Below are 72,089 nucleotides of genomic sequence, written 5' to 3' on the forward strand. Positions count from 1 at the left end.
TATGACTGGCTCTTACACTAGAATATGAAGCTCATGTTAGAGAAGAAAAAAGGGAATTCTGCTCAAACCATGTAGATTCTCCAATAGTCATGACTTTCATCTCTGGGTGGCACATATTTTTCTCTGGGAAGTCAGGCTTATTTTTAGACAAACACTGGGGAAACAGTAACTTTTGAACCTTTATTATTTAGGTGAGATGTATGTAATTCTAGCTTTAATATCATTTCAATCTTTTCTAGAAGAATTTCTTTGTTTGAAATGATCATGCCCATTATCAACATAATTTATATGCATATATGAAAGTAAAATAATGAAACTCATTAAAATGTGCCTAAAAGGAGGGTATAAGAAAGAGTAATGGAGCAGGTAAATTTGATCAAAGAACATCATATGCATGCATGGAATTATCAAAATGAAACCCCTTTTTAAAAAGATAAAATTATAAGTCAGGTGCCTGTGGCTCACACCTGTAATCCTAGCTATGTGGGAGGCAGAGATCGGGACGATTATTGTGGAAGCCAGCCATAGCAAATGGTTCACAAGACTTGATCTTGAAAATACCCAACACAAAACAGGGCTGGCAGAGTGACTCTAGTGGTGCAGTGTCTGAGTAACAAGCATGAAATGTTGAGTTCAAAGCCCAATACAGCCAAAAATAAAACAAAATTATAGTCCTCCAGATATTTCCAGATCTCATGGAGTGTCTTCAAGTTTCCCTTGAAGTGATGAAAATTCACTAAGTATGTTCAGAAATATTCCTATGGTTAAAATATTGAGAAATCTTCATGTCTTCAGGAAGTGATGAGGGTGTGCTGGTCTGATCTTTTCATAGAATATTGTCTAAATTTTTTTTAATCAAAGTCCTATTGAGTAGAGAAACCAGAATTTGCAGTTTATTATTTGTGAAGACTTTGCCATTGGGGATTATTATATGCTTCACCTGAAGGCTTTCAAACAAAAATTAAACAGTACATATGTCAAAGAAAACTAGACTTTAATTAAATTTGAATTCATAAGCTCCCAGTTATCCATTTCCGATTAGTTTGTCTTTCAAATCACACTTCAAGGTCATCCATTTTATACAGTCACATGTCATTAAAAAAGTAAACAAAGAACAATAGTAACAGTATTCTAATCCTCATTTTCCTTGGAATAATAAACCCTTTTATCATCCCATTATCCCAGGGAGTAAAACAGGATAAGTGTCTAAAACTTTCTACATTCTAAATCATGTATCATATAGTACATGTTCAATAAATAAATACCTTAAACAATATTGAAATTATCTTATCACTAGTATGACAAACTATTAAGCAAAAGGTTTTGTCACTGTCCCCAAAAAGAAAAAGAATATAAAATATATTAATCACAGCATATCTTAAAACCATGTTGTAGATCACCCACTTATTAGCCACTTATTAGCCTATTACCCATACAATTGTCATTGATGCATAAAAATGAAGAGTTAGGAGAATGGTTGGAATGCTATTTTTTCTTCCTATTCCCCTCTTCAAATAAAGCAAGTCAAAAGACTCCAAGAGGACCATTGGCAAGCCAGCTCCTTGGTTTTGAGGGAGTAAAATTGCTTTAACATGTGGAAAAGTAAGAGAGACTGACTGGAGCTGGAGCTGTCCATGCAGCAGAGAGGTGATTGCAATAAAAGGGAGCAACATTTCCACCAAGGGTTGTGTAGTGTGTGTTGTGTGTGTGTGTATGTGTGTGTGTATTTGGAAAAGTATACAAATAGACAATGTTCAGGAGAGGCAAAAGGATTTGAACATGTATGTATACTACAGATGTTTATTGACTGAAGATGGAGTCAAAATCAGGCACAATGTCTAGTAAAGGAAAAGGACCTGGGGATTCTTTAATTCTAAGGACAATTTCTGAAAATAAATTATATATATATATATAAAAGTAAGAAGCATTGGCAATGTCACGTTCACATTTAGAAAATATCAATATCAGATTTCGACATTATGGCCAGGTGAGACCATGTTCTTTATACCAAATTTCTCCCTAATCCAACCTAATGGTTGAAAATATTTATTAGAAAGATGGGCTGTAAGAAATGGAGCAAGACATAATCACTGGATATGCCCAAAATTTTATTTGCATGCAGAGAAAAGCAAGTCTATAGAGTAAGTTAAGTGGCAAGAGAAAGAAATAAAGCAAACCCGTCGTATACAACCCACTCAATAAGCATATTACACACAGAATAATACTTGATTATAACCTTGAATGATGAGCTAATTTTTGAAAACCATATCTGAGTTAGAATAACCATTAGGCAAGCCAATGCAGCATTCAGAACTGCTAGAATTAAAACTGGATCCCACTATGCCTCTCTTTCTCCCCCCTCTCCTTTTGATTTCTCCTTGGGTAGTGATTTTATTCACTTAGAGACCATATTCTTATGATTCCATCTACAGGAAAGAAAAAGAACTTAGAAAAAATTCCCCAAAGCAGACTCCATTGCTTGGTGTTTTTCATGTGCCTTTAGTTTACAAAAATCTCTATGGTGAGCAGGAACTATCAATTGCTAACATGCTCCATTCATTGGTGTGAAGTATGACAAATAAACTTATGAGCCTTGAAAGCTGATGGATTTTTGTCAGTGATATGGTGACTTATTGACAACCAGAGTTAACAAAGATCTTGGGGAGAAATTAGACTAATAAATGCTCATAGACCATCAGGGGAGTAACATTTTGTAACAATATTTCAAGTAAGGAAATATTGCACATTTACCAGAAACTCTACCTACAAATAGAAGGTCAAGTTCTTGGGGAGAGGTTTTTTGTTTTTTGTCTTTTTCTTTTTTGGTGCTGGGATCAAACCCAGGGCCTCACGCATGCTAGGCAAGCGCTGTACCACCGAGCTACATCCCAGCCCAAGGTCAAGTTCTTTAGTCAATCCAAGAAGATATATAAATTATCTGTACTATACTAAATTTCTCATAACTGTTTATGTTGTACATAGAACATGAAAAATGTATTAAGTACATTTCAGAACAGGGGATTTAGCAAATATCTTATGTAATATTTGTTTTCACTTGGTTCATTTAGGTTTGGTGGACTAAATGTTTCATAGACTGTTTCCACAGGAAAGTAAATACCCACCATGTGAAGACTGACATCTTAAGTAGGTCTTTGTGATTCAAAATCTTATAAACAGTTTGACTAAAATTATTTTCCATTTTTACATTTGTAAAATTAGTTTATTTTTGTTAAGGGTTGACAAAACTCATTTTAAAACATATTAAAAAATCCAAAATGCTATGATGAAAGTCAACCTTAATTTTAATTTTTTTCTTAAATATTTGTTTCTAAATATTTGAGTATATGACTATTTTGCAGTTTTATTAATTTTCAAATCATTTTTAATTAATGATTGCCTTAATAAAGTATTTCATTAGATTTTTAAAATAACTTTTCATGAACTTCTCCTTCTCCTTCTTCTTCTTTTCTTCTTCTATAAAACCAGTTGTAGCTACTAGCTACTAGTTTACTGTGAACCAATTTCTGATTGATTTGAAATTCTACCAGGGAAGATAAAAGAAGGGGAAAGAGAGAATATTAAGGTTATTTAGTAGATTGATGAAGAATCAATCATCTGTACCTTCTCTATGCACTAAGGAGAGGTTCTGCGGCTTGTCATCTGAGAAAATACAATCCTGAGACACTTTTTAGGACACTGTATGATAAATTCTGGATTAAGCCATATGACCAGGCTAACAATACATCACTTATCAACTCAGAGATCTCAAATCTGAGAATTCATGGATAATCTCTCGTCCCAAAATATAAATGCTATTTGTTTCAACTTTATCCTAATTTAATTTCCTCCAATGTGCTACAGTAAATTTTTTATCATTAAAATTAAATTTTTGGCCATACTGGGTTTGAACGCTGGGCCTTGTGTTTGCTAGGCAGGCACCACACCATTTGAGCATCCCCTTAGTGAATACGTTTCCAAAAAAATGCTGCTCCATTAATATTCCATTATTCACACTGGTGACTTTCATTCAGTACTGAGAACATTGCAATTTTTTGTTCTTCAAATCTTCAGTTATGAAGGTTCCTCTGGAAAGATGCATAGAGTAGGTACCGATGAATTGATTCTTCACCAATCAACAAAATCATTTTGACATGTTTCTTTTCCCTTTCTTTCACCTTCCTTGGTGGAATTTAAAATCAATCAGAGATTGCTTCACTGTAAATTCATGACTGAAACTAGTTTTATAGCCCAAATTCTCCAACAGTACAAGCGGAACAGAATACAGACTTGAGATGATGTGATTAGAGTTGCCATTAGAGTATAATAGAATAATTACTGAATTGGAAATTATAAAACCGAAATTGCAGTTTTATTATTAACCATATGTATAATAAGAACTGTTTAGCTTATCCTGTTGAGTGATTGAGTGATTTTTTTTCCCTTATCTATCAAGAGTGGTTGAAAAAGATGGTCTCTTATGTTACTTCTGCTAATTAGCTTTGTGTTTCCAATTACGTCTGTCCTGGCAACAATAGGAACTGCTCAAATTTTCTTTAATTTATGTTTCAAATACACATTTTTCTTTCTCACACACCCCCCCAATTGTTGTTTTCTCCATGAAATATACAGCTACTGCACAAGCCATTTGAAATTTCTATAAAGTCTGGTGATAAGTATCCCAAGAACAAGGGCTGCTTGAGGAGTAAGAGGAGTCAGTGATGGAGACTAACACATCAAAGCTATCCAAGTGTAAAACATCCAAACTAACCAGAGACCAATTGTAAATTTAACATCTTAGTTATCTGTTCAAGAAGGGTGAGAAATAATCTCTAGGGCTACTTATTTATAAGCAATGTTTTTTAAATTATAAAAATTGATTATAATTTTATAAAGTACAAAATTCTTTAAATTATAAAGTTTATACATATCAATTAATGTTTATAGTGTATTTTAAAAAATCTAATAAAGCACAAGGGTTTAAACGTCTTCATTGTTTATTTAGAGAAGATAAATAAAAGGAAAATACCCATTAGCAAAACCAGTCTAAAATAGAAGTGAAGAGTAGAAGAGGAAAATCAGTAAGCTGTGATGTGAGTGCACATAAGGGGAACATATTTTCAAATATTAAAATACTAGTTCAGTGAGATAGTAAGTTTTGAAGCATAACTGAGTATCATCGACCTTTGAAATGTCAATTTACCAACATCCACATTTCATCAGATTAATTAATCCTTCACTTTTGGAGGACTTCTCTTTGGAAGGCAGTGCAACAACAACAAAAATAAATCTCTTCTTGAAATATGGGAGCCACAAAGTTTTGAACAAAAGTGTTCATGAAAATAGGAATTTCATTTTTATATGCATATTATACTTATACATGCAAACATATCACACATATAGTAGAATGATTAATTCAGACATCTATGTAAATTATCCTTTGATAGGAAACTATGGGTAACTTTCATAAGATTATTATTTTTGTTTTTTCCCAAAATGAAATGAATTAGTTTTGAAAAATAACAATTCATTTGCCAATTAACTACATATACATATAATATGTGTAGCCTACTTCATGATAAAGTATATACCATCTAGAAAAAGACAATAAATTTTGATACATTCTTGGAGTTTTAAAAATCATTCCATTTCCTGGACTGTACTTTGTACCAATTATTAGAAGCTTTGTAAATGAGACCTTGATGTTAGTATTTATAACAGCCCTGTAAATCCAGGTGATTCTAATATTAAGCCAAAATTGAGAACCAGTGTTGTAGAATACAGATATGTGACCTGGTTTTCTCCTCCTAGGTTTTCCCTTGAGGACTTTGAACTATGAAAAAATACCATGAAAATGCAATTCCATAGCAATGAGTGTCTAGTTGTTGAAGTTCTTGAACTATGGCTTCCTGTGAACTTGTCTTAACAGGCCTTCCTTGATCCCAACTTGTTTCCTAACCGGGTCCAACAATGTATCTGTCAATTCTGTGAACTATTTTGATATAAAAATAATTTCTAACACAAAAATATAAACCTTTCTAACACAACAAAGACATAAAAAGGAATTAAGAAAGAAGAAGACAGTAGTAACCAGATCACATTGACAAATATGAAGTAAGTATAACACAATACATAGTGAGTATATTACATGTATATGTAATATTTAAATGATACATATACTAACATATATGTTAGTAAATTAATTTCTGATTGGTTCATAAAACAAAGCTTTAGCTGTATACTGGCAGAAGCCACTATGGGAAGGTGCCTGGGAAGTAGTAAAGAGGTCTGGTAGAGATGACCTGTGCATGGAAGCAATGCTAGGAATCTTTCTGTACAGCTATCTTTATTTCAGAGTAGCAAAAAAATGCTATGTCTTTCTTATGATTGCTTATGTCTTCTCTTCAACAAAATTGGAGAAGAAGAGAAAGGAACAGGTTCTGTCTGGAAGCAAGAGGGGTAAAGGGAGGGGGAGGGGTGGGGGACAGAAGGGGAGAGATGGCTCAAACAATGTATGCACATATGCATAACTGTATAAACAAACAAATAAATAAAAATTTCAAGAAAAATAAAGTGATTCAAAAGATATAAGACAAAAATATGCTATATAAATAAGTGTAAAATGGAGGAATTACTATCTTAATATTTAACAGGGTAGATTTAAAACCAGAAAGCATTAAACAAGATGAAACATGCACTTTCTAATACTTATAGGTACAATTCACAATGAAGGTATACATAAAACAGTTATGAATATTTATGCACTAAATAAAAGTACAGTAACCTCAAAAAGAATGATTACAGAATATGAAAGGAACAAGAGAAATTCACTAACAAAATTTTAACCTATCTTTATCAGTCAAGTCTGTCAAATAAATAAATGAATGAGGATAAAGAGTACTTAACATAACCAATAAGGAAGATTTCAGGTAGTTATTTATCAAAAAGTTCACCTAAAGGCATGGACAGACAACACATATTCTGTCTCATATGTGTAATCTAAAAAAAAAAAAATCACTGTTGATGTGCTAGAGCCTAGAGAGGGGAAGGGGCTGGAGGAAAACAGGAGTTTGGATAAAGGATAGTAAGACAGACAGAACAAGTAAATTCTTGTATTCCATAGCGCAATAAGCCAAGTGCAGTTAACCATACTGTATTATGTATTTTATGAATATCTAGGAGACAAAACTTGAAGGATCTAAATGTTAAATAATGATAAGGAGAAAGAAACATAAATTAACCTGATTTAAAAAGTGTCCATTTCATGCCTGTCAAAATATCTAATGCTGAATTGCATTCATGTATACAATTATTACATTTTTTCTTTCTAATCTAGGCTCACTTTTTTTTATTGTTTTATTATTTATATGTGCATACAAGGGCTTGGGTCATTTCTCCCCTCTGCCCCCACCCCCTCCCTTACCACCCACTCCACCCCCTCCCTCTTCCCCCCACCCCCTCAATACCCAGCATAAACTATTTTGCCCTTATCTTTAATTTTGTTGAGGAAAGAATATAGGCAATAATAGGAAAGAACAAGAGTTTTTGCTGGTTGAGATAAGGATAGCCAAACAGGGAGTTGACTCACATTAATTTCTTGTGCATGTGTGTTACCTTCTAGGTTAATTCTTTTGGATCTAATCTTTTCTGTAGTTCCTGGTCCCCTTCTCCTATTGGCCTCAGTTGCTTTTAAGGTATCTGCTTTAGTTTCTCTGCATTAAGAGCAACAAATGCTAGCTAATTTTGTAGGTGTCTTACCTATCTTCACCCCTCCCTTGTGTGCTCTCGCTTTTATCATGTGCTCAAAGTCCAGCCCCATTGTTGTGTTTGCTCTTGATCTAATGTCCACATATGAGGAAGAACATATGATTTTTGGTCTTTTGGGCCAGGCTAACCTCACTCAGAATGATGTTCTCCAATTCCATCCATTTACCGGTGAATGATAACATTTCATTCTTCTTCATGGCTGCATAGAATTCCATTGTGTATAGATACCACATTTTCTTAATCCATTCATCAGTGGTGGGGCATCTTGGCTGTTTCCATAACTTAGCTATTGTGAATAGTGCCACAATAAACATGGGTGTGCAGGTGCCTCTGGAGTAACCTGTGTTACAGTCTTTTGGGTATATCCCCAAGAGTGGTATTGCTGGATCAATGGTAGATCAATGTCTAGCTTTTTAAGCAGCCTCCAAATTTTTTTCCACAGTGGTTGTACTCGTTTACATTCCCACCAGCAGTGTAAGAGGGTTCCTTTTTCCATGCATCCTCACCAGCACCTGTTGTTCATGGTGTTGCTAATGATGGCTATTCTAACAGGGGTGAGGTGGAATCTTAGCATGGTTTTAATTTGCATTTCCTTTATTGCTAGAGATGGTGAGCATTTTTTCATGTGTTTTTTGCCATTTGAATTTCTTCTTTTGAGAAAGTTCTGTTTAGTTCACTTGCCCATTTCTTTATTGGTTCATTAGTTTTGGGAGAATTTAGTTTTTTAAGTTCCCTGTATATTCTGGTTATCAGTCCTTTGTCTGATGTGCAGCTGGCAAATATTTTCTCCCACTCTGTGGGTGTTCTCTTCAGTTTAGAGACCATTTCTTTTGATGAACAGAAGCTTGTTAGTTTTATGAAGTCCCATTTATCTATGCTATCTCTTAGTTGCTGTGCTGCTGGGGTTTCATTGAGAAAGTTCTTACCTATACCTACTAACTCCAGAGTAGTTCCCACTCTTTCCTATATCAACTTCAGAGTTGGTGGTCTGATATTAAGATACTTGATCCATTTTGAGTTAATATTGGTATAGGGTGATATACATGATCTAGTTTCAGTTATTTGCAGACTGCTAATCAGTTTTCCCAGCAGTTTTTGTTGAAGAGGCTGCTATTTCTCCATCGCATATTTTTAGCTCCTTTGTCAAAGACAAGTTGGTTATAGTTGTGTGGCTTCATATCTGGGTCCTCTATTCTGTTCCACTGGTCTTCATGTCTGTTTTTGTGCCAGTACCATGCTGTTTTTATCGTTATGGCTTTGTAATATAGTTTGAAGTCAGGTATTGTGATACCTCCAGCATTGTTCTTTTGACTGAGTATTGCCTTGGCTATTTGTGGCCTCTTGTGTTTCCACATAAATTTCACAGTAGATTTTTCAATCTCTTTACTGAATGTCATAGGAATTTTGATGGGAGTTGCATTAAACATGTAGATTACTTTTGGGAGTATCGACATTTTTACTATGTTGATTCTACCAATCCATGAGCATGGGAGATCTCTCCACTTTCTATAGTCTTCCTCAATCTCTTTCTTCAGAAGTGTATAGTTTTCCTTGTAGAGGTCTTTCACATCTTTTGTTAGGTTTACACCTAGGTATTTGATTTTTTTAAGGGTATTGTAAATGGAATTGTTTTCATACATTCTTTTTCAGTTTGTTCATTGTTAGTGTATAGAAATGCTAATGATTTTTCTATGCTGATTTTATATCCTGCTACCTTGCTATAGCTATTGATGATGTCTAGAAGCTTCTGAGTACAGTTTTTTGGGTCTTTAAGGTATAAGATCATGTCATCTGCAAATAGGGATATTTTGACAGTTTCTTTTCCTATTTATATTCCTTTTATTCCTTCTTCTTGCCTAATTGCTCTGGCTAGGAATTCCAGTACTATGTTGAAAAGGAGTGGAGATAGTGGGCATCCTCGTCTGGTTCCTGATTTTAGAGGGAATGGTTTCAGTTTTTCTCCGTTAAGTATAATGCTGGCTGTAGGTTTGTCATACATAGCTTTTATAATGTTGAGGTACTTTCCTTCTATTCCTAGGTTTCTTAGAACTTTTATCATGAAATGATGTTGGATCTTATCAAAGGCTTTTTCTGCATCTATTGAGATGATCAAGTGGTTTTTGTCTTTGCTTCTGTTAATGTGATTTATTACATTTATTGATTTTTGTATGTTGAACCACCCCTGCATCCCTGGGATGAAGCCTACTTGGTTGTGGTGAATAATCTTTTTGATGTGTTGTTGAATTTGGTTTGCCATTATTTTGTTGAGGAAAATAATCTATTCATTGTTTTCTTTCTAGACTATACAGGATATAACCAAAGAACTGCCTGGATGAAAGTACACAAACTTACATCATTTCACCTTCGAAAACAAGTATGTGAAAATAAATAAATATTAAACAAAACCAAAGTGAACTAAAAGCAGGCATTATAAAGACATATTCAGAACAAGATAGAAATTCATGGGATAAAGAATAGAATAACAATGAAACAAATGAGTAAATGAAAGTTCGGTTCACTGGGAAAATCAATCAAAAAAGAAAAAGAAACAGGAAACTCAAAATATTATCCATCATTAAAGACCATTGTTACACCAACTTCTTTCAATAAAAGAAAAGAAAGTAAAGAATTAGTTATTTATTCAGTTTTATGAGGAAAAGTAGTTCATTAACAGTTAAAAAGGAAACTGTGTTTTTGAAGAAGTTTGATAACACTTCTGGGGTAAGATTCTTAGAAGTACCCTCTAAGCAACTCTATGAGTGAGAACAGTCAGGATAACAAAGGAGAGAACATATTCTAGGAAAAGAAAGGAAGGACAAGCAGAGGGTATCAAGAAAGAGGTGGCAAACAGCTAAAAAGCACAGGAAAATGGAAAGGTAACACAGAGTAGGGAACAGTCTACAGTCTAATCCCAGGTCCCTAAGGGATGGGGGAATCTTAAGCTTCAACCACAAAGTACGATAGGCAGCCCTGGTGAAACAGACTAACAGTCCTAGCTGCAGAATAAACACATAGTTCTATAGGCCTTACACCTAGTGCAAGGATTTGTTGGGACAGTGACTTCTGTGTGGTAGGGCCATCACTTGGAGGATAAATTTGTTGTTTCCCTTTCACTTCCATCTCCATATCTCAGAGTGTTTTAACTAGGTTCCATACTGAGAAATGTCTATTGCTTGAGACTGAGCCACACTGGGGACCTGAAAACAAGAAACTATTGCAAATCAGGGACCCTGGGGAAACCCTGCCACAGTGTCTGGGTTGAAATGGCCATGAGAGGTGGTTTTAGGGCAGGGGAGGAGGAGACAAATACTCTGAGAAGTTTAAGCAGCTAGGAACTCAGGCTGTGAATGGGATGTTGGTGGCTATACCAGTGTGGCAATGAGGACTGCCATTGTCTGTGGATTGCTACAGAAACTAAGAACTCTTGAGTCTGAGACAGTCAGACTGCTTGGCCTCCAGAGCTTCTTCATGACCACCTGTCATTTGCTGCCAAGCAGGACTGAATCTTCTGAGACCAGGTTTAGCAGATCACTTGATTTCCACAGCCTCGTCCTTTCTACAGTGTGGTTTATTGCTGGACAGGGCCTAAAAGCACTGAAACTAGTAGGCAGAGTTCCTGAATCTCTTGGTTTCTCCATCCAGTGCAGAAGTCAGTCCTCTGATTCCTTCATTCTGGCATGCTTGGTGTGTGTCCCTTGGCTTGGATATTTTTTGCCTCTGAGTCCACAAACTGGGTGATCTCTGTAACAGGTGAGAATATATCCAGCAGATGGGCCACAGAGCTCACCGGGGCCAGCAGGTGACACCTGGTACACAAAGAAGAGATTCATATAATATAAATATAGGCCCTGAGGCTGACAACATACCCTTGACTTGTCCAGCATTCACACTGCTTATAGCACCAAATCTGAATGGTAAGTAAAAGGGGGAACTATAAACAGACTCCACTTGTTATTCCCTAAACACATTCCCCACAAAAAGTCTGGCAAATTCCAACATAAGAGGATCTTGAAAAAAGTCTCTTCAATTTTTCTCTTTTCTATACTTTATTTCTTTTTTGATGTGCTTTTTAGTGTTGCTTTAACTTTATTTTACTTTAAAAATCTTTTGTTTTCCTTTTAATTCACCTTACTTTATGCTTTTTTCTTTTATTTTTTAACTTTGCTTCTTTCTTTTTTCACTTTCCTTGCCTCCTCACTCATTTCATTCTTTATTATTATTATCTTTTTCTTTATTTTTTAAACTCATATTGTATTTTACATTATTTTAGCCACTTTCTTTTTATTATTATTGGTGTCACAGAAGTTGGCTTTAGATAATTTTTACTCTATTTCTGTGTTTGGTTTGAATTGGTGGTGTAGCTATTAGGGCAGTTTTTTTTTTTTTCCTGAGTTACCACTGGGCTTTGTTAACCCTCAGGAGCGAACTGGAATACAGATATATAAAACTGGAAGTTACTCACCCCAACAAATGTACAAGTTACAACACAGAAACCCAAGAAGAATGGAAAACAATTATGAAAAAGCAAGACAATGTGACTCCTCCAAACATTCAAAAATCCCCGTAACTTAATTCACAGATCTTGAAATGGTTGAAATGCCAGAATAATAATTCAAAAGTCTGGTTTTATAAATTATTAATCATTCAAAGAGGATTCAGATAAATTTATGAATAAAGTAAAGAAGTTGATTCAAGATTTGGGCAAGAAATTCAACAGCTTGAGTAAAAAATTCAACAATTTGAATGAGGTATTCAGCAAGGAGATAAGAGAGTTGGAAAGAAAACAAATAGTATCTTCAAAATAAAAATACTCAGAGGAAAGCATTACCAGTACAGTAGACTATGTCTACTGTGGAAAATAAATCAGGGATTGATGACAAAGTTTATGAATCATTACATTCAGAGAGCAATAAAGAATAAAGATAAGCAATCAAGTCCACAACATATAAGTCTTCTGTGACATGAGTAAGGAACCAACCCTATGAATCTGTAGTGTTAGACAGAGAAGAATGTTATAGACATAGCCATAGAAAAATTTGGAATACAATTACTCCAGAAAATGTCCCAAATTTGAAAAAGAAATGGTCATCCAATTTTAGAAGGCATTTTGAATTCTAAATAGACAATGACCAGAAAAGAACCTCTGTACGTGATTTTGTAGTTAAAGTGTCAAGAGTGCAGAATAAAGACAGAATACTAGAAACTGCAAGAGAAAACTGTGAATATACTTATAAAGTGAAAACCTTTAAGAATAACAGGAGACATCTCAGAAAAAAGCTTAAAGGTTAGAAGAGAATGACTGATATATTTCATGCCCTGAGACAAAATAACTGCCATCCTAAATTACTATATCCAGAAAAATTATCTATTAAAATTGAAGGAAAAATAAAGACCATCCATGATCAAACTAAAAGGCATTTCATGACCACTAAGCCAGTTTTGCAGAAGATACTTAAAGGAATATATGACACACAGAAGAGGAAAAGTATATACAGAAACACAAGCTTAGGAAAGAATACATCTCACTAGAAGAAGAATTAATGAGTGATAATTATTAATAATGATAATAATTAATAGTATCATTAAATCAGTAAGCCAACAAAACTCTAAGATGAAGGAGGGAGAAATTAGTACATACGTTTCAATAATAACCTAACTATTCTTTTTTTTTTCCTTTTTCTTTTATTATTCATATGTGCATACAAGGCTTGGTTCATTTCTCCCCCCTGCCCCCACCCCCTCCCTTACCACCCACTCCACCCCCTCCCTCTCCCCCCCTCAATACCCAGCAGAAACTATTTTGCCCTTATTTCTAATTTTGTTGTAGAGAGAGTATAAGCAATAATAGGAAGGAACAAGGGTTTTTGCTGGTTGAGATAAGGATAGCTATACAGGGCATTGACTCACATTGATTTCCTGTGCATGGGTGTTACCTTCTAGGTTAATTCTTCTTCTAAGAATTAACTCTAAGATGAAGGAGGGAGAAATTAGTACATACGTTTCAATAATAACCTAACTATTCTTAATTCTATAATTTAAAGAGGCATAGCAATGAAACGGATCAAAAAAAAAAACACCAAGATTCATATGTTTATTATCTACAAGAAATTCACTCCACTGACAAAGACACACAGAGATGGAAAATGAAAGAATGGAAAATGAAATCCCAAGTAAATGGTAGCCAAAAGCAAGCAAAGCAGTCATCTTTATTAGAATTAGTCAGAAGGAATTTAAAAAGGTCATTACCTATTAATAAAGGCAACAATTCTTCCAGAAGTTATAATCATTCCAAAATATCTATGCACCAAACATTGGTGCACCCAATTTCACAAAACAAATACTATCAGAAACAAATGGATAAGTCCAGACAAAATAAAAGTGATGGGAATCACTTACAGCAGCTTCAGAGTTACACTGAAACATAGGTCAAATGGATTTAACAGGCACCTTCAGAATATTCTGTCCAACAGCTATAGAGTGCACATTCTTCTCAGCAGCCTATAGAATTTTCTCCAAAGTGGATGACATTTTAGGTCAAAATGAAACATTAAAAAGTACAAAAAATTTAAATAATTTATTGCATCTTAACATATCATAAAGGATTAAAATTAAAAATCAATAGAAAGAGAAATGACAGAAATTAAAACACATAGAGATTGAAAAATACAAATGTCAATGATCAGTGGATCATTATAAAAATGAGGGGGAAAATTCCTTGTATTAAATGAAAATACAACTTACCAGAATCTTTGAGATACAAAACCAACATACAACAATTAGAAGATTTTCTGTATACCAATAAGGAACATGCTGATAAAGAAATCGATTCCATTCACACAAAGCTCAAAAATAGAATTCTAGGAATAAACCCAACCAAGGAGTTTAAAGGCCTCCACAATGAAAAGATATAAAACAATGAAGGTAGAAATTATGGAAGACACTGAAAGTTGTAAAGATCTCCCATGTTCATAGATTGACACGAATAATACTGTGAAAATGGCCATATTACAAAAACCAACCTACAGATTCAATCCAATCTCCTCATTGAAATTCCAATAATGTTCTTCACAGAGCTAAAATAAAGCAATCCTAAAATTTATTTGGAAGCACAAAAGATCATGAATAGCCAAAGCAATCCTGAGCAAAAACAGCAATGTTGGAGGTATCACAATACCTGATATCTAATTTAACAAAGCCATAGTAACAAAGACAGCACAGTACTGGCATGTAGATATGTAGACCAATGGAAAAGATCAGAAGACCCAGGAATAAATCCTCACAGCTACAGCCATATGATTCCTACAAAGGTGACAAAAACGAATGTTAGAGAAGACAGTATCTTTAACAAATGGTGTTGAAAAAGTAGATGTCCACATATAGAAGACTGAAAGTAAATCTCACTCAGTCTGTGTAAAAATTAAGTCAAAATGAATCAAAGAATTAATGTAAGACCTGAAACATTGAAATTACTCTAGAGAAAATGCTGAAGAAATAACCATAGGCCACAACTTTCTGAGTTGGACACTAATAGCCAAGGAAAGAATAGCAAAATTGACAAATGGGATAACATCAAATAAAAAACTTCTTCACAGCAAAAGAAACAAAACTAGAGTAAAGATAGAGTCTGCAGAATGGGAGCATATCTTTGCCACCTATTCACCTAATTAATCTAAGTGATTAACATCCAGATTATATAAAGAACTCAAAAAAACATAAACACCAGAGGAACAGACAAACCAGTCAATAAAGGGGCAAGTGAATACATCAAAAGAAGATGTACAACTGGCCATTAAATACATGGAAAGAAAAGAAGTTCAACATCTTTAGCCATCAAGGAAATGGAAATCAAACTACATTGATATCCCATCTCACCCAGTCAGAATCAAGAGAACTAAAATCAACAAATGCTGATAAGGATACATGGTACAAGGCACCCTTATACACTGTTGGTAGGAATGTAAATTAGTGTAGTCACTATGGAAATCAATGTAGGAGTTCCTCAAAAATCTGAAAATAGAAATACTATATGATCCAGCTATATTAGTTATATATCCAACAGAATGAGAACCAGAATATAATAGAGATACCTGCACATCCTTATTTATAGTGATACTCTTCACAATAGTCTTAGTGACTATCAAAGGATGAATGAGTAACAAATATATACATACATATGTATGTATATATATATATATATATATATATGACTATTGTTCAGCCACATAGGACAATTAAATTGTGGTATTTGCAGGAAAATTAGAGATCATATTAAGAAAAATAAGCAAGATTCACATAGACATATATCACATCTTTTTTCTACTATGTGGAATCTAGATTTTTTTAAGACATGAAAATAGAATGGATACTATTAGGAAAGAGGAAGGGAACAGTTGTAGGTGAAGAAGAACAAGAGATGGTAATGGGTTGGATATGATTAAAGTACATTATACACATGTATAAAAATGTGATGAAATCCATTACTTTGTATAATTAACATATGCTATTAAAATTAAAGAAGTATGATAGCTAATGAATTATGTATGATAGATTTTTAAATCATTTTTGAAATCAAATAAAATGTGTCGATAAAAGTCATCAGTAAATGCTAACAGAATATAAAACAGTATGTAGATTGCATCTGGATTGTACAGTAACAAAATATCCCACATAGACTTATTTAAAAATTCATAGGGAAATTTTTATTTTTGTAATGGAAAAGTTTGTCTGTAACCATCTTAAATAAGTGAGCAAATTAAGCAGCACGAATTATAAAATTACTCAACAATATATTCCACCTGATATGACATAATAAGAAGTAAACACCCCTTTTGAAGTATTATTGACAAAAGAAATATCTCCTCTTAAATATTAAAATTTCATAGGTTGGATATTTTAGCAAGAAGTGAAAGTATCTTGCTGTGTTGTTTTCCTTCACTGTTGTGCTGGGTGGGGGTACACTGTGGCACATACAAAGGTTCTTACAATCTATCAAATATATCATAGTTGAATTCACCCTCTCCCCCTCTCTCCTTTATCCCTCTCTGCATACTGATGTTTTTTAAACTTAACTCCAAATATATAACATTCTGTATAATAATTACTTATTTTGTTCAATCTTAGCCAAAAGTTTCCTTCGCCTAGATCGACTCAGCTCCATATCAATGAGCACTACTTGAAAATTTATGGCTATTTTAGCAAGTCCAAACTGAATTAGTACAAATTGAAATCTTTAATGGTCTCATTTGTTAAAGAATCCAGTGTTCATTGACTAATCTTACCAGTAGCCCCATAGCAATAAAAGATTTTAAGTGAACCAATTTCCAGTCTCAGACAAAATTAAATTTTTGAAGATATTGAGTGTGTGATGTTCTAAATGTTACTAGTGTGAAACAAAATTTTTTCTCCTTCCTAGGCACAGGAATAATGGCAGCTTCTAGTTGCCTGTGGTTAAAGGGAGTTATACGACTAGATCTGGCCAGTGAGCAATGAAAAGGGATGTGAGTCATTCCCAGCCTCAGGCAATGAAAAATCACTAAGAAAAACTCCAGCAACTCTCTCACCTGTTCCTGTGAGTAAGTACAGACAGTATCCCTCGATGTCTCTGTGGAACACTGGCTTCCCTGTTTTCCACTGTGTATCAGTACAAAATAAGCCTTCCTGGCTGAGGTGCTGAGATGCAAGGGTAATTATTATAGCATGATATAGCACATCATGACTAATGCAGAGCTTTCTTCTTTCCCTTAGAGCAAGATTCTTTTTCTTTTTTTTTTTTTTTATTTTTGTGGAACTGGACCTTGAACTCGGGACCTTCACCTTGAGTCACTCCACCAGCCCTATTTTTTGTGAAGAGTTTTTGAGATAGGGTTTGGCGAACTATTTGCTGGGGCTAGCTTGGAACTGCAATCCTCTTGATCTCTGCCTCCTGCGTAGCTTTAATTACAAGCATCAGCCACTTGGGCGCCTGGCTAGAGGAAGATTTTTGCTTGGTTCCAACCATGCCTACTGATGCTGCCATTTAATTTGAAATTGTTAGGACTGTGAAACCAACTCTTTAGGGAACCTTACCATCATCCTTCCTGTGCTTCAGTTGGGGAATCACCCTTCATAGATTTTTGGATCAAAGCTGTACTTGCTCTGGAAATGCGTATGTTAAGCACCTACTGAGGAATCATATATCTGAGATGTACCCCTAAAGACACTTCAGTTGCTCACCGCAGCTGTTAATGTTCTGTTCCTTCAGCAGCACTGGATTCGTATATCACCTTTGGCAGCAGTGGTATTCCTTATTCCTCTCAGAGAAACCTGACTTCAGTTTTAGTGTTTTTATCTGCTGGTTCCATTGATTTTGTTCCTCTCCAAATATAACTAGAAGTCACACTAGTTCTCAGTGTGAGTCGCTCAGTGCCTTTTTAAATTTTAATTTCCTTTGGTTTTTTTGGAACAGATGATTTCCAAATATACACCTCTAGATTTTGAACTATGCAGTCTCCCACATTAAGATACATGAAATTAATGAAACAAATGATGTCTTTCTTCACCTTTCTGGTTTGTATAATCCAATTCTAGAGAGAACCAGATCCACCCTACAAAAATAAACTGCTTGACTTTCGTTTAATAAAAAATTTCATATTTGCTGTGTTTTTCCTTAGACTCTTAATTACACTGGAGGGTAGAAACGACTGTTAAAACTCTACTTATAATAACCAGTTCATAGAATCCCACCAAATGTTGCTTTTGATAGCTCCTGCTTATCTTTTGGAACTCCTTTTCAAGTTTGACCACATTTCCTTCTTCTTCTACCTTCTTCCTTTCTAACTTTCCTTTCAGATAACATTAGCATGACTTTCAGTATCAGTTTATAAGGAAATATCTTCGCCACCTTAATCAATTGGTCATTTCATTCCCAAAATCCAATGCTTCTACTCCAGAAAAAAAAATCCAGACATACTTTTCAAAATACCAAGTCCTACATTATGTCCTAAGACTATGTGCTTTGAGCATTTCATAATTTCACTGAGTTATTTAGTTATTTTTTTTCTTAAGCTCTAGGTATTAATTTTATAGTAGTGTTCTTCATTTCCTTTTGAAGTATTAGTTAAATCATTTTTTTCCTAAATCAGTGTTCTGGTCATATTTATGAAAGTATAAATCTTTGTGTGTGTACAAACAAGCCATATGAATTCATCAAGGATATGCCCTTCCTCTTAGCCCATGTAGTCCTGAGGACAATTGAAAACACCAAATAGTAAGAAAAGATAATAACTTGGATCTACTGATCTAGAAAGCCCTACTTATGGCTGGCATCAACTATTTTAAGCTAGAGACACATATTAATTCTATATTAAGCAAGAATATAACTGTGTCTTCAACATAAATTCTTAGCTTACAGTTCCGTGTGATAAACAGTGTAAACACAGTAATGCAATAGACTGTTCTTGGGGATACAGTAAAGGGTTTGCCAACATTCACTGAATTAAATTAAAAACATTTTTTTGAGACAAAAATCTCACTAGGTAGCCCAGGTTGGCCTTGCATTTAACATTCTCCTGCCTCAGCCTCCCAAGTACTGAGATGCAGGCACATCCACTATGCCAAGCTTGGTTGAATTAAATTTATCCTCACTGCATCTTCAAGTTCAAATCCTATAAACTCAGTAGCTGGGTGAAAGAAGATGAGTAGGCTACCCAAGTAAGATACAGAAGGGGTGGAGCATCTGACCTTTTTCTATTTCATTACTTTAAGATTTTATTTTTAATAATTAATTATTCTTACTTAACTTTGCTTTATTACAATGTGATTTTCTTGAGAAGGCTGAAGTCATTCTTTTATTTGCAGTACTGGGGTTTGCACTCAGGTCTCATGTTTGCAAGGCTGGTAGTCTACCACAGTAGTCAATCTCCTAGCCCTTTATGCTTTAATTTATTTTCTAATAGAATCTCACACTTTTGCTGAAGGCCAGTTTTAGACCACAATCTTCCTACCCACAGCCTCCTGTGTAGCTGGAATTACACACTTATGCTACTATGTCTGGCTTGTTGGTTGAGATAGGTTTCACTAACTTTCTGTCCAGGCTGGTCTCAAACCCCAATCTTCTAGATTTCCATTTCCTGGGTGAATTGAATTACAGGTATGCACAATCCATGACTTTTAAGTCTTTTCTATTTAATCATGTAAGCATTTAAAGCTATAAATTTTTATAGCTTGACAAATTTCACCATTTCCTTAGATTTAAAAAAAAGCAAACCTTTTTTTACTTTTATGATAGTTTATAGTTTATTTTGATTTTATCTTTGATTCAAAGATATGTTAGAGTATGTTACCCATATCTTGAACAGTCACTGTTTTGTCATTATTTTGTAACTTATTTTCCATTTCATTTAATCCAGAAACTATAAAGTCTATACTTTTTAACAATTTTTGCTAATAATTTTACAAAAATTTCACACTATAGCCACTTAACAAAATACATAAACTTTATATATTTACAAATTATGTTCAACTTTTCTGATTGGTTTTGTTTTTAACTGACATAATATTTGGAGTGTAGTGTGATGTTTTTATATATGCATATACTGTGGAATAATCAAATCAGGTGTCCTGGGGAGGATATTATGCAGAAGTGTATGGAGTATTTGAGTATTTAGCCTGTGTTAGGCCATGGATTCAATCTCCAGCACTCTTAATCTCTCTCTCTCTTTCTCCTCTCTCTCTCTCTCTCTCTCTCTCACACACACACAATCAAATGAAGTTATTTATTTGTATCTATCACCTCATAAATTTATCATTTTTGTGGTGAGAATTCAAAATTCTCTCTTCTGGCTATTTTGAAATATGGGATATAACATTAACTATAGTCACCCTACTGTGCAATAGAACACCAAAATTTATCCTTTCTTTAAAACTGTAACTTGTAGTCATTGACCAATTTTTTTTCTCTATTTTCTTTATACTCTCCAGTCTCTGATATTCAGTCTTCTACTCTCTACCTCTATGAGGTCACTTTATTTAGATTCTGCATCTCATTGAGCTCATGTGCTATTTGTCTTTCTGTGCCTGGCTGATTTCACTTAATATGTAGTTCTTTGGCAGTCATTCATGTTGCTGTGAATGACAGGATACCATTTTACAGCTGAATAGTATTACATTTTATATGTGTACCACTTTTTTATTTTTCCATTCATCTGTTAATGAACACTCTGGGTGCTTCCATCTCTTGACTATTGTGAACAGTGCTGCAATAAATAAGGAAATGCAAATGTGTCTTTGACATACTGATTTTTTACATTTGGATATGTACCCAGTAATGAGATTGCTGCATCCTATAGAGTTTCTATTTTGTTTGTTTGTTTTCTTTTTTGGAGGAATGTCCATGCTGTTTCCCATATTGAAATTGCTAATTTTCATTCCCACAAAGAGAGAATAATCGTTCCACTTTCTCCACATCCGCACCTCTGATACTTTTGTACATTTATCTGGTAGATTGTTTGGTGCATATAGAAATATAGCTATAGTATCTTCTTAGAAAGTTGTGCATTATTACATGTCTCTTCTGTCCAGCCATGCTCTTCACAAAGCTAAATTTCTTCTTGAACAAACCTCATACTGCCTTTCTTGACTATGTATTTGTTTAGAGATTTAAGCCTCTTTTAGCACATTACTATGTGATCAAATGTTAGTTGTTTTAAAAATATTTTAAAGTTTTTAAAGGCAGTTTAAGCAAGCTTTTGAGAGGGAACATATGACAAGGCTTTGTTGATCTATGTGCTTTGCTTGCTATGTTTGTTTCTAAATCATCTAACAGTCTGCTATAATTAGGAGATTTTTCTCCAGTCATATTTAGCATAAAACATTTCAGGTTCATTCCTTAATGTTAAATTATATATTTTTAGTTGTGCAAGGTGATTCACACTTGTAATTCTAGCTAATTGGAAGGCTGAGCAGAGAAGATCATGAATTCAAGGCCAGCCTTGGGCAACACAGCAAGACCCTGTGTTGAAAGAAAAGAAAAGAAAGAGAGAGAGAGAAAAGAAGGAAAAGAAGGAAGGAAGTAAAAAGGAAGGAAGGAAGGAAGGAAACACAAATAAATGATGCACTTTAATTTATAGTTTTGGATTTTCCTGGCAACAACAAATTACTATTTATCTTTTCCTTGCCCTCATCAACTGGAGATTTGATTACACTTTTTCTTTCTTTTAATGGTCACCTATTCTTCCCAGTTTTTTTATAGTTGCATGTTTAATTATATTTTATTACATTAACAAAAATCTCAATTACTTTTTGAAGTTACTAACATATAGTTCTACACTTCCTTGTCCAAAAAAGAAACTAAAACAAATTTTAACTCTCTACTCACTTTTCACAATGAGATTTTGATATGCTATTTATACTTCATATCCTCAACCTTAGTCCCAAACTCCTAGAACTTGCTAGCAATGTTTATTTCTTGTATATTGTTAGAATTTCCTTACGATATATAAGGATACTGACTTTATCCTCAGTCAGTACTGAACATCTCTTTAGCTGTACATTATAATATTTATTCTTATCACTCTTTCCTATTTTTTCCTTTCAAGGGACCACTGTTTTAGCTTATTATTGCTTACAGATATTTCTCTAAGAACCCTCAAAGTGGAAATATACCTTTCTTAAAGACCCTCGGATGTCTTTCATTCACTGCAATAGATAAATTAATTATATTTGGACTAAATTTTATGTCCTTAGATCACCATATCTTTGTTGTTTAGCAGTCTAGAGTTGCAGTTCCAATGTTATTTAACTCCCATGGGTGCAGAACAGAAGTCTGTTATTAGTCTGATTATTCTTTCTTAACTAAGAAACTTACTCTTTCGGCCTTAAAGCTTGTATGCTTCTAATTTTTTTCTTAAAATTTAGAAATATTATTGGTATATACTAAGAAAAGGACATTTTTATCAGTGCTTTGAGGAAGTTAATGATTTTTTTCAATCTGGTCTTTCACAAGATATTCCCAATACTAGTTAATTTTTTCTTGTATTCCATCTATTTATGTTTTCCATCTGAAACATATTATCAAGACTTCCCAAACTTGCCTTCCTTGTTGGATTTGTTTTCCTTCACAATTTCCATTACTCTGTGGTATTATTGTGAAATTGGATATTTTAAAAATATGAAATTTAAATTGGATGTGGTGGTGCATGCCTATAATTCTGGCTACTTAAGTTAGGGAGGATCATGATTCCAGATCAAACAAAATGTTTGTGGGGTCCCATTTCAATCAATAGCTGGGCATGGTGGCATGTACCTGTCGTTCCTACTATGCTGGAAGCTGAGATAAAAAGGATAAGGGTTCCAGGCCAGCCTGGATAAAAACATGTCCTAAGATCCCATTTCAATAGATAAAACTTGGTGTAGTGTCACCTATCCACTGTATCCCAGCTACAGTTGGAAGTGTAAACTGAAAGACTGCATTCTAGGCTATCCTGGGCATAAAGTGAGACCTATTTCAAAAATAGCCAGAGCAAAAAAGGACTGAAGGTATGGCTCACATGGTAGAGCACCACCTACCATGCACTAATCAGTGAGTTAAAACACCAATTCTTCCAAAAATATGTGTGCTGTTTAATTCTGTTGCTTGATCTTCCATGAAGCCTATCTATATCACACCAGTTTCCATAATTGTAAGGTTTGCTTGTTCACTTTTTAAGTTTTAAAACTTAAAAACTTTTAAACTTTTATTTCCATGATTGTTTTTGCTTCAAATTGAATTGAATTATATGGGTATGTTAGTGGACTGGTGATGTTTTTGCTTAGCATGTATCCTGTGTTCTGATATGGCAGGAGGAGTCTATTCTCTACATTCTGCTTCTTTTGCCCCTTACAAGTGATGTTACTTTTATTGGATGACAGGGTAAGCCTGACATCCAGCTTCTGGAATAAGTTAAGGAGTGGCAGCTCCATGCACTATGCAAGTTATGGCATTACCTGTCCCCACAGTGTTGGACATATACCAAATTACAAGTTGGCAGTGTTTATTGAGACTCCAGGAGGAAGAAATATTATTCTTCAGATTTGTCCTTCCCCAGTAGACCACAGAGCACTTGGATCAAACTATAAACTAAAAAAAGTGGTTTATTACTTATCTTAGTGGAAGAAATTGCACATAAAAAGAACTGTTAGGTATCTCTCAAAGAGACAAAGGATAGTGATTACACAATTTTGTGTAATTGTGGGATTAGAGTAACATTTAAAGGAAGCAGGGTCCTGATGGGCTGAAAAGACTGAATGAAAAGAGATCATCAGTGATGGCCAGTAGAGTCTTTCAAGAAGTCATTAAGGTCTGCCTGACCCTTTACATCTAGACAGGTGAATATCCTTAGGCCAGAGTTATACACTATTTTTAATATTTGTTCCTTCATGCTTCCCTTCTGATTCTTTGGTATTCCTGCAGCCCAGAGAGAAAAACAGAATCCATAAACCAAAACAACAACAATAACAAACTTCATAAATTATCTTCCTGGACCCTAACAGAGCCTGAAGACAACACACATATCTTTATGCCTGGTCTTCCTGATGGCCCTAACAGCTGATTGGCTCAGAAGAGATGGTTGTTAGTTCATTGCCTTAGTCAGAAGAAGACATACTGAAAACATTGAAGCCACTGTCTTCCCAGAATTCTCTAGTTGCTCTCATTTCAACTTAATACTCTATGATATATGTTTGATACATATTCTTCCAATCATTACTCACAAAAGTCAATAATTAGCAATATTTTTCTTATTTCGGAGGTGATGAAATGAAAGTTTTAAGAGATTCAGTAGTTTTCTGAAAAGAGCAGATAGTAAATGCTGGGTCTGGGCCTAGAACTTTTAGGTTTTTAATTGGCTTTCTATTATATACCATGAATACATGTTGTATAGCTGATTGAATTCTGGCACAGAAAATGTCTTATGTTGAGATGGTAGTCTAGGTAGGTCTTTAACTTGGTGTTGGTATTCATCCTTGCTAAACATGGCCTCTTTCTTACAGTCAGCTAAATGAGGGATTAGAACTTAAGACCTAGCTTTTTTTTCCCTCCTCCTCTTGCTAATCACAAGTACTGGGTAGGGACTGCTGAGTTCCTAATTAGACATCCAACAAATCTTTCTTAAACAATAGATGAATAAATTGGAACTTCATGACTTTAGAGTACAGCTTTTTGCATTTTAGATCCTTAGAAACAGGTAGAAAAGTTTTACTAGGAGAAAACCAAAAGATACACAAAATATTTCCTTGCCTATTTTCTCTTATGAAGCACTTGCAATGCAATCACCTTAGTTTTAGTCTCAGAAATACCCTGCAATACACAGCAGACTTTGATGTTTTATTAAAGAAGTAAATGCTTTGATGTTCTACTCATGGGGCCAGGGAGTGCTCCTCTGCCAATCAAACTCCCCCATTGCTTCCTCTCCAGAAGCTGAAGCATTGGTAAAGTTTTAGTCTTATACTGGCTTCTTTAACCAACTTATGATATAACCAAAATTTGAAAAATAGACTATGAAGAAAAGTATAGAATATCTTCTTAGGGAGTAATTACAAAAGTGAAGATATTACTTTGAAACATTTTTCAGTGGACCTTCATGAGACCATGAAGAAAGAATCAAAATACTTTCCTAAAATTTTTGCCAATAATTTTCCAATATCTGTGTTTCATATTTTCCATTTGCTCTTCTGGATCAATATCCATCTTTCTTCATCATTTTCTTTTCCCCCAGGATGTGATTTCTGTGGATTTCATAAAAGACTCCTCAGCTCATTTGTTTTTGTTGAGTTAGGTAAACAAAGGTCACTCAACAAGGAGCACAGGGAGAGGAAGCTGAAGGAAAGTGAAGTTGGGATGTTTATTCTCTCTGTTGCCTTCTTTCTGACCACCATGGGTTGGCCATTCCTTTTACCAAAGATTTCAGTTCCTATTTGGAAGCCCTTGCCGTTTAGCTACCTATTCCTTGTGGGTAGCAAAATGTGCTTTTTCTCCTTCTATCTTAGACTTGAGTGACTTCCTGCTATCAGTACTGGGGAACTTAATACCACTTGCTCATTTCCCTAATCTCTGCCCACAACTTTTACTAAATAGTCCCTTTATTGAACTCTATTAACCCAGGATGAATGTGTTATGAACTTCCTCTTGGAACTCTGACTGATATGTAGTGTAAAAGTATTCAATCATGGATTGAATGTTAATATAAGAAAATATAACCTGAAGTCAAAGTAGTTCATCTTAAAATGAATCTATTTTCTGCTAGTTTGATGGTTTAATAGGATAGAAATTAGTATAGTGTCTGAAAAACATGGTGCTGAATAAATGTAGGTTGTGGTGAACTTTTAATTGTGTCAACATAGCTAAGATAGTACTGTTTCGTAGAATTTCCTTACCTATAAGGTTCTTAAGGTTGCTGCCAATAAAAATATACATGACATTTGGAAGGCAGAAGTGAAACCAGGGCTTATTGGCCCTCGGCATAAATGAAGGGCTTGGTCTCTTTGCAGATCACACTCACAGGTATCTTTATTAATTTGCTGATTTATTCTGTTGGTGTGGGACAGCATCTGGAAACATAGCTCCTCCAGCTTCCCTCCTTCAGTTTTTCAAGTTTAAGGCTTAGATGTAAGGCTCCCCCTTCTTTTGCAAATTGCCCATATCATCACAGTTGAACGCACTAAGAGACAGATGCTGCTTCCAATTTGTCCTTATGGATTCCGATATGTCTTCACTCACTATGACTTTATGTCCAGGATTTCTTCCCAAGTACTGGTTCTACAGATTTATGGCACTTCATGCCTCAGAATGGGAATTTACATAGACTTTTTCTTTGGCTTTCCAAATTGTGGATAGTTTATTCCTTATTATATTTTCTTATTCTGCATCTCTCATGGTATCTCTGCTAATCTGATTGAATCCTAATGGATACATGAGTCCCCTTCTCTTCTTCTCTACTAACAATATGATCATAAATATGACTGAAAAGATAACATAGAATATTAGAATTTGTTTTTATATGTGACAGAATCTTGAATAATGTAATAGTACCTTGTTTGGTTACAAAGTTACAGTTAAAAAAATATAAAACTGTAGAAGACGTTACTGCAAAACTAAACTTGCCCTTCTTCTTACTTTCAGATTTTTTTTGGAGTAGCTTGTTGGTTAGGTGTTTATGCTTTGCTTTTGTGCTCTGTGTGTATTTTGTCTGTTCTACAAGATAATGCCAAAGCTTTGCACAGTGTTTAGGAAAGAAGATGAAAAGACAATCACCAATTATTAATTTTACTGGGGTTATTGAACAAACCCTGCTTTTTCTTTACACCTAATGCCATTCATGTCATTGTCTACTAAAATTTCAACTTTCAAAGCTTTGCTACCATATAGAATTTTATGCTCTTTTAGCACATGATGCATTTAGAGCTGACAGGAATGATCCACCTGGAACAGCTCAGCAACCTTATACTTGGTCTCAGAAAACTACAGAAATAGTCTTCTTTGTCTCTTTGATTCTCTATGGGTCATTTCATGGTAACAGTTTCCCTTTATTCTTTTTCCTTTTTGAATGGTGCCTTTGTGAGTTGGAGTCTTGATGTATCTGTCACAAACCTTCTATTTCAGAGGTTAAACTACAAGATCTAATGAGAGAAAATTATTTTTAGCTTAGCCTCTGGCACTATAAATTCCAGGAAATTTTTGAATTAAGCTTTATGACTTTATAGGAAAAAATAGCAGGCTGCCAAACTGTTTTAAGGCTCTCTCTCTCTGTCTCTCTCTTTCTCTCTCTCTCTCTCTCTCTGTCTCTCTGTCTCTCTCCTTGCCTCCATCTTTATGTAAATTTAGGTAGGTGGGTTGATGGTGTTTCTTTTTGATTTGGCCAAACCTCTCTGACAACTGACATTGGACCTAAGAAAAGACATCATCCACAATCAATGATTCATGAGCATAGATTCTGTTGCACTCTTTTCAGAGTGGAAAATGAAATTTGCCCCTTAGGTGTAATATTGAGACTGAGGAAAAAAAGTAAACTACTACTTTATTCTTAAAAGTTGAAGCATTTCTCTTAAGGTAGAATTCTACCCCAATTCAGAAACAATAAATAAAATAGAGGCTGAGTCATATTGGAAACAAACCCAGTTGTGGACTACTCAGAGATTTCTCCTTTGTGATATGGCTTATCCAAGCCATAGGCTTCTCTTCTCTGAATTCCGTCTTTGGGCATTTGCACTGTTGCTCCCAAAGGAAAGTACTGGATGAAATAGAAAGTAAAATACAAGAAAGATTTTCTTATGCAGACAATAGTCAAAATAGTGAGATATTGTACAAAACTTATGTTCAAGGTAATAAGAAATTTATGCAGATTTCAAGATTATTATACACTGTCTGGGGAGAAAGTGACAAGTTACAGCTATAAAGTTAACTAACACCACTTAATAATGTTAAAATGTGGGTTTTTACCTGGAAGACATTTTAAAATTATGCTGGGAAAAGGCAGACCTCATGACTGACTAAAGGATGAAAAATTTTTTTCAAATGCTAGGAGAGGCTCATTCTAGGCAAATACTGTGGTGATGCTGGGAAGCCACCTTCATTAAAGAAGCTCTGTGTATTTTATGAAAATTGTATAAATGCTGGTAGATGTGTGTTAAGAAATTCAGACAATCTCATGCAAATAAGATAGAGTTTAGAAACTTAGCTTTAATATTACAAACATGTGCTTTTATTTCATATTCCATCTTGGTGTATTCCAGCTTCCTATTAGTCACGATAACAATAAATGAAACATTTATTATTTTCCTATTTCTATTTTCTATATTATGGTGCTATACCTTTTACTTAAGTCATTCATTCATTTTTGATTAAGTGTAACTACCACCACTTTACAAAAGAAAAAAGGAGAGTTTAGAGGGCTTAAAAACCCCAAGGTCATATAGCACTAAGTGGAAGAACTTAGATTCAAACCTTAGATCAGTCTGATTCCAACACTTGTGATTCTAATATGGAAGAGAAAGTGAATGGTTCCAATGATAAAAGTACAGTGCCTTGCGAGTTTAAGTAAGAAGGTGAAATTTTGTGGAAACTGAAAGGCACAATATGGAATTTAATCTAACCTTGAAGAATGAGGTAGCTGGATTGAACAATAGGGTGTTGTATAAGAGACCACTTAAATAAAGTTATACAGGCAAGCAAAGAAGGAATCTTCAGGATCAGTGTGCCTCTGGCCTGGATTTTCTCAAATGTTATGCCAGAGAGGCAAATTATGCATGAAATTTTCTATTGTAATGGTTCCCCTGTGTGCTATCTAAATTTGTAAGTATTTGTTATAGAAAGTTGTCTCCTTGAGTTTTTACATTGGAAACATTGCTGCTTGTTATTCATAGATTTGTTCTAGGAACCCATACAGATACCAAAATCTGAGGATGCTCAAGTCCCTTATATAAAATAGAATCATTTGTATAAAGCTTTTGCAACTTTAATTGATATCTAGATTATGCAATACTCAATACAATATAAAATAGCTGCTATATTGTATTGTTTAGGGAACAATGACTTGTTTGGTATAGAAGCAATTTGTTTTTCTGAATATTTTTGATTTGTATTTGGTTGAATACTTGGATATAGAATCCACAGATATGGAGTACTGTACATGGGAGATGAAAAAAACAACTGAAAATTTATTCAAAATTTCTGTGAAGCCTAGTTGTGTTGAGAAACTAATATAAATCCCAAATAAATGTAAAATATCATTATTAATGTTATTTGGATTATTTTACAGAATAAGTAAAATCCATAGCTTTCCCAAAATAGAGCTAAGTCCTCATTTGAAAATTTTATATGACCATCTTGGAATGACAAAACCCTGAATGGACTTCCAAGCAAATTCTGTTAAACCTTTTGGTTTATCCAATTTTCCTTCTTTCTTCCTTTCTTTTCCTCCTTTCCTTCCTTCCTTTTCTTTCTTTATATGTCTGCTCCTAGCAGAACATCCTCATATGTCTCAAGGAGGAAGAAAAACACAAAACTGCTTCAGGTAAGGGAAGACCCATCAAGGCACTTTAGCTATACTGTGAGGGAGAGCTCATGCTGGGAAAGGAGAGCCAGAAAATAGCTTTAAGAAATTATTTAGTAATAGGTATGGAACTGCTATAGGAAAATACCAAAGTCTTCAGGTCACAGCTCTACAAGCTCAGTGTATCATAACTTCAATGCTCCTGACTCAAAATGGTTCTTAGTGTTACTTGTTAATTTCAAAAGGACTTGGAGATAAGAATGCATTAGAGGGAGTTTTATCATTAAATACTTAGTATGGTCCTTTGTTTCCAAATTTCTTGAGGCCCAAAAAAATACCTTCCTTTTTTATTCTACATATCTTTCTCTTTGGCACTTGGGTATCACCTTCGTTTTGCTGTATTTTCTGGCTTCATTGGAAATCTCACAACAGAATCATGCCATAAGAAAGTTTTCTAGACATAAATAAATGCATAGCTACACTCTCCTTGGCATTAAAAAAACATCTTAAGAAAACTAAAACTTCTTCTCCAAATCTCAATTGTATGCATGCACATAATTGAGAAATCATACAAACCCATTAGTAATGCAGTAATGATGACTCACAAGTTGCATTTCTTCTTAATACAGATTGGAGTACTCATCTTTCCAGATAATTCTAATACAGGTTAGGAAGATGTGCTTCATGGTGGGGGTGCCTTGTTCCCTTGTTGATATGATGCTACCCGATGAATAGGCAAACTAACTCCAAGTCTAGGCCATTAGTGAACCTAGGCAAAGCATAAATAAAGAAATGAAAATTTAATGTTGATAATTTGCAAAAAAACCTTTGACATATTAATCATTACAAAGTGAGAACTCTGACTTCTTTACATTTATGTTGTAACTCTGAGCTCATTTTGAAATACACTGCATGATGGTGTGTTTACAGTTTTTATGCTTGAAGAGGTAAAGTGATTAATCTTGTCCTTATTTGGGGTCAGAGACTCTATCCAGGACAAAGTCTCAATAGATTCTGTTTGTCGGTCTCTGAGCATTAGAACTATGAGAATTCTGGTGTTTCCTCAAAGCAGACATCTCTCAGACACGTGGTCTTCTGAACATGTTGGCATATTGTGATTTCAAATAGAAAGCCATGACTCAACCTTCTCCAATTTGCACTGTGTAATTATAACAGAGTGGCTCCCAAAATATAGAATGCAAATGAAATACACAGTAAAGTATCATTTGAGGTGGTCAGACAACAAGGTGTTCTATCTCAGTTTATATAATCCTGTCATGACCCATGGACCACTTTGGTGAGGTAAGGTGATAAGAAATTAATTTTTAGATCTAGTCTGCTTTTAATAGGACCTTATCTGGAGTAGGTTCTTGCTCTTGCTGTCCTATATAAGTAGCATCTGAAGAAAGGCACTTATTAAAGGGGCTGGGTAATGTTCTCACCCTTCCCATCACACCAGACCTTGGTATTTTTTCCCTTTCACTTCTGGGAACCATTTTTCAGTATTTGCAGATGCTTAGTGGGGAAAACTGTAAGTCTCAGGAATCTGATGAAAAAGAAGAATGTTACTTTCTAGAACATCATCTTAATTAATTCATTCTTGCTGTTTTTGTAATATTTTTACTTTTAAATAAATTTAATCTTATAGAAAAGCTACAAGAATAGCATAAAGAACTCTAATGTTCTCTCATCCAAATTCTGTAGTTATTAACTTTTTGTCACATTTGATTCACCATTCTGTTTGTGTGCTATAATTTTTTTAAGAAATTACAAAATGTCACAGTCATAATCCTATTATGTTGCTAAATACTTTAGTATTTCTTAAGAACAAAGATACTCACCTGTATAACCACAGTACAATTACCAAAATAGTGTAAACAATTGTACCATAATCTTATCTAATCTACAACTCCTATTCAAATTTCAAAAGAATTAATGAGCTTTATTATATATCTGTATCCAATTCAGGATCAGGCATTCTCTTTTAGATTATCTGTGACTTATGTGATGGTAAATTTTTGAAAAATACAGGATGATAACTGTTTGAACTAGTTGATATTTGCTTGTGATAAGATTTAGGTAACTAATTTTCAGCAGAAATATATCAGAAGTGATGATATGACTTTCTTAGTGTGTCTTATCTGGAGGTAAATGACATCAGTTTTTCCCATTAATGATGATGTTGACATTGATCACTTGGATAAGGTGATGTCTGTCATATCTCACTGAGAAGTTCTTCTTGTCATTAATAAGTACCTTTTGAGAAAATACTTTGAGACTATGTAAATATCTTGTTCCTCATAGAGTTTATTACTACCTTCATGTTTTTGTTTAACTCAGTTTTTACTCTGATGCTTACCAAATTGTAATATTCTTACTTGAGTGATGTTTCTACATTTGTTCATTGACATTTTACTAGAAAGAAAAGGGTTTTTTTCTCCTATTTATGTTTATAATTAAGAAACTTGGATCTGGGTGCTAAGTATGCTCATTGCTACCTAAGTGTCATAGTTTTTAGGAACTTTGGGGAACATTGCTAGAAAATATGTGGAACGTACATACATACATACTATCTATCTATCTATCTAACATCTATCAACTATCTATCATCTATCTATACGCCTCATGAATTTGTACCGACACCTTCAGTATGAACATAAGTTCACAGGATTAATTTCAGTTTTCTGAAATTTTCTTAACCATCTGTTCTTATTTGTTCATTCCTAGAAAACACAAAAGTAGTTTCAGAAATATTAACAAATACTTGTACGAGAAAAACCCTAGCAAGTAAAGCTCAGTGTTTGTTTACAGTTCTTTGTCTTTAGTCTGAGAGTATAAACAATGTCCAAATGTTACTTTTTGTATAAACATCGTACCTTCAATTGGTATATTCTTCCTTTGAAACACTATTAACTTTATGAATTTTTGTTCCTATTCCATTTAAAATTTCCCTCCATGTCTTGACTAGTTAATTTGTATATTTTTTGGATATATAATATATTAACATGCTCCTAAAGTAAGAATTATACAAAAAAATAACAGGAAAGTATAAGGCTTCTGTCCAATTCTTCCACTTCATTTTCAAACACTAGAAAAATGTTCACAAACATATGTGGAAGATAGATCCAAATGCAATTGCTATATATATTTCCAAAAGTGGAACTCTTAGAGGAAACTAAAGGACTAAGAAAAGAGAAATGAAAAAAGGAATGATAGAGACTAAATAATATAGAAATCCATCACATTTGTGCAGGAACAAGAAACAATGAAACACACTGAAGGCAGTTGAACAATACAGGGTAGGGGAAAAAGGGTAAGGAAGAGTAATAGAGGGGGTTTGAAGTATGATGTATTTACAGGTAAAATACCAAGACAAATCCCCACTGAACAATGCAAAGACAATAAACAATGGACAGAAATGTAAAAGAGGTCATGTTAAGGGCAGGGTAACAGAGGAAGTGAGAGGGAAAATGAAGAGGGTGATATGGTTGATGTACTTTCTATACATGAATGAATATGGAACATTGAATCCTATTGAAGTCATTTCAAGAAGGGGAGTGAGAAAACATGGAGATTAATGGAGGGGATAAACCAAAACAGGGTACACTGTATGTCTATATGGAAATATCAACCCCTGTATAACTATTATATACAAATGAAATGTTTTTTAAAGAAAGAAAAAATAATGGAAATGCATGTTAATTTTCTTATTTTAGCTTTCTTACACAGTAGCTAACTGTAAATGTGAATATTCATTTGCACCTTGCCTCTTTCAGTTAACAATATATCTTGGACATTGCATCCTTTTGCTTCTCATTATTTATTGTAGCTGCACCACAATGTGTTATCTGTATGCATCATAGTTTATTCAACCAATTTCCTATTTATGAGCATTTGAGTTAATTCTGATATTTTCTAATTCTAAACAATGCTTCAATTAATAACCTTGTACAGATCTATTTCCAGTGCTGTTGAAAGCTTATCTATAGAGTAGATGGCTACAAAATGAGTTGCTGGGTCACATGCATAAGTAGTTTCACTGAATATCCCACCATAAATGTTGTTTTAATTTGTATTCCCACCTGAAATGCAGAGGCGTGACTGTTTCCCTACAGCCTTGTCAATAGCAGATTTTGTCAAACTTTTTTTTTCCAGACTGATGAGTGAGAAATGATATCTGAGTGTAGTTTAAAGCTCCATTTCTCTTATAAGTGATATCAGGGTTTTTTTCTCATAGAATTTTTTGTGAACTATTTGATCATTTCTTTGGTCAATTGTTTTTCAGATTTGAGTCTTTCCCCCTGAATTTTAAAGAATTTCATGTATATATTTATAAATATATTTGTAAATAATATATCATCTGTAATGCATGATATTTTCAATATAATAACTATTACAGGTTAATATCCCACATGCACATTTATACATTATTAACTAATAGTTATAAAACTCCATTTATTAATTTTTTAAGGCAGGGTCTCATTATTTACCCGAGATTGACCTTGAAATTATAATTCTCCTGTCTCAGCATCCTCCCAAGTACTTGGATTATAGATATGTGACACCATGCCCAGCTATGCATATAAATTTTTATGCAGTAGTGTTTATATGGAATATTAGACTTTTATCTTTGACATGCATTATAAACATTTTCTAATTGCTTGTTTTCTCTCTTGACTTTGATTATGCAGTTTTTACTGTTCAAAAGGTTTTGCTTTTTATAAATGGTTCTGAGGAATCTGAATAACTACAAGGAAAAAAAGAAAATGTCTATATTTCATGTTTTATGAAGTTTTTTATTTAAATTTACTCATAGGTAAATATCTTTACATAAGTACAGATTTTTTAAAACTCCATTTGGGTTGTTACTTGAATGATTTCATTTTTACATTTAATTCTCTCAGACATTTGGAGTTTTTCTTTGGTTGTTTGGTTGGTTTTTCCTTAGTTTAGTGCCCTCCTTTGCTTTATTTTCAATTTTCTTTATTTTTTTTCTCTTTTTATTTTTCCTTAAAAACTTTAATAATAGGAAAGCTTATAGGAATGGTAATTTGGATTGAATGTATATTTTAACTTAAAGAGAATTGACATACTTTTCCTATGGATTTTGTCAGTTTCCTGTTAGATATATTCTGAAATATTTTTATTTTTTACTTCTATTATATGTGTGATTTCTTCTACCATTAAATCATAAAGCTGGTTATCATTTGAATATGATTATAAATCATATTCATATGAATTATGAATGCTATAGCTTTCTTTGTGTTAATTTTGTATTAGCTAATTTAGGTAAACTCTTACTTTATGAGTATGTTAGTTTTATTTGTTAATTCTCTAAATTTTTTCAAGGGTACTATCATGCTGCCAGAATTTTACTTCTTCTTTTCCAATAACTGTGTCTCCAATATTATTATTATTAAGAATTATTATTAATAATAATCAAATCCACATGTTTCTAAAGTCCTTTCCAACTTTTACACGGAATAAATTTTTTATCTCAGAATAAAAATAGCTTGCTGTTTTCAGTCATGGTCTTGTCTTTGCCTCATGTGTATGAATCCAGGACATACAACTCATGCCTCTCTTAAAATATATGAACATTAGCTAATCTTTTAAATGGATCTTGATATTTTGAGGCAGATTCTTGTGCCAGACTGCCAATTTCCTCATGGTAAGAATTCATTGAAGGTTTCTGTGATAAATTTGGAGTATAAGAATACTGGTGCAAGATCCTGTTAACATAAATTTGCATTATCTTGATTGCCAGAAATTTTTTTTCCATCTTTAAAGCATATTGGATTCAGTAGAGATACCTAGAAAGAGTTAGAATTGCAACGGTTGGCCATTTGGTTTTGTACCAGTTCTCACAGTACTATCTCTTGCTCATAATAAAAAAATGAAACAAGTCTACAAAAAAAATCATTAACCATTAACCAGTTAAATTTCATGACATGTCTTTTCAGAATTTTACCTCTTTGGAGCTAATGTTCTGTCTCGAGCTGGTACCTGCATCACAACTTCACATTTATAAAACTAAGAAGCTGGTGACACACAAAACATTGCTTATTTTTCACAAAGAAATGCTTAAGTCTGAGGGCTGCAAGCAACTCTGAACCCAGAATGGATATAGAAGTCAATAAGAGCTCTTTTCAAATGGAAGCCTCATCATTTACAATTTGCATAACTAGTTTGTACTGGTAATTTGATTCTTCATTTCAGATCACAGTTCCATAGAATGTGGATCATATTCCTTAACTTCTGTGCTTGTTGCAAATATTATACAACATAATTTTAGAAAATAACGTTCCAATAATTAAAATTTTACTTATCATCATAATTATTAAGAACCATGACTTCACTCTTCATGGTGGTGCCAACCTTTCATCCTAGCTACACAGGAAGTATAGGTAGGAAGATTACATTCAGGTGCCAGGCAAAAAACATTAGATAGACCGTATATGAAAAACCACTAAAGCAAATGGAGCAGGAGGCATGGCTTAAGTGCTAGAACATTTGTCAAGCAAGCACAGGGCCCTGAGTTCAAATCCCAGTACTGCCAAAATAAATAAAATAAGTAAATAAGTAAGTAAATAAATAATAAATGAAAGGGGGATGTGTGGCTTCCAATATTAACCTGAAATGTCATCATTGAAATGTTAGCTTTTCACAGAACCAAGTGTAAAACAGCTGTATTAATAGAGTCCACTGATGGGGAAACATTTGTCCAAATATGGATTCTTGCTTCGACTCATTAGTTTCAAGTTCAAACATTAAGAAAAACTAAACTATTGAAAAATATAATAGTAGTGTTAGCAGTAATGCAGCTTGGAGCATCAAAACTATAATATAGAAATAAAAAAGATATAAGGAAAATAGATGTATAATTAAATACATTGTTTTAACAACAAATTGATTAACAAATCAGAATTGATTAACTTGTATTTTAGACAACAGATTGTAATGGATTTTGTCCTAATTAATCCTCAGCTTGATTACTTAAATAAAATTGAAGTCACCCTCTTGGCTCAATTTTCATAGTGTAGGCTAAAATAACTTTCTTACAATTTCACTAATATTAAATAAAATATTGATTTTAAAGCATCTAGCCAAATGCTTTACACGCATTGGTGCCCAGTTATCATAGGTCTTCCCTATAATATGCATATATAATATGCATAGCAACTCTAGAATAAAATTCCCTCACTGAAGATCAGTACTGAATGTTAAAATTAATGCCTCAGTATATATTAGTGAGAAAAAGTCTAAAACAGGAAAGGTCATTTCTGATTCTTGTTGAGCTCTGCTTTTCTTTTCTTCTTTCCTTTTTTCTTTTCCCTTTCTCTCTCTGTCTCTTTCTCTCTCTGTCTCTCTCTCTCTCTCTCTCTCTCTCTCTCTCTCTCTCTCTCTCTCTCTCTCTTTCGTTGCTGCTGCTGAAGTTGACCAGTCCTGAATATTCCCTACTTGAGTTCTGCTAAACCTCATGCAGAGCTGTGACGTAAGTCACACCTGAGGCTGCAAAGTCATCCTAAAGATGGTTCCTGATGCAGATATTGTCTGGATGTTACGCAGTTGGGAAAATAACTAAAAAACCAATGCTATAGTATTTCAACTAAGGCTTATCAGATTCTACCATATCTCTAGATACAGAAAAACAGACCAAACAATGAGACCATGACTCCCTAGATGCTCTTCTAGACATTAACATCACTATATGGAGCTTTGTGGGAATCCCTGGAGTGTCCTTAAGGCATAGGATGGATGAAAAGAGCAGAAAAGACCTTTACTAATTCTGTGACCTCACAGAAGTCATTTAGCTTCTCCAAGTCTCATTTAGAAAACTGGATCAATTTTTTATACCCTGTGCTGTCTATTACAAAAGGTCATATATATATATAGTCAATTGAGACAATAGATCTTAAGCTGCTGTGGAGAAAACAAAATGTAATATTTTTTAAAACTTACCCTAGGATTATTATCTTAAGCAGTAAGGATATTATACCTTTAAAGACTTTTAAATTACATCAAGAAATATGACCTTGCAAACATAGCCAACAGAGAACTAATGAGGCAGTGACTGTATCTGGAGAGGCTGACAAAGACTTAAATGTAAGATTGAAAACTATGAAACTATTCAAGAAAACATAGGGGAGGTAGATCAGGATATTGGCTATGCTAAAGAGTTTTTAATATGATTCCAAATGCATTGGCAATAAAAAAATAACTAAGTCAAAAAAGGTCTGGCAGTATGGCTGAAGTGGTAGATTCCCTGCCTAGGTAGTGTGAGGCTTTGAGTTCTCAACCCAGTACTAACAACACAAAAGGTTTAAGGTGATGGATATACTGATTACCGTGAGTTGATCATTACTCAATATATATGTGAATCAAAACATCCCAGTGTACCTCATAAATATGCATAAATATATATCAAAGAAAATTAAATTTTAAAAAGGACATAATTGAATTGTCCTCCTCTACTAGCCTCTTACTTTCTTACCACATCTCTTGTGTTCTTAGGATCCATCTACCAGAGACCTGATTTTACTTTGCTAACTGATATGCTGCACACCCAGGGCCTCCAAATATATCTACCCAGGAGAAAAGAAAACAATAATGAAAATTCAAAAGAAAGATAGAACAAAGGAAAAAGAAAGAGGACAGAGTTCTGTATTATGTTTCAAGGCCTTAGTGTAGGAGGCCCACCCTTACCTTATTCATTCCTATGTTTTAGATCTTAGGAACCACTGATTTTTTAATAGTAAGGAAATGGTATTCTCTTTCTACTAAATAAAATATTAACATGTTTATTGGTTATACTAGGATAGTATTTATTATTCACTGGAAGTTTCAAGGGCAAACACACTAGAAATTGGGGAACAACTCAAGAAACTATAAAATATCATTCCTTGTCACTGAGATGTTTTGTAATGATATTGTGTCTGGTGGGCAGGGCTGTCAGTGGAACATGAAGATTAAAGCTTGACTGGCAGTGGATTTTTTATATATTTCCAAGGTCAAAACCATAAAAGGTCAATCTAATCAAAGGAGTATCCATAGAAAAAGGTACAGCAAAATGCTTTGTGGATGGCTAGCTGATATGGAAATAAGAAAAACCAAGTAAAAGAGAGTTTCTGGCAAGGTAAAAAGTCACAGATGTTGTTAGGGGTAAGTTTCACAGAAGAAGGAGGGCTACAAGAAATTATCCATGTGAAAAACAAAGTATATTCTTAGAAATTGCAAAGAGAACAGTGTCTGTTCAAGTACATTCAATCACTGTGTAGTTACAACACTTCTCAGATTACTAGTGACTTACTAGCAGAATGACCCTAAAATGTTTGATCTTCTCTGATAAATGCATGATGTCAATGCTAAGATCAACTACAATAGACCATGATTTAAGAACCATTTCTTTAATGTACAAGTGAAAAAAGTGAGGATCAGAAAGGTTATCAAGCAACCAGGTTTGATGGCAGCCAGAGTGCAGGTCCAACCCATTTGAGCTCCAAAGTCAATGCTTTAGTGAGCTTAATACATTTATATATGTTCCTGTTTGTAATAAAGTATGAATTGGCAAATAGGAACAGATAGAAAATCATTAAATGTTTGAAAAGTTACCCAACATTTTTGATCTCTGTTTCTTCATTTTTTCAAAGACATTAACAATAATACCCAAAGGCATAGTGTACAACCATTAAGTAATAAAGTCCAGAATAGTTTTTCCACTTTTTAAAAGATATGTGAAGGCTCACTGGTCCTACTTTATTTCTAATGACTGGAATGTATTACAGAAATGTAATAAAATTAGCTAATTTAACTCAATCAAGTATCTCCAAATGCTTGTTTTGAGGAATAAAAGAGTCAACACAAACAGAACAGGCACCATGCCAAAAGTTGGGGAAAATAATTCCAAAACGTGATATATTGGGATTTAAATGCAATGTGAGTGTTATTGGAGACAGGAAACATATCCAGACAGTTAACCACTAGTCTTAGTACCTAATTCTAATATCTAACGTCTAAGGGAGGAAATTAAAACTGTCAGCTATGTTTTAGTGCATTATGACCTTTTTTTAAAATTTTATCACACTTCATTTTATTTTCTTTTTATCTTTTTTTGCTTATTTATTTACATGTGTATACATTGTTGGGTCATTTCTCCACCCTGCCCCCCTCCCCCAGTCTTCCCCACTTCCCCTCTTCAGTTTCAGGCAGGTCCTGTTCTACCCTTATCACTGATTTTGTTGAAGAAAGGACAAATGCATAATAAGAAAGAAAAAGCGTTTTTGCTAGTTGAGTTAAAGATAGGTATACAGAAAGATTCCTACTATTGCTTTCATGTACCCATGTGTTATGACCCATGTTGATTCAACTCTAACTGATCTTTGCCTTGGTTCCTGATCCCCTGCTCATGATAACCTGTCATTTTAAGGTTTCTGTATTAGTTCCTCTGGAGTGGAGACATCAAATGCTTTCATGTTATGGATTTTCTACCTATTCCTATATCTCCCATTTGTGCTCTCCCCTTGTCTTGTGATCTAAGTCCAACAGCATTGCTGCATTTGCCCTAGATACAAAGTCCACATATGAGGGAGAACATATGATTTTCAGTCATCTGGGCCTGGCTGACCTTGCTCAGAATGATGTTCTCCAGTTCTATCCATTTACCTGCAAATGATAAGATTTCATTTTTCTTCATTGCTGAGTAAAATTCCACTGTGTACAAGTACCACATTTTCTTAATCCATTCATCAGTAGTGGGGCATCTTGGCTGTTTCCATAACTTGGTTATTGTGAATAGTGCTGCAATAAACATGGGTGTGCAGGTGCCTCTGGAGTAACCTGTGTCACATTTTTTTGGGTATATCCCCAGGAGTGCAATTGCTGGATCATACAGCAGGTCTATGTTTAGATTTTTAAGAAATCTCCAAAGTTTTTTCCAGAGTGGTTGCACCAGCTTGCATTCCCACCAGCAGTGGATTAGGATTCCTTTTTTCCCACATCCTCGCCAGCACATGCTGTTGGTGGTGTTTTGGATGATGGCTATTCGAACAGGGTTGAGGTGGAACCTTAGTGTGGTTTTGATTTGCATTTCCTTTATGGCCAGAGATGGTGAGCATTTTTTCATGTGTTTTTTGGCCATTTGAGTTTCTTCTTTTGAAAATGTTCTGTTTAGTTCAGTTGCCCATTTCTTTATTGGTTCTTTGATTTTAGGAGAGTTTAGTTTCTTAAGTTCCCTGTATTTTCTAGTTATCAGTCCCTCATCTGATGTATAGCTGGAAAATATTTTCTCCCACTCTGTGGGTGGTCTTTTCAGTTAGAGACCATTTCTTTTGTTGTGCAGAAGCTTTTTAATTTTATGTAGTCCCATTTGTCCATCCTTTCTCTTAGTTGCTGAGGTTCTACTGAGGAAGTCTTTGCCTATACCTATTTGTTCCAGAGTGTCTCATGCTCCTTCCTGGAGTAATTTCAGAGTTTCAAGTCTGATATTTAGGTCCTTGATCCATTTTGAGTTGATACTAGTAAAGGGTGATAGACATGGATCTAGTTTCAGTTTCTTGTAGATGAGTAACCACTTTTCCCAGCAACATTTGTTGAAGAGGCTGTCTTTTCTCCATAGTATATTTTTGGTACCTTTGTCAAAAATGAGGTGGATGTAGTTGTGTGGATTCATATCTGGGTCCTCTATTCTGTTCCACTGGTCTTCATGTCTGTTTTTGTGCCATTACCATGCTGTTTTTATTGCTATTGCTTTGTAATATAGTTTGAAGTCAGGTATTGTGATACCTCCAGCATTGCTCTTTTTGCTGAGTATTGCCTTGGCTAATTGCGGTCTCTTGTGTTTCCAAATGAATTTTAGGGCATATTTTTCAATCTCAGTGATGAAAGTCATTGGGATTTTGATGGGAATTGTATTAAACATGTAGATTGCTTTCGGTAGTCTATCCATTTTTACTATGTTGATTCTACTGATCCATGAGCACGGGAGATCTTTCCATCTTCTGTTTCCATCTTCTGTAGTCTTCCTCGATCTGTTTCTTCAGGTGTTTGTAGTTCTCCTTGTAGAGGTCATTCACATCCTTTGTTAAATTTACTCCTAGGTATTTGATTTTTTTTGAGGCTATTGTGAATGGAATTATTTCCATGTGTTCCTTCTCAGTTTGTTTATTGTTGGAGTATAGAAAAACTAATGATTTTTGTAGGTTGATTTTGTAACCTGCCACCTTACTGTAGCTGTTTATGGTGTCTAAGAGTTTTTGGATAGAGTTTTTTGGGTCTTTAAGGTATAGGATCATATCGTCTGCAAATAAGGATATTTTGACAGTTTCTTTATCTATTTCTGTTCCTTTTATTTCTTCTTCTTGCCTAATTGCTCTGGCTAGAAATTCCAGTACTATGTTGAATAGGAGTGGAGATAGTGGGCACCCTTGTCTAGTTCCTGATTTTAGGGGGAATGGCTTCAGTTTTTCACCATTAAGTATGATGTTGGCTGTAGGTTTGTCATATATAGCCTTTACAATGTTGAGGTACATTCTTTCTATTCCTTGTTTTCTTAGAGCTTTTATCATGAAATTGTGTTGGATCTTATCAAAGGCTTTTTCTGCATCTATTGAGATGATCAAGTGGTTTTTGTCTTTGCTTCTGTTAATGTGGTTTATTACGTTTATTGATTCTCATATGTTGAACCACCCATGCATCCCTGGGATGAAGCCAACTTGGTCGTGGTGAATGATCTTTCTGATGTGTTGTTTGATTTGGTTTGCCATTATTTTATTGAGGATTTTTGCTTCAGTGTTCATTAGGGAAATTGGCCTGTAGTTCTCCTTTTTGGAAGTGTCTTTGTCTGGTTTTGGGATGAGATTAATATCGGCTTCATAAAATGAGTTAGGCAGTGTTCCTTCCTGTTCTATTTCATGGAACAGTTTAAGGAGAGTTGGTATTAGCTCTTCTTTAAATGTCTGATAGAATTCAGCAGTGAATCTGTCAAGTCCTGGACTTTTCTTTTTTGGGAGGTTCTTGATGGCAGCTTCAATTTCTTTTTGTATTATAGATCTATTCAGGTGATCAATATCCTCTTGGTTCAGTTTTGGGTGGTTGTAAGTTTCTAGAAATCTGTCCATTTCTTTGAGATTTTCAAATTTATTTGAATATAGGTTCTCAAAGTAGTCTCTGATGATTTCCTGGACTTCCATGGTGTTTGTTGTTATCTCTCCTTTTGAATTTCTGATTTTATCGATTTTGGTTTTTCCTCTCCTCATTTTAGTCAGGTTTGCCAGGGGTCTGTCAATCTTGTTTATTTTTTCAAAGAACTAGCATTTTGTTTCATTGATTCTTTGTATTTTTTTGTTTGTTTGTTTCTATTTCATTGATTTCAGCCCTTATTTTAATTATTTCTTTCCTTTGGCTTGTTTTGGGGTCTGTTTGTTCTTTTTTTCTAGGAGTTTCAGCTGTAGTGTTAGGTCATTGATTTGAGATCTTTCAGTCCTTTTGATATATGCACCCATGGCTATAAACTTTCCTCTCAGGACTGCCTTTGCTGTGTCCCATAGGTTCTAGTAGGTTGTGTTTTCATCTTCATTAACTTCCAGGAACGTTTTAATTTCCTCTTTTATTTCATCAGTGACCCATTCATTGTTGAGTAATGTGTTGTTCAGCTTCCAATTATTTGTGTGTTTTTTACTGCTGTTTTTGTTGTTGATTTCTAGTTTTAATGCATTGTGGTCATACAGAATACATGGGATTATTTCTATTTTCTTATATTTGCTGAGGCTTGCTTTATGCCCTAAGATATGATCAATTTTTGAGAAGGTTCCATGGACTGCTGAGAAGAATGTATATTGTGCAGAAGTTGGATGAAATATTCTGTAGACATAATCTAGGTCCTTTTGATCAATGGTGTGATTTAGTTTTAGGATTTCTTTATTGATTTTTGTGTTTGGATGACCTATCTATTGGTGATAGGGGGTATTAAAGTCTCCCACTACCACTGTGTTGGAGTTTATATATGTTTTTAGGTTCTTCAGAGTATGTTTGATGAAATTGGGTGCACATAGGTTGATAATTGTTATTTCCTTTTGGTCTATTTCCCCTTTTATTAGTATGGAATGTCCTTCTTTATCTTGTTTGATCAAAGTAGGTTTGAAGTCTACTTTGTCTGAGATAAGTATTGCTACCCCTGCCTTTTGGGCAGGAGACCATTGGCTTGGTAAATCTTCTTCCAGCCTTTCACTTTCAGCCAGTGCTTATTTCTGTCAATGAGGTGGGTCTCCTGTAGGCAGCAGATTGTTGGATCTTCCTTTTTAATCCAGTTTGCCAGTCAATGTCTTTTGATGGAGGAATTTAGTCTATTAACATTCAGTGTTAGTATTGATAAGTACGTGGTGATCCCTGTCATGTAGCTGTCTTTGTTGATTAAGGGTTTTGTAGCTGAATCAGTTAGTCTTTGTTTTCTTGCCTTTTCTTCTCCTGTGGTTTGATATTGCCTACCCTTTCATGGTTTTGTTTCCTTTCATTTTCTGTGTACAGAATTCCTTGAAGAATCTTTTGTAGTCATGGCTTAATAGTCATATATTGTTTTAGTTTCTGCTTATCATGGAAGACTTTTATTGTTTCATCTATTTTGAATGATAGCTTTGCTGGGTAGAGTATCCTAGGGTTGAAGTTACTTTCATTCAGTGCTTGGAAGACCTCACTCATGCTCTTCTTGCTTTTCATGTTTCTGTTGAGAAGTCTGCTGTGATTTTGATGGGTTTGCCTTTCTTTCTCTAGTTTCTGTACTTGTTGCTTTAATGATAATATGTCATCAGGTAGTACTGTTTTGGTCAGGTCTGTTTGGTGTTCTGGAGGACTCCTGTACCTGAATGGGCATAGTTTTCTCTAGATTTGGGAAATTTTCTGTAATTAATTTGTTGAATATATTATGCATTACCTTTGCTTGCAACTCTTTCTTCAATGCCCATGATTCTCAGATTTGGTCTTTTGATGGAGTCAGTGAGTTCTTGCATTTTCTTTTCACAGGTCTTGAGTTGTTTAACTAATAGTTCTTCAGTTTTTCCTTTAATTGTCATTTCATCTTCAAGTTCTGAGATTCTGTCTTCTGCTTGTTCTATTCTGCTGGAATGGTCTTCCATTTTGTTTTTTATTTCTGTTTCATTCTTTTTTCTGAGGTTTTCCATATCATGGGTTACTTCCTCTTTAATATTGTCAATTTTGGACCTTAATTCATTTATCTCTGTGTTTGTGGTGGTCTCAGTTTCAGTTTAGCATTTATTTAGGGCTTCTATGATTTCATTTATTTGTTTTTGTGTTTTCTCATATTCTTTATTTTTGTCCTCTTGGAATTTCTTGAGTGCCTCCTGTACATTTCAGTTGACCATGTCTAGTAACATCTCTATGAAATTCTCATTACTTACTTGTAGGATTTCTTCTTTCAGAGGGTTCTTGTGGGCTTCATTGGGTTCCTTGGTATAGTTTATCTTTTTTTTTTTATTGGAATCTGGGTCTGGGTATCCATTTTCTTCACTTTGCTCTAAATCCTGTAGTTCTTTATTTTGGGGGAGAGAATGGTTTCCTTCCCTTTTTCTTCTTCCCATATTTCCACTAGGTAACATTTCTATCCCTGAACTATGTGTAATTTAGTATTAGCTGGGTAACAGTATTAATACTAACAAAACCAAGAAAGAAGGATAAAAAAGAGAGAGAGAGAGATGGAAAGATAAAAAGGAATAGAGTAGTGAGGAAAAGAGAAAAAAAAGAAGTGTAGAGGTAGTGGATGGTCAAACAGTAAAACAGGCAGCAAATCCCTTAAAGAAGGGAAAAAAATTAAAATGAAAATGAAAAAAAAAAGAAAAAAAAGAAGCCACCAGTTCTGGGACAGTAGAATTGCAGTCTTAGTTGTTCTTATGTGGGTTCTTTAGCATCCAGACCTGTCTGTGTGTGTCTCTTAGGTAGGTTTGGAGCCTTCCTGTAGCAAGTGGAGGGTGGGTGGGGTCCCACTGGCCTTCGGGTGGAGGCCTTTAGCTGAGGTGAAGTAGAGGGCTTTTGGAGCATGGGCTTGGCATGCCTGAAAGGCACAGGCTGGCGGAGTGGTGATCCTGCATGTCTGTGGATCCCTGGCTTGACAAGCTCGGGGAGGCACGGTCCAGCAGAACAAGATCGTGGTTGTGTGGGTCCCTGGCTTGGCAGGCCTTAGGGGCACAGGCTAGAGGAGTGAATGTTGTGCAGGGCTGTGCAGGCCTTGGGGGCGTAGCCCAGCAGAACAGAGATCATGCAGTTTGTATCTCCAGTGGGTAGGCCTTGGAGGTGTGTACCCACAGAGCAGAGATCTTGCAGGGCTGTGCAGGCCCTGGAGGGGGGCATGGCCTAGCGGAGATCATAAATATCTGTGGATCCTTGGCCCTAAGGGCTCATGCCATGGAAATCCTGCTGTTCTGAGGGGTGGGAGTTTGGGGTAGTGCAGCCCTGGCAGCGCAAAGGAGCAGGGCTGGAGGATCGGAGATCCCACTGTGTATGGAGCAGCGGCTCCCACAAGCCTGTGGGGCAGGGCTTAGCCTGCTGGGCCTGCTATTCTTTTAGTATAAGGTGGCCTGGAGAGGCCTCCCATGAGCTAGGGGTTCAGAGCGCTGGTGTTTCAGCTCTCCCTGGTGTTTTACCTCGATCAGGCAGGTCTCCAGCTTCTTATCAAGGTCCCTGGATCACAGAGGTCAGAAGGGCTGTGGCTGTGTTCCAGTCACCATCTTGGATCTTCTATGACCTTCTAAGGTAAGAAAGCTGTTTATATAAAATATTTGAAACATGTGTTATATTGTCCAACAAGAATAAAAATATAGTATTATGTTCATATCTTTCTTTAACTAATTTTGTGTCTATTTTCTAGAAAATATGGATGAAAACAAGAATGAATAGGACAAATGTGATTTATGATCTTATTCAGATTACATTCTCATGGAAGATATATAACGGAAAATAAGTACTAAATAAATACATATTTATTTATTCTTTATAGCTTGTGATTGTGTTAAGTGCTATGGAGTAAACAAGAGAAAATACTGGGCAGCATTAATATTTTCTATAGTGTAATTGTAGGCTGTTTTCTGGGATATGAGACTATGGCTGTAGTATTTAAAAGGGAACATTATTAATTTTAGCTATATTTAGATTCTTACAACCAATAGACAACTTGACATCCTTAACTTCTTTTGAGAAAGTTCAACTTTTGTTCTTAAAATAATTACAAAGGTTTTATTTTCCCAAGAGTCAGTTATTTTGAGCACTAAAGAGTTCAACTTTGGTTCAAAATGCCAACCAGATACCTTTTGACTGAAGACTATGGCAAAGCATAATCTTTAGAAGTTAATTATACCATCAAAGACATAAAACAGGAGGTTCTGAAGGTACAAAAATCACATCTGATAGAAATCTTACAATTGTAAAGTGAATAAACCAGATTATATTGAATAAGTATGTTTAATACAAAGACTGGGCAAGTGTGGTGAAATTGAAAGAGGTGTAGAATTTGAAGATAGCAAAAGAGAACCCTTAAGCAAATCACCTTATCTCTTAAGAATCACCCTATTTCTTATCTGAAAAAATGTGGGTAACTAATGTTGGTGCAAATGTTTCTTTGCTGCTTGGGATGTTTCTTTCCATGTAAAGAAAACACAGAGTAACCATCTTGACTTCTTTCTACAGGTTTTACTTCTTTAGCTCTAGAAAAATTGTAACAACTTTATTTGAACCCTAAATTTAGGGAGAGTAACCTGGACATGACTTGTTTAACTGCTCTCTTTTCTTTTTAGGAAGAAACTGCAAAAATTGCAGGTTCTCCCCTGGGAAGGTGCTTCAGAAGAATGAATTGTCAGGTGGGTAAGTCTGTCAGTGTTAAGAAGCTTGATATAATACTTCAATTATTATAATTAGATGATAAGGCAATAATATGTTGATCTGCCTAGAATTTTACTTTATTTTTTAATTGTTTCAAGTTATGGGGAGTTTTGTTTCAACCTTCAGGTATCGTATTTTGTAACTTACCATTCTGTTGTGAAACTCAAATGTCATATGAATATGTGCACAAATTTAAATTTCCTTAAAAATCCTGTGCATTTTCTACTCTAACTATATACTTTACTACTAAAACCCAATTCTCAAAGTAGAAAAATTGTTGGAAAGGTAAGACTGAGGATCAGGAACTTTCAGGCAACAGTGGAGCATTTCTAAGATTCAGGTGAAGCATGCTATTTTCCTATAGATCCATGAAGAGGTCATATCCATTCTTGCAGATAATGTTCTGTATTCTAGGTTAAATTGTGCCCTCTCTTCCAAAAAATCTGTATGGGAGTCCTAACTATGAGTTCTTGTGAGTGTGATGTTTTTCAGAAATAGGATAAAAATCAAACTAAGATGAAGTGTTGCTGGAATAGGGCAGGCCGTTAATCCTAAATGAATGGTGTACCTTATATGAGAGAAGAGACCAGAGAGATAGATGTGGCAAGAGAAGCAAAGATTGGAGTGATGTGTCTACAAACCAAAGAACTGGATTAATGGAAAACATCTAAAGGTGAAAAGAGGCAAAGAAAGATTTTACATTTCTTAGGTGAAGGGGGGAGCCCTGCCAGCACCTTGACTTCAGACATGTTACATCCAAAACTGGAAGAAAGTTAATTGCTATTGTTTAAAGTCATCTACTTTTTGGCTATAAGGAATTCTTAAAGTCCACACACATAAAGATAGGGGCACTGGGGCATCATTTTCATTATTCCACTGAAAAGATAAAATATTATTGTTATATTAATTTCTACCTTACACTTCATGACTCTCAGGAAAGAGCCTTGGCCAGCTTTATTTATTCTGTGTAGTATGGTCAAAAGATAATTTTTCTCCATACATATAGTTGGTAGTGTTTCTCAAATCTAATATTCTCCCCTGTTTCTTTTTATTCATCCTGATCCAACCTTTAATATCCAAGCCATAATGCACTTCCTTCATGGAAACCCTGCCAATTTCCATAATCAATATCAATCATAGAGTAGGTCTTATTTCTAAATCACATTTTACTCCTATCTAGTGCTATTATATTTGTGTGTTATGTGTGTTGGAGGGGGAGGGAGGTGAGAGAAAACAGAAAGTGGTAGCCTTATCTTTCAGCAGGACTGTTAGCAAGTTAAAGGTAGATATATAATTCATGGATTTTACAATGCTATTATTCTGTTCTGTGTATAGCACAGTGAAAAGTACAGTAGTTGATCAATAAACCTTGATTTGGCAACAAAGAAGTCCAGTGTGAGTATATGTGGAAAAAAATTGCAGCTAGGTCATAGATTAATAAACTTTACAAATCATGGTATTCAATTATTCTGAAGAATATAAACCTCAGTTAGTTCCAGAAGATGGAAAAGTATAGAGAGGCATTAATAGTATTGAACCTCTGAACTACATTTCAGGTATTTATAAAGCAATTAACACATGTAATCTCTTTTAATCCTCAGAGTCACTCTGTTAGTTTGAAATCATTATTTCCAATTTCAGAAGCAGGAAACTGAGGAGACAGAGAGCTTCTTGAATTAACAAGACTGGACAAAGAGACATCATGCTCCCTCCTCTCCTTCATAATCCTGTATTAAAACATTTTGAGGAACAGACCCAGGAACATCTTTGAATCATATGTAGGAATGCAGTGTCACATTAAAAGTAAATTGGTGATAAGCAACCACATGTCTGCCAGAGCAACATTGGTTCTTGGTGACATAGGACAGTGTCCTCCCAAGGAATGAATTCTGGGCAACGAGTTTGCTTCATGGAATGCATTGAAAGAAAGAAAGTAAAAGGAAGGAAGGAAGGAAGGAAGGAAGGGAGTTTCTTTGAAAGAGAAACATCTACTATAAAAGTCATTTCAAAGACATTTTAAAAATGAGCTTTATTTCCTGAGATATTTATTCCCAACTAAAAAAAAAAACCTCATCTACTAACCTGCAAATTGACCTTTGTGATCTTAGAAAAGACAGGCTAATTATTTTTAAATGTTACACTTCTGCCAGTTTTCAGAAAAGAAGACTGAGATCCAGCCATGTGGAATCACTATAACAGCTGAAGACTTTTGGATGTTCCTTTCTGAATTGATGACTACCTATAATCGTGGAAGCTCTAAGCATCAGTATATTAGGTAGATGAAAAAGTTGATTTACAATATATTTTTGGCTTTACTTGCTGTGTCACACCTGTAATCCCAGTTACTTGGGAAGTGGAGATTGGCAATATGGCATTTCAAGGCCAGCCCAGGAAAAAAGTTATCAAGTCCTCATTTTAAGCAATGAGCTGGGCATAGTGGTTCACATCCCAGCAAAGTAGGAGGCATCAGTAGGAGGATCCTGGCTGAATGCTAGGCAAAAATGTGAGACCCAATCCAAAATATAACTAAAGTAAAAAAAGGAATGGGGGTGGCAAGGCCCTGAATTCAAAACTCAGTACCACCAAAAACAAAAACAAACTTCCTTTCTAATACAGTGTAGGAATATGTTCCTGTAGAACGCAGATATAAAAGGCAGAAAGAGTTATACAAATATGTTTCTTTAAGTGAAGCCAAGTACAGGTGATTAAGAAGAAATGCTGGAGCCAATGCCAATCTGATTCTTGTCATGGACTTCAATCATATCAGTGTGATACTTTCAAATCTTGGCCTCACTTCTTATAAACTGTGAATGAGGTCCAATCACATTTCCTTAGGCCTCGGCTTTCTCGTTCAAAATATGGGGTAAGGGAGAGTAATGGAAAGGGTTGAGGTGAACAAAGTAAAGTATACTCACAGCAGGAGTACATCAAGTAACCCCTTTGCACATTGGCCTTGGAATTAATAGTGAAAGGGAGAACTGTAAAATAACTACAGTGTGGGGGGATGCTTTTAAGGGGGGAGGGTGAATGGAGGAGATGAAGGTGAGAGAATATGGTTGATGTGCTTCATATACATATACAAAATAGAACAATGAAACCTCTTGCAATTGGTTTAAGTGAGGCATGGGGAGGGGCAATCTAAGCAATGTACAATGCAAGTCTATTTGGAATTGTCACAATGAATCCCCCTGTACAATGAATATAAACCTAATAAAAATGGAAAAAATATCAATGTAATTATAGTGCTGACTCTATGGAGTTGTTATTAGAATTAAGCAAGTTCATATTTCTTTATGCTGCTAAGGATTGAACAGAGGGTCTTGCTAGGCAAGCCCTCTACCATTGTGATATATGCTTAGCCCAAAGTTTGTATTTACAAAATTCTTAGAATAATGATTTTGCCTGCTGTATTTATATTTTTATATAAAATATTTTTTATGGAATAAAATAAAATTATTTATTGGATTGTAAAAAAATATAAATGAGTTTTATAGGGATCCTTGAGTCCAAATGTGCATTTTCCTTCCTTTTGTGTAAACTGGATTGCTCAAAATCTCATGAGGCAATATGGGTAGAATGTGTGCTAGAACTTCCAAAACATCCTGGCTCTTCCAGATCTTTCCAAATCTATGTGGTGTCTTCAACCTTTGTCAGGCATGGAAAGGTGCCATTAGATCTTTTTTTTTTTTTCCTGTTACACTGAGATTTCCCAGTCTGGGAACCCAGTTAGAAAATTTATAAGGCTTTTCAAGCTTCAAAGAACTCCTAGTCCAGTGGCTAAAAGTGAGAAAGACAATATTCTTTAGAACTTTTGACTTAAGGAATTATTTGTATTAAAATTTTTTTTATTTTATATTTTATTATATATTATAAATATTATATTAATATTATTTGTATCAAATTATTTACTCTATGGAAACATGAAATAAATCTTTTTTCTTCATAACTTATCTGAAAGAATTATTATTGGAGCATGAGATAAGACAAGTAAATTACTATAAGATGATTTTAGTAGGAAAGTCAGGAGCAGCAAATGACATGGATATTGGGAATGGAGAAGGTAGAAGCAAATTTCACAGAGAAAGAACTAAGGGCCAGCCCAAACAGCAAGAGAAAGAGTGTGTTGGTTCTATTTGAATGCTATCTTTCTGATGTCAGACATCAAATTAATTGGAAAAAGAAAGGTAATTATGGATGAAAAGAAGTATGAATAAATGATGGAAGCCAGATTTATTGGCACTATGTACAGGCACAGATTTGTTGTTTTCTTTATAATAACCCTGTGAGGTAGATGTTTTTCTACCCCCACTTTCTGATGAGGAAACCAAATTCAATATAGTTTTCAAAATGTGCTCATTCAAACAAGAAAAGTCAAAGCTGAAACTGAAATAAAGTATCATTCTATAGACTCAAAAGTCCTTCTGCCACAATGCCTGACTCCCTCTTTATTGTAATAACCCTTTTTACTTTTCTCACTTGCTGAACCCAAAGGAATGGATTCTCTTTGTGGAATACCTTTATCTTACCACGCTCACTGCAAGAAGCCCATCACCCTATATTAGAGGGTACTTGACTGCATGTCAAAAAGAGAAATTGCTCTACTTTACTTAAGTATTTTTAGCACAAATTAACTGACTAGCAGGTTTATCTTAAATTATGCTGGCACTATGCATGAGGCCTGAACTACTACTGAAGATACAAAGGCTAAATTGTGCTGACAGCACTTAGCACAACTTTGACATTCAGCTCATTCTAATTGAAAGGCTCACTACAAGGTTTTGTTTCATGTAAATGTGTGCAAATTGAATGAATCTCAGTTCTACCATCATTCTCCTTGCTATATTTAACATGTGTGCCTCCCTAAATAGCTCAGTTGCCTGAAAATTCATTTCATCCATATTTATTGAAAGAAAAGAGGACATTATGCATAACATTAACATGGACTTTGGAGACTCAGTTATAATCTATACTGTGGAACTGAATTCAGAATTATACAAACACCATGAATCAAGGGGTTGCAGATGTAGTTCTATGGTAGAATGCTTACAGGAAGGCCCTCAGATTGATGTCCAGGACCAGAAAATAAATCATACATGATAATATGAGTTGTTCATGTTACCCAAATAACCCTAGACAAAAGAAGAATTTCAATGAATTTTGTGATCAAAGGTGAAGATATTCACATTTGTAGTTAAAAATTTAAGATCAAAATGAACATCATCTTTTAAAATTTAAATTAAAAAATTTAACTTATAATAAAAATATAGAATAATGCATATTCATGGAGTGCTATATGTTGTGATACATGCATACACTGTATAATTTTTAACTCAGGATAAATATATATATATATGTATATCCTCAAACATTTACCATTTTTCTGTGTGAAAACATTCAAAATCATTTCTTGCAGTTTTTTGAAATGTACAGCACATTATTGTCATCTATAGTGACGCTACTGGTTACTAGCATATAAGAACTTCCTGCTACTAACTGTAACTTACTACCCAACAATAAACATTTCCACATTCCTCCTTCCCCCTGTGTTCTCCAGCTTCTGGTAACCCCGATTCTACTCTCAGCTTCTATGAAAACAACATTTTTAGATTCCACACATGAGCAAAATAGTGTGGTACTTGTTTTTTATTGTCTGGCTCATTTTCCTCAGCATAATGTTCTCAGTTCCATCCATGTCATTGTAAATGACAGAATTTTATTCTTATTTTAAGTATCATGCAATGGTATACATGTCCCACATGTTCTTTATCTGTTCACCAGCTGATGGGTGCTTCAATTGTTTTCATTTCTGGGCTACTGTGACTGGTGCTATAATAAATATGGTAGGACAGCTATCTCTTAGATATGCTGATTTTAAAATGACCAGTATCTTTAGCTAAACATATAGTTAGAACATGAATATCAGCAAAAGGTCCACAGATTTTAACATGTAACCATGTACATTTTCTTGAACCTTCAGTGACTATGTTGTTTTTGTTAATAGTAGTTAAGGGTTCTTTAAATTGTATGGTCTTGTAAATTATGTTTCCTTGGCTTATGTGTGTTTTGTTTCATTTTTGAATATTCATTTCTACTCTTTTACAATTGCTGCCTCATCTCAAAAACCCAAATAGATGTTATTTATGAATTGACAGTAACCAGTGCTTAATACATATACCATATTGTGAAGGATCCAAGGAAAAGAAACCCTTAACCAAATTATTCAATGTTAGCTTGCACATCAGTTCTGGCTCTGCCTTTGCTAGCAAACAAATGGCTTTCAACAAGTGAGCAAGTGATTTATCCCTGGAAGCAACAGCATCTTCAACTGGTAATAAAATAAATTTAAAAACTTTAAGAGAGTAAATGAGATGACATTGGTATAATTCAACACAGTGTCAGGCTCATAGCAATGTTCAAGAAAAGAATTCTTTTAAAAATAGTTATGTGACCAAAAGTACCAAAGGAGAAACTTCTAATTTCATATAATTTTACAGTTTTCTGTAAAATTAATACATATACAATCACTTTTTATTCTACTTCTGATAGCTTTTGATATGTTTTACTTTTATGTCTATTGTTTGTGTTTATATACTTGCTTATCTTATTTATGAAATTAAGCATCCTGTCTTTTGAGTTTTAGCATCTTGTCATAAATACTTTACATATTAGAATGTGCTTTGTGCTATACTGAATTCCATAAAATATAGATATTGTTACATTTTGGTCATGAGATCTGTTGAACAATTTATGAAATTTAAAAATTCTGTTTCTAAAATCTGTCTGCTTTTTTGTTTTTATTTCAGTGTCTTTTAAAGAGCAGTTTCATTCCCTTTATATTTAATTTGAAGTAACAGTTGCTTTACCAAATTACCTGTCTCAGATCTCATCCCCTTTATTTCAATTACTCCTCCCTCTGCAAGTAAAGTAATGTTCCTAAATTTCAAATAGTTCACTCTGTTTCTTAAGGCTCTTTCATTTTGGACCTCACAAAATGCATATAAACTAACTCCTTGAGATGCTTTTAAGGTCCTTTAAGACCTGGATATTGTGTAAATATAGTTTCTACATGTAAATAAATGAAATCTCGTGTAGAATTCCTTTATAAAAGTTGGATTAAATTAATCTAAAGTTAACATGGGAAGACAAACAACCCTATATATCCAAGAACTCTTTAACATTAGAAGAATTCTAAAACTGGAAGTGCTTTTTGGTACTAACAAAGTAATGATTCCCTTAAATTCAAATCTGTGTTCTATTGGCTCAGAAATAGGTTAATAGATGTTTCCACAGAATTCACAATTGGCAAATAGAACAAAGTAGATCTGAAAAGATTACTCCTCTTATAAAGACTTAACTAAATATTAACAAAGAAATTATTAAATATAAACCAAAATAAAGAGAAAAGCTATTAGAAGATGAAATATTAACAGGACAAAAAAATGAATGTAGGTTAATATTCTGAGAAAATAGATGAGAGGGAGCTGCAGTAGAGAATGTAGGTGAATAAAGCCAAGGAGAAAAAATTCACAATTTCACAAATAGTATGCAGACTGATGCTAAAAGTATGCAGGGCACTTGAAAGGCTAAAATTAGGTAAATTACTTGACAGCCATCTTGCCTTTCCCTAAGAATAGCAAATGTTAAGTATTCAATTTAGAGATCATGAGTGAAAGGAAAAATAAAGAACTATGAGAGAAAAAAAGATTTTTGAAAAAACAATGGAATCAAGAGTATTGGGTGTTAAGACAAGATAGGTAGACTTAAAGCTTATAAGTTAAAGTGGTGTTATACCTCAATATTTCACAGTCAATTGTACATTTCTGCTTCATCACTGTGACACTTAGGCTTCTGCTTAACCACATTCTTCAATCACTTTTTTTTTTTGGTGGTCCTGGAATTTAATGTCAGGGCTTTGTGCTTGGTAGGTAGCTGCTGTACTATTTGAGCTATACCCACAGACTTTTATTGCTTTAGATGTTGTTTAGATAAGGTTTCCCATTCTTGCCTTACCCAGCCTAAGACCATGATCTTCCTACCTATGCCTCCCATATAACTGGGGTGACAAGTGCTTGCCACCACACCCAGCTTTATAGGTTGGGATGGTGCCTTGCTAACTTTTTGCCCCTGCCAGTTTCAATGCACAATTCTCTCTATCTGTGTCTCCCCAGTAAGTGGGATTGAACACCTAACATTATTTATTATGAAATATTAGATAAATAAAACAAGAATCTTCAGAAAATAATAAATTCTGTAATATAAAAAGTGTCTTCATAAAGCAAAATTAAAGTATCCTGCTAACAAAAATGTCTAGGAATAAGAGGAAGTCTGAAAAAATACTCTCCATCTTGAAATATTACTTGAGGAGATAATAAAATAAAAAGATTTATCACAAATAAATAGATATCTAGAAAATAAAATAACTAATAAAATGTTGAGTCAAAAACCATTATGTGTGATATTAAATACCTGTACATCACTCAAAAAATATGATGATGGGGCACAATAGCCTCATCTGACTGTGTGAGAAGAAACATATAAGATAGAGGATCAATCTGGATGGTTAAATATCAATAAGGAATTCCCAAAGATTGACTTTAAAAATACATAAAAACCTTAAAGCAATCCAAACATCTTCCTTCAAACCTACTTATGGATATACTTCAGCAAAATGAAACAGTGACAGCAGATTCAAATCATAATTTAGAAATCCCAGATGACACATATGCCTCATAAGTAATAAATCAGACTAAATTGTCACATACACATAAATGAATATAGGATAGAATTATCAAGGGGCCTGTGTTGAGGGATTCAAGGACTTTTTGAAAAAAAATTTTTTTAAAGGTTGATTTCTTCTTTTTAAGTGTGAAGAAATCAAATCAAACACTCTGCTGGCCCCACACTTTGGCAAGGCATGGAATGTATCTGGGGTGAAGAACAAGAGATTTTTTTACAGATGGGTCATGAGCTGGTATGTGAATCAAACAGTAAACTGTTTGTGTAATAGTGTTGTGTTCTAAGCAGCTATGTATAGAACACTATACAGCCACTCAATGACTGTATTTAATAAGCAGCAAATCAGAAAGTTTAAACAACCCATTATTGGAAAAATTAGTTTCTTTCTAAAATGGTAATCACATTTGGATGTTGTATACAGGTGCTCCTCTTTATCTGCAGGGGCATTGGTTCCAGGACCAAAGCCTGTCATTGCTCAAGTCCCTCATATAAAATGGTGAAGCATTTGCATATAATCTACACCCATCCTCTTGTATACTTGTAATCATCTCTGGATCATTTATAATACCTAATACAGTGTAAACGTCATGTAAAGAGTAGTAATGCTGGATTGTTCAGGGAATAATGGTAAGATACAGAGGACCAACTATATTAAGCAGATGAAAATGCTAAGGTGATATTCCTCAGGATAGGATGGTGACTGTTTGGAGCCAGCTTGGTTACATTGCTCTTTATTCCTTTGGTATATGGTTTTCTTGGAAGGGCATCAGAGAGAATTTAAAACAACATGTACATAAATATTCCTTGAGGTTGTACTTGATATCACACATAGGTTAATTATTATACATTCAATCAGTTGGGTTTAAATCCCAAATGTTTACAGTATTTCTAAATTTTGTTCTAATAAAGTTACTGTCTTTTCTGCAATAGATCTGTAATGGGTAAGCAATTTAGCAATGTGGATTATGTGTCTGAATGCCCTGAAGCTTCTTGAATACACTGTTACATGAGCTCAGTTGAATAAAATTTGTACCTTTACTCATTAAAAAAAAGTGTGAAGAAATCAAATCAAACAGATGATTAGCATCAGCTGAAGAAAAAATTATTTCTGTGGAAGATAGAATTGAAGAAAGTAGTACCTTAAATATAGCACAGAAAGAAAAAAGAATGAAAAAAATTATAGCAATAGTAGAAATCACAAAAAAACTGAAAGAGAATAGTAACATACATCTAATTGGAGCCACTGAACAAGAAAGAGACCATGGCTGAGACACAAAATCTGGGCAGGTAGTAGCTAAGAATTTTCTATAACTGGTCAAATAAACACTCTAAAATTCAGATATCTCAGTAGAGCCCAACATAGAATTTAAACAACAGCAGTAATACTAATAAATTAATATATATATATAAAAAATTTCAGAATGCCAAAAGCAAATTGAATATGTTAACAGTAGTCAACAGTAAAAAGATTACTAAAAAGCAAAACCAGAAGTGACTCAGAGTCAGCAAGAGTGGAACAGAAAATAAGGGGATAATTTGACTTTAGAGGAAAAAACTCTCTGCCTAGAACTATATGTTCAGCAAAATTACTTTTAAAGTTGAGAATAAATAAGTAAAGCTTTGACCTAACTATAAGTATGTGAAAGCATATATAATCAATGGGTGATATGAAAAGAATATTTATTAAATATTTTTGTTGAAGAAAGAAAATGATACCAGAAGGAATATGTTAGATAAAAAAAAAGAACATTGATCAAAGAATATGATAAACTTCTAAGAAAATCTAAATTAATGTGGGTTGATGAAAGCATGGGAATTATTCAACCTCAAGAGAAGAGCAGACAAGTTATTTGAGAGTAGCATAGAATTATCTGTACTCCCACAAATCCTTACACAACAAAAACTACCAAATGGCAGGAATCACCACATACCTCTCAATATTATCACTGAATGTTAATGGACTCAACTACCCCATCAAAAGACACGTATTGGCAAACTGGATTAAAAAGGAAGACCCCACAAATCTGTTGTTTACAAGAAACCTACCTTACAGACCAAAACAAACATTGCCTTAGGGTGAAAGGGTGGAACATTTACCAAGAATAGGGTGAAAGAGTGGAAGATTTACCAAGAATGGCCCCCCTGAGAATAGGCAGGAGTAACAATACTTACATAAGATAAAGTAGACTTCAAACCTAAATTAGTCAAAAGAGACAAAGTTCACTTCATACTATTAAAAAAGCAATACATCAAGAGGAAATAACAATTGCTAACTTATATGCACCCAATGTCAAGGCACCCAACTTTATTGAACATGTACTTCCAGACTTAAAAACACAGATAGACTTCAACACAGTAAATTTCAGTACTCCACTATCACCAATAGAGAGGTCATCCAGACAAAAAAAACAACAAAGAAACTCTACATCAAATGGACCTGACAGACATCTGCAGAGTATTCCATCTTGCAACAGCACAATATACATTCTTCTCAGCAGCCCATGCAACTATCTCCAAAATAGACCACATTTTAGGTTACAAAGCAAATATTAACAAATATAAGAAAATTGAAATAACCTCCTGGACACTGTCTGACCACAATGCAAAAAAACTAGAATTCAACAACAAAAGTAACAGCAGAAAATACTCAAAACAATTGGAGACTGAATAACATATTGCTCCACAATCAGAAGGTCATCAACGAAATGAAAGAGGAAATCAGAAAGCTCCTGGAATTTAATGAGAATGAAAGCACAAACTATCAGAACTTATGGGACAAAGAAAAGGCAATCCTCAGGGGAAAATTTATAGTCATGAGTGCATATATTAAAAACACAGAAAGATCACAAATAAACAACCTAATGTTACATCTCAAAATCCTAGAAAAACAAGAGCAAGCTAAATCCAAAAACAACAGGAGAGAAATAATAAAAATGAAGACCAAAATCAAAGAAATAGAGACAACAAAACAAAACAAAACACAATTTAAGCAACAATAAAGAGCTTCCCAAAAAAGAAAAGTTCAGGACCTGATGGATTCACTGCTGAATTCTACCAGACATTTAAAGAAGAACTAATACCAACACTTGTCAAACTTTTCCATGAAATAGAAAGGCAAGGAACACTGCCAAACATAGTCTATGAAAGTCAGATAAGGACAAAACAAAACAAAACAAAAGACAATGAAAGGCCAATCTCTTTAATTTACTTAGATGCAAAAATCCTCAATAAAATATTGGCAAGCCAAATTTAACATCATATCAAAAAGATCAGAAACCATGATCAAGTCAGTTTCATCCCAGGTGTGCAGGGATGGTTCAACATATGCAAATCATTAAATATAATACAGAATATTAAGAGAAGCAAAGACAAAAATACTCATTCATGATAAAAGCTCTGACAAAACTAGGAATAAAGGAATGTACCTCAACATAATAAAGGCTATATATGACAAGTATATATCCAACATCATACTAAATGGGGAAAAATTGAAATCATTTCCTCTAAAGTCAGGAACTAGAAAAGAGTATCCATTCTCTCCTCTCCTATTCAATGTAGTTTTGGAATTCTTAGCCAAAGTAACAACAGGAAGAAGAAATAAAAAGAATACAAATTGTAAAAGAAGTAGCCAAATTATCCCTATTTTTAGATGACATGATCTTATACCTAGAAGATCAAAAAAAAAACTCCACCAAAAAACTTCTAGACACCATCAACATCTTCAGGAAAGTACCAGGATATGAAATCAATTTACAAAACTCAGTAGACTTTCTAAAAAAAAAATAAAATATTTATATTATTTTCCTATTTATATAGGAAAATAATTCTACTTACAATATCCTCATAAAAATAAAATATATAGAAATAAACTTAACAAGGGAAGTAAAAGACCCTTATAAGGAAAACTATAAACCATTGAAGAAGATTACAGAAGATGGGAACATCTCCCATGCTTATGGATTGGTAGAATCTACATAGTGAAAATGGCTATATTACCAAAAGCAATCCACATGTTCAATGTAATTTCCATCAAAAGTTTAATGACATTCATCACAGAGATTGAAAGATCAACCCTAAAGTTTATTTGAAAGCACAGAAGATCATGAATAGTCTAGGAAATACAGAATAAACAGCAACACAGAAGGTATCACAATACCCAACTTAAAACTATACTACAGCCCACAGCAATTAAAAAAAGGCATGGTACTGACACAAAAACAGATATAAAGGCCAATGAAACAAAATAAAACCCAGATATGAATCTACACAGCTATGCTTACCTGATTTTTGGTTAAGGCACCATAAACATATGATGGAGAAAACGTAGCCTCTTCAAAAAATGTTGCCGGGAAAACTGGATATCTGCCTGCAGAAAACTGAAACCATATGTACCATGCTGTATTCAAAGTGAATATCAACTCAAAGTGGATTAAAGACCTAAATATAAGACCTGCAACTTTGAAGCTAGTGCAGGAAGAAGCAGGGAATACACTGGAATTAATAAGGATAGGCAATGACTTCCTCAATAGAACACAAATGGCTCAGCAACTAAAAGAAATGATCGAATAATGGAACTACTGCAATTAAAAAGCTTCTGCACAACGTTCCTAAATTGAACAGACTGACCATAGAATAGAAGAAAATCTTTGCCAGCTATACACTTCACAAGGGATTGATAACCAGAATACACAGGGAGCTTAAAAAACTAAACTCCCAAAAAATAATGACATAATGAAGAAATGGGGGAAAGAAATGAAGAGCTTTTTCAAAGAAAGAAGTCCAAATGGCTAAAAAACACATGAAAAATGCTTAACGGCCCTGACCATAAAGGAAATGCAAATCAAAACTGTGTTAAGAGTCCACCTTACTTCTGTTAGAATGGCTACCATGGAGGATACAAACCACAGCGATGGTGAGGATGTGGGGAAAAAAGAACCCTTGGACACTGCTGGTGGGAATGTAAATTAGTACAAGCACTATGGAAAACAGTATCAAGGCTCCTGAAAACACTAAACATAGATCTGCCATATGATCCAGCAATACTACTCTTAGGGATATTCCCAAAGAAATGTAAGTTAGGTTATGAGAAAGGCACCTGCACACTCATGTTTATTGCATTGCTATTCACAAGCTCTAAGCTATGGAAACAGCCAAGATACCCCACTACTGATGAATGGATTAAGAAAATGTGATATTTTATTCAGTCACAAAGAAGAATGAAATTTTGTCATTTACAGGTAAATGGATGGAACTGAAGAATGTTGTGTTAAATGAAGTTAGGTTCGGATGCCCAAATGCTGCATATTTTCTCTCAAATGTAGAATATAGACCTGATACAAATACAGTGAAATTATGAAAAACAGGTCATGCTAAGAGAGTTTACATATGAGAGAGGGAGGGTAAAAGAAGGTGAATGTTGAACATAAAAAAGACTAGAAAAAGATTTTTCCAGCATTTACAGTTTGAATGAAAGCTGGAATAAGTCTATTCATACAGACAAAATATTGAAGGTCAAAACCAAGAAATAAAGGGATCACAATGAATACATTTTGAATTTTAAATATCAAATATAATATTATTGCTTTAAAATATATAATGAAACTATTGTATTGAAAGATAAATTTGAAAATCTACCATAATAAAGGAAAATACTTAAAACACTTATCTCAGTGATGGAGAAATAAAAGTGATCATCAGAACTATATAAAGGATTTTAACAACTTAGTTAACAAACTAGGAAATGTGTCTGACAGCTGTATGCAAAATGCTGCTTCTTTATTTGCCACCCTGGGGCACTTATGAAAACAAAGCATGCTCCTCACTCTAAGCCTCCACTGATTTTAACGGTTCACATCATATCCACCATATTCTCTGATTACCCTATTGATAAATTAGAAGTAAATAACAAAATTTAAAAATTATATAATTTGGAAATTTCAGCAAAACTTCTAAGTAGTGCAGAAATTAAGGAAAAAATAATAATAAAGGTTTGAACTGTGTGATAAAGGAAGTAATGGTCATTAAATATGTACAATGTATCTAAAAAAGAAAAGAAAAAAAGCAAAAGTTCACCAAAAAATGCAAATAATAACAAACAAAGAATAATGATCTGAGTGGCCTAGTTAAGAAATTGATGAGGGAAAAAATCTAAGAGAATTACTACAAAGAAAACAACTGTCAACAATTAATATAGAAATTGAAACAATGGCACATTTTGGAAATAAACAGTCAAGCATTGAAAGTCTAATTTTTTTTTAAAAATTGGAAAAAATTAATCATGAAAAAGAAGACATATAAATAATAATGCTAAACAGTGGGCCTATAACCATAGATCTGGCAAGTATTTAAATCTTAATTCAGGGTGGGAGAAAATATTATAAGAAACCCATACCACACTTTTGGAAAATTAAATGAAATGGCAAATTCTTAAATTCTATATTAGAAAGGCAAAAAATGAATCATAAGAAAATAGAAAGTACATTGCTTTTGGATACCTACATGTGCGGCTAAATTTTATAAAGAAAACAAAGGTCTCACTTTCAACCCCTCCCCCCAAAAAAAGAGTAATAATTGTATTAGGGGCCAGGCTCGGTGGCTCGTGCTTATAATCTAGGTGCTTGAGAAGCAGAGATAGAGAGGATTGCAGCTTGAGGCCATCCCAGTCATAAAATTCATGAGACCCCTTTCCAACCAATAAAAGCTGAATGTGCTGGTATGTGCCTATATCCCACCTATATGGACAGTGTAGGATCGCAGTCTAGGTCAGCATGAGCATAAATGTGAGAACCTATTTCAAAAATAACCAAATCAAAAAAGGCTAGGGGGTATGGCCTCAAGTAGCAGATTGCCTGCTTAGAAAGCACAAAGCCCTGTGTTCAAACCCCAGTCCAAGAAAAATTTTTAAAAAGTGGGGAGGGGGGATCACAGGTGACTTGAAATATATTGCTAATGCTCTATAGCTTATGCTCTGTGTTGAGATATGCTTGTCTCTTTCATAATCATTCTTTAAAGTATGTGTCAAAATAGACATATATTCTACCATATGCATATATACTTAAAAATAGCAAAATAAAAATATGTAAGAAAGTGCAATCTCTATATGCAAGTGTGCATGTTTAGAGCAAAGTGACGCATCAGACTGTGATAGTTAATTACTCTATTGACAATGGGAAGAGTGAGGGCATAGAAACATTTTTTTCTTCCATGCTTCTTTAGGATATTTTTTTGGTAAAAACAAACGTGAGTAGGCATGTGTGAAATTATCACAGTGAAATCACCACATAGAGTGTGTGGTAATTCAAAAATAGAATTAAAAAAACAAACATGAGTTCACTTTTAAAATAAAAAAGATATGTTACTTTTACCATCAAAATTGTAACTCAGAAAAATAAACTATGCTGCTTGTGCTACAAAGCAATATGTATTTTTATTGTGTGGTATATTTTCTCCTGTGCATAGCATTTTGAAGAATATTTTGTTCTTGACATTTTTCAGTGTTGAAGTACATAACTATAATTTCTCTCACATTCGCTCTTGTATACCATTTAATTTTATGATTATATCATAAAAATTAAATTTTCTACTCCATGTTTCCAAAGCTCCATAGAAACTCCATATTCTTGTTATACTGAATTACTTTTAGTTCCATTAATTGTTTCTGTTCTCAAAAATTAAGGACTCTTTCTTTTCCCACCTTAACTTTCTTTGTCTTACCTCACTTGTTATGTGATGTATTTCTAATGTCCCCGGCTGTGTCATTAAAATGTGGTAAAATAGCCATTTTTATAGGTCAAATACGATTAAATATAACGAATTTCACGAAATTCAACCTAAACTGAATGACACTGTGTAGTATTTATCTAAAGTTTTTACTGGAGTATAGACTTCAAAAAAGTATAAGTGATGTCTCTACAGTTTTCCTTAAATTTCCAATATCTATGGCAGTTCTTTATAAATGATAATAATGCTACAAAAATCTTGAACTAATTACTCTCTGAATTAATATAGAGTAACTTAACTACTCTTTCTAAATGGTCATGTTTGGAAATTCATGCTAATCTTAACCTGTATTTTATATTAACTTGCAAGGAAAACAAAAATTTAAAACAAATTTTTAAATTTAGTTTTATTATGTTGTACTGGAAGTATATTACAACATTTACAAAAGTTCTCACAAATTATCATAGTTGAATTCACTCCCTCCATCATTCTTTTCCCCATCTCTTCATTCCTGTAATAGTTTCAACAGGTCTCATTTTAGCCAAAATTGGTTCATTCCCTCTATATTTCTCCATTCAACCTTAGTCCACTACATATGGTGATTTTAACATGTTTAAAAATTCTGTATTCACTTTTGTGTAGGAAGTACATCAACCATATTCATTTTCTTAACTTCCTTCTTTTACCCTTCCTCTCTTGTATGTTACCTCTCCTTAGACTATCTGTTTTTCGTAAAATTGCTTGTATTTGTATTGGGTCTATATTCCAAACATGAAACAACCATTTGTCCTTTGGCCTTCTGAGCCTGCCAAACTTCACTTAAGATGATGTTCTCAGTTCCATCCATTTACCTGCAAACTACAAAATTTCATTCTTTTTTATGGCTAAACAAAATTCCATTGTACATAAATAGTACATTTTCTTAATCCATTCATCAGTAGTGGGACATCTTGGCTGTTTCCATAGCGTAGTTATGGAATAATGCTGCAATAAACAGGAGTGTGCAGGTGCATTTATTGTAATTTGACTTACATTATTTCAGATGTATCCCTAGAAGTGGAAGTTCTGAATCAAATAGCTGTCTATTTTAGTTTTTTGAGGAGCCTCCATGCTGTTTTCCATAGTGGTTGTACTAATTTACATTCCCACCAACAATATATGAGGGTTCTTTTTTCCCCCAACATCCTCGACAACATATTTTGTTGTTTGTGTTCTTGATGATAGCCATTCTAATAGGAGTGAAGTAGAATCTTAACATGGTTTTGATTTGTCTTTCCTTTATGTCCAGGAATTTTGAGCATTTCTTCATGTGTTTTTTAGCTATTAGGGTTTGTTTCTTTGAAAAAGCTCTTCATTTCTTCATTGGGTCATTGATTTTTTGGGAATTTAGTGTTTTGAGCTCCCTGTATATTCTGGTTATCAATCCTTCATCAGATGTATAGCTGGCAAAGATATTCTGCCTTTTCAATTTGGTGACCATTTCATTTGTTTGCAGAAGCTTTTTAATTTCATACAGTCTCATCTGTCAATCATTTTTCTTAATTGCTGAGCCATTTGAGTTCTATTTAGGAAGCCATTGTCAATGCCTGTTAATTCCAGTGTTTGCCTTGCTCCTTTAGTACTGACTTCAAAGATTAAGGTCTTATATTAAGGTCCTAAATCCACTTTGAGTTGATACTTGTACAAGGTGAACAACCTGGATCTAGTTTCAGTTTTCTGCAGGCAGATACCCAGTTTTCCCAGAAATATTTTTTGAAGAGACTGTCTTTTTTCCATTATATGTTTCGAGTGACTTTATCAAAAATCAGGTGGATGTAGTTGTGTGGATGCATATCTGGGTCTTCTCTTCTGTTCTACTGGTCTTCATACCTGTTTTTTTGCTATGGCTGTGTAGTATAGTTTGAAGTTGGGTATTGTGATATCCTCAGTATTGCTCTTTCTGTTCAGTATTTCCTTGACTCTTTGTGGTCTTTTGTGCTGCCAAATGAACTTTGGGTTTGATTTTCAATCTCTGTGACAAACGTTGTTGGTATTTTAATGGGGATTGCATTGAAGAGGTAGATTGTTTTTGTTAGTATAGGCAATTTCGCAGTATTGATTCTACAAATCATGAACATCAGAGATATTTCCATCTTCTATAGTCTTTTTTGATTTCTTTCTTCAATGGTTTATAGGTTTCATTGTAGAGATCTTTCACTTCCTATGTTAAGTTTATTCCTAGATATTTTATTTTTTTGAGGCTATTTTTTTTTCTTTTATTATTCATATGTGCATACAAGGCTTGGTTCATTTCTCCCCCCTGCCCCCACCCCCTCCCTTACCACCCACTCCACCCCCTCCCGCTCCCCCCCCAATACCCAGCAGAAACTATTTTCCCCTTATCTCTAATTTTGTTGTAGAGACAGTATAAGCATTAATAGGAAGGAACAAGGGGTTTTGCTGGTTGAGATAAGGATAGCTATACAGGGCATTGACTCACATTGATTTCCTGTGCATGGGTGTTACCTTCTAGGTTAATTCTTTTTGATCTAACCTTTTCTCTAGTACCTGTTCCCCTTTGAGGCTATTGTAAATAGAATTTTTTCCTGTTTTTTTCATTTTTGGTATATACAAAGGCTTCCAATTTTTGTAAATTGGTTTTGCTTCCTGCTACTTTGCTCAATGTGTTTATGATGCCTTGGAGTATTTTGGAGGAGTTTTTCAGGTATTTTAGGTATAATATCATGTCACCTGCACATAGGGATAGTTTAACTTCTTTCTTTCCTATTTGTATTCCTTTTATTTCTTCTTCCTGTCTTATTGTTCTGGCTAGGAATTCTGAGACTATATTGAATAAGAGTGGAGAGAGTGGACACTCTTGTCTCCTTCCTAACTTTAGGGGAAATAGTTTCAGTTTTTCCTCATTTAGTATGATGTTGGCTATAGGCTTGCCATATATAGCCTTTATTGTGTTGAGCTACATTCCTTGTATTCCTAGTTTCATCATAGGTTTTACACGAAAGGATGTTGTATTTTGTTGAAGGCTTTTTCTCATCTATTGAAGTGATTGAATGGTTTTTGTCTTTTCTTCTTTTAATATGCTGCATTACATTTAATAATTTGCATATGTTGAACCATCCATACATCCCTGAGATAAAACTGCTTTGATGATGGTGTATAACCTTTTTGATATGTTGTTAAATTTATTTTGCCTGTGTTTTATTGAGGATTTTTACATCTAAGTTCTTTATAGAGATTTGCCTGTAATTCTTTGTTTTCGTTCTGTCCTTGTCTGGTTTTTGGATGAGTGTAGTACTGACTTCATAGGATGAGTTTGGCATTGCTCATTGGTTTTTTATTTCATAGAAAAGTTTGAGGAGTGTTAGTATTAGGTCTTCTTTAAATATCTGGTAGAATTCAGCAATGAATCCATCAGTTCCTGGACTTTTCTTTTTTGTGAGGCTCTTTTTTTTAAAAGCACAATTTCCTTGTGTGTTATAGATCTGTTTAGGTGATTAATATCCTTCTGATTCAATTTTGGATGGTCATATGTGTCTTGAAATTTGTCCATTTCTTCTTGATTTTCCAATTCATTTTTATATAAGTTCTCAAAGTAGTTCCCAAGGATTCTCTGTAGAAAAAGTCAAAAATTTTATTTAGTCATAATAACTAGTAAGAATTTTTTTGGGGGGGGGACAGCACTGAGTTTTTTTGTTCATTTATTCACATGTGCATACATTGTTTGGGTCATTTCTTCCCTCTGCCTCCTACACCTACCCTCTCCCCCACACCCCCAGCACTGAGTTTTGAACTCAGGGCTTCAAGCTTCCTAGGCAGGTACTCTACCACTTCAGCTACTCCACCAACTCAATGAGGAAGTATTATTTACAGGCTATAAGGAAAGGGTATAGGAGAGTGAATATGGTGAAAATATTATGTACTCATGTTTGAAAATGGTAAAATGAAACCTGTTGAAAGTATTTTAAGAATGGGGAAGGGAAGATAAAGGAGAATGATGGAAGGGATAAATTTAATATCTATTGTAAGCACTTTTGTGTAAATTTCACAGTGTACCCCAGTACAACAATGGTAATAAAAAAAGAATACTTAAGTCCATATGTGGTAGAATGGAAACATATTTTGTGCTATGTTAATATGAGACTATTAAATAACAATGAAGATTAAAGTATAGCTATACCTTTAACACAGTTTAATCTACCTTCAGTTTGTTTGTAGACACAATAAGAAATCTCTCATCTTTTCTTTTAAAAGTTTCAAACCTTTTTATTACTATATAATAATTGTACAGGAGGTTTTTTGTGACATTTCCATATGTGATTGCAATGTATCCCAGTTAGGTCCATTCCCTTCATTATTTTCTCTCTATCCTCCCCCTGTTTGTAAAATGAATTCAACAGGTTTCAATGTTCCATATTCATACATGTTTAGAAAGTACATCGGCCATCTTCACTCTCTTTTACCCTCTGTATTCACCCTCCCCCTTCCTCTCGAACCCTCCCTTTGACATGACCTGTTTTGTATTTCTGTCTTTCATTGTGGCATTCACTGTTCAGAGGAGTTTTCACTCCAACACCCTTTATTTTACTCCTTCTTACCCTTTCCTTCAGCTGGATATTTTCAATAGCTTTCAGTGCATTTCATTGTGTCTTGGTCCTACACGGATGCAATGTATTTATATATACACATACATATATACACACAAAGAATGTTTTATAGGAAGGTAGGGGAGGAGAGAAAGAAAGATATATATATATCATATCATATACATCATGTATATATACATATATATGATAATGCTCGTGTTTTTATTTGAATCTATCTTCCACATATGAGGAAAACACCTGAACATTTGTCTTTTTGAACCTGGTTTACTTCACTTAACATGATGTTCTTCAGTTCCATCCATTTACCTTGAAAGAAAATTTCATTTTTCTTTATGGTTGAATAATATTTCATATATATATATATACATATATATATGGTATTTTCATATATATATGAAATAATATATATGAATAATAATATATATATGAATAATATTTCATATATATATATATGGTATTTTCATAATCTGCTTGCCAGTTTTAGGATATCTGGGCTGTTTTCATAGCCTGGCTATTGTGAATAATGCTGCAATAAACCAGTGTGCATAAGTGTCTTTTTGTATCCAGACTTATGTTTCTTCATTGGAATTGTATTGCTGGATCATATAGCCCCCATACTGCTTTCTATAGAGGTTGTACTAATTTACATTCCCATCAACAGTGCATGAAGGTTCCTTTTTCACCACATCCTCACCAATATTTGTTATTGTTTGTGTTCTTGATGATAGCCACTTTGAATGGAGTGAGGTGAAATTAATGTGGTTTTGATTTGTATTCTCTTTATAGTCCTTTACAGCATTTCTTCATGTGTTTTCTGGCCATTTGTACTTTATCTTTTGAAAAATTTCTGTTTGTTTCATTTGCTCATTTCTTCATTGAGTTATTGATGTTTTTTGGAGTTCAGTTTTTTGAGCTCTCTAGAAATTCTGGTTATTAATCTCTTGTCAGATGACTAAGATTTGCAACTGTTCTGTGGGCTTTCTTTTCAGTCTGCTGATTTTTTCCTTTGCTGTGCAGAGGCTTCTGAGTTTCATATAGCCCCATTCATCACTCTTTTTTCTTAATTAGTAGCTATTGAAGTTCTATTTTGGAAGTATTGCCTATGCCTACATGTTGGAGTGTTTTCCCTATTCTTTACTGTAGTATTGTCAAAGTTTTAGGCTTTACATTAAAGTTTTGATTCACTTTAAATTCATATTAGCATAGGATGAAAGACAGGTATCTAGTTTCAGGCTTCCTTAAAATCCACCCTTCCCTTCCCCTTAATACTTTCTCTTGCCATCTATGAAGGAAGCCATTACACTGAAATTTTCACTAAGATTTTCCTCATCTTAATATTTTTACTATAATTGTGGCATTTATGAATACATCGCTACTCATTTTTTAAGTTTTATAAACGGGTACATATTTTGTGCACTCACTAGTATATTAGTTTCTACTCAATATTATTTTTTAGTATTACTCTGTTTCAGTTGTAAATCTGAAGTGTGGGTTCATGTATTCTGCATGGTTAGAATGAACAATAATCTAAAACACAATGAGTATACACTTAAACATTCTCCTGACTTATGAAGAACTTTATATAAATAATATTAAAAGCTTAGGTTTAATGGACAAATTCCCAATATAATCTTGAATGCCAAAACTAAATCAAGGAAAAATGAACCACTATATATGTTAGTAGTACAAAATGTTTTCACAAGAAAACACCAGAACCACATGGTTTAGTCCCCAAATAGTTAAAGAACATATATTTCTAATACATATATTTCTAACTAACAGTAAACATTAATAAAATAGTAAGCATTCATAAATTCATTTTATGAACATTAGTACAAGAGTTACAAACTTTATGAATCATAATATTTCATTTCATACATGAGGAACTTAAATTCCAGAAAAATATTATATACTGTTTTACAAAATTTCATAATAGAATTTTTAATGCAACAAACTCTTTTCTCACAAAGAGTTAAAGGTTGTTATAAATAATAGAAAATTAACTTAAAGATATTTGAAAATCTATCTTTAGTTACAAAAATGGTTTTTCTACCATTGGTTGAGGTTTATAATAATTAGTGGTTTGAAAGTAATAGAAATGGAATAAAAAGGGTTAATACAGTCAATCAACCTTTTCAATGCTGCAATTCCATATAGGCAAAGTTAAATAAGGGAGATTGAAAGAGAGTAGGATTCTTGCTCTTGTCCCTCAAGATTTTTTGAAGTTATGTACACAAACAAGCTCTAAAAATGTGGCAAACTTACCACACAATGAATGTTGCAGATAATAAGGACCAGGGGGATTTTGCAGTAAGGAAAATTTTTTGTGGGCTTGCTGGGAATTTTTTGTCTTCATTGAAGAGGTGAGGGAGGAGGAGGTAAGTAATGTCTGCATAGATAATATAAAAGCTAAATTGAAATGCCACCGTAGTTTTTCAAGATGACTTGTTATTCATGGTATCCATTTCTCTGTTTTGTTTCCTTACTTTCATTTTCTTTATTGTGGTAAGGACATTTCAATGAAATCTCCCTTCAACTAATTTTAAGTGTGTAATATTATCAGTCACAGAAAAAATGTTACATAGCAGATTTCCAGAACTTCTTCATTTTGCACAACTGAAACTTCATACTAGTTGAATACCATCTCCTAATTTCAGTCCCTGATGACCACCATTCTATTCTCTGCTTCTACAAATTTGGCAATTTTAAATCCCTCATATAAGCACAAATATGCTATAATTGTCTTTCTGTGACTGGTTTATTTCACTTACCATATTGTCCTCAAGATTCATACTGTGGCAGGATCTCATTCTTTTTTTAAGGCTGAACATTATTCCATCTATGGATATAGCACATTTTCTTTATTCATTCATCAATTGAGGACATGTAAGTTGGTCCCACATCTTGGGTGCTATAAATAACACCTCAGTGGACATAAGAGTGTGAAATCTGTTCAGTATATTTGTTTCAATTCTTTTGCATAAGTACCCAGTAGTTTGATTGCTGGGTCATGTGTACTTCCATTTTGAATTTTTTTGGGGAATCTACATGCTATTGGAAATAATGAATAGAAATCTTCATGGCAGAATTTTACATTTCTACCAACAGTGTACAAGAGTTCCAATTTTCAGTACCCTTGATTGTACCTGCTTCCTTTTGTTTTTTGTTAATGATAACCATCCTAACAGGTTTGAGGTGATATCTCATTGTGGGTTTTCATTTCTATAATTACTGATGTTGAACCCCTCTTTATATATCAATTGACCATCTGCTACTTAGTTTTGGAAGAATTTTCCACTTAAATCCTGGGCCCATTTTAATTAATTTTGTTATTAAATTGCAGGAATTCCTTATATATTTCAAGTATTAACCCCTTATAAAACATACG

At 34.1% G+C, this 72,089-nt stretch overlaps 1 long non-coding RNA gene across 1 annotated transcript; it reads right to left on the minus strand.

The window, feature by feature from the left end:
• Positions 1-10,321: 10,321 nt before the first annotated feature.
• On the minus strand, positions 10,322-46,507 carry LOC141421504 (uncharacterized). Its single transcript, XR_012446061.1, has 3 exons — positions 46,412-46,507; positions 30,342-30,534; positions 10,322-11,570 (listed from the first exon to the last, which is right to left on the minus strand). It is a non-coding gene; the product is annotated as an uncharacterized lncRNA (long non-coding RNA).
• Between the last annotated feature and the right edge of the window lie 25,582 nt (positions 46,508-72,089).

This window comes from Castor canadensis, chromosome 1 (genome assembly GCF_047511655.1).
Source record: "Castor canadensis chromosome 1, mCasCan1.hap1v2, whole genome shotgun sequence".
NCBI classification, from domain to species: domain Eukaryota; kingdom Metazoa; phylum Chordata; class Mammalia; order Rodentia; family Castoridae; genus Castor; species Castor canadensis.